At 39.9% G+C, this 72,089-nt stretch overlaps 1 protein-coding gene across 3 annotated transcripts; it reads left to right on the top strand.

The window, feature by feature from the left end:
- The first annotated feature begins 25,049 nt into the window (after positions 1-25,049).
- Positions 25,050-54,210, top strand: TOLLIP (toll interacting protein). Of its 3 annotated transcripts, none has more exons than XM_082318138.1 (6): positions 25,050-25,194; positions 33,976-34,125; positions 37,542-37,724; positions 39,075-39,227; positions 40,600-40,690; positions 50,712-54,209. In XM_082318138.1, the coding sequence occupies exons 1-6, from the start codon at positions 25,162-25,164 to the stop codon at positions 50,924-50,926; spliced, it is 825 nt and encodes a 274-aa protein (XP_082174264.1). In that variant the 5' UTR covers positions 25,050-25,161; the 3' UTR covers positions 50,927-54,209. The 3 variants fall into 3 exon arrangements, with proteins under 3 accessions (XP_082174264.1, XP_082174265.1, XP_082174266.1); XM_082318139.1 differs by having other exon boundaries at positions 25,149-25,237; positions 50,712-54,210; XM_082318140.1 differs by lacking the exons at positions 25,050-25,194; positions 33,976-34,125 and adding an exon at positions 36,182-36,242 and having other exon boundaries at positions 50,712-54,210.
- Positions 54,211-72,089: the final 17,879 nt, after the last annotated feature.

The raw sequence follows: 72,089 nt of genomic DNA, 5'->3' as shown, positions 1-72,089 counted from the left end.
CCAGTGTAGATCAGAAAAAAATCCTCTGAAGTCAGAGGAGTTACAAAAATGCATAAAAAAATCGTTCATTATTACTAAGGCCAGGAACTCTGTTATGAAAATAAGGACTAAGCCTCTGCCTCCATGCATTTTGCATTTCTAAACTTGCTAACATGGCGAGCAATGTGGTTTAGCTGGCAGAGCAGAGAAATAAGAGCTGGGAGGCCTTGACTCTATTCCTGGCTCTGACAGTGACATATTAGGTGACAATGAGCAGATTATTTTACTTCTGTAAGCCAACACTTCCCCTTTCACCTTTGGTCTTGTTGGTCTTTAAATTCTCTGGTCTCAACAGGACCTTCTAAGTTTTGTAATAATGTAAGTAATAACAAACTGACCCTTGCAAAGACTAATTCTAAAAGAAAATTAAATGGGACTTACATACACTGAAGTTACTTTAGAATCCTGGAAATAACATATCAAGGTATTGTTTATTAGCACTGGGATTACATAACTCCAGAGCAATGAGGCTGTTTTCTTACCCCAAGACCCATTTGTCACCAACAGTCACAATGTTTTCTTAAGATGACAAGAGATCAGTCTATCTAACTTGCAATTAAGGATAAAAAAAAAAGCTTGATGAAAAGATCTGACCTTAATTTAAAAAATTAACACTATGGCAAAAAGCAAATTAAATGCATTTTCAGTTTAATTAAAATGCCACAATTACAATGTAAATAATTGTGTTTTATTAATCATCGGCACTCAAGCTTGAGACTGGAGCAATACTAAGGATAATTAAGTTGCTGGTGCTGAGTATGGTGCCTTAATAATTATGTAGTAGTTAATACAGAATGCTAACTAAAACTGGGAAGTTCTGCATAGCAATTATGTTATCTAAGGCTGCTAATTAGTTATGTTAATTTAGAATTACTTTAGGTTCCTGTGTAGACTGGGCTTGTTAAACTGCAAGTCCCCGTTGTCAGCAACAAAACTGGTGCTCTCTTTTCCTTTCCATTGAAGTTTACACAACGATGTTTCACATCATCAAAGTGGTCTCTAAAGGAGACAGATCCTACAGAATCTTATACTGTATTTTTTAGTTATTTGTCTGGCATGTGCAAGTAGCAGCATGTTTATGGCTCAGGATGCTTAATCATGACAAGGACCCTTCTGATTGTTAACGTCAAGGCGGAGTCCACTTTTTAAAGTCGTTCTTATTAGTCCTCTTTTACCCACAGAAAAACCAAGGTTATTTTAAGGGGTACAAAAAAAATGAGGACAAGAAACTAAGCTGGTCCAGAGATAGACAAGAGACAGAATAAAAAAGTCACAGGTAATTCCTGCTTGCAGTCATAATATTGAGGACTGTTCTAAGGTCTGGGCTCCTGAGTCAGGATATGGGCAAGGAGTTGTGAAGCCTGAAATGCTGAATCAGTTGAGCTGAATGTAGTGTAAAGTAGACGTTGCAAATAGCTTGACTGCACAAGGTCTGAAAGGTAAAAAGAAATTGAGAAAATACCCTGTAAGGGAAAGTGAAGTGGTCAAAAGGCCCCACTTGTCGATTTAGAATTCTCCAGAACTATAGAAATCAAATGGAGGAAGATTAATGATTACTTTTTCTGCATCTACAAGGAATGGCTGTCAGAAAAAGGAAGACAGAGGTGCAGCCTTCTTTCAGATAAACTTGGAGTGGCTGGGAGTCAGTAACCTAATGTCCCCGTCTCCTTTTACCACCACATGACAGAGTGATTGCCCCCCAGTTTGAGAATGGGGGCATTTCTTCTTTGCACCCTCCCACTACGTTGTTGCATACAGCTGTAAGACTTCCTCTTAGCCTTGTCTTCCTAAGACTAAAAAACCCAGTTCCCTCAGCCTTTCCTAATACCTTTTATGCATATATATGCTAAGGGCATTTGGGCAACCCGCTCAACTCAATCACCTGAATGCCTTTATGCATCATGGCCTGATTTCTGAACACCAGACAATCTCCTCTTTGTTTCTTAGGGAAGTAAGCTGCTTTGCCCCTTTTGTGGAGTAGCTTACACCCACTGGAGGCAAAGCCTTCTTTTCCTGATCTTTCTGTTCCCTGCCTTTTTGATCTTAATAGGGAGAAATACATACCCTGAATGTATTCACGCAGGGACTTAAGTGATAGAGGGCGATGGCAACAAGTTCCTGCCCAGCGCAGCAGGCGCATCTCTTCCGTGACTACCTCACCTTCCCAGGTGCCCTTGCATCATAGGTATGAGGCTCTGCAAGTGGAAGCAAACAACAACAAGGACAATGGTTCATCTAGGCTGGAGGTTTCACCAAGGTTAAGTTGGCCTATGCACCGTGTCAAAACCACTTCCATAAAGAAAAAAAGACAAGTTATTGTCATAGGAGACTCTTCTGAGGGGAACAGAAAACCCAATATGCAGACTGGACCCGCTTCATAGGGAAGTCTGCTGCCTCCCTGGGGCCTGCGTTAAAGATGTGATGATTTCCTACCCTGGTATGGCCCTCAGATTATTATCCATTGTTGCTTTTTCATGTAGGCAGCAATGAATAAGAAGTCCAAGAGCAATGAAAAGAGGCTTCAGGGCCTTGGGATGACTGGTTAAGGGATCAGGACGACAAGCAGTGTTTTCCTCTATCCTTCCAGTTGCAGAGAATGATGAGGGAAGAAACAAGAAGACCCAGCTGATCAATAACTGGCTCCGAGACTGGTGTCACTGGCAGAATTTGGGGTTTTTTGATCATGGGTTGGTCTACATGACACCAGGCCTACTGGCGACAGACGGGGTACACCTGCCTCAAAGGGGGAAAAGGATCTTTGCACAGGAGTTAGCAGGGCTCATTGAAATAGCTTTAAGCTAGATTTGAAGGGGGAAAGGGATAAAACCAGGCTCGCCAGAGATAAGCCTGGGGGCAGCATGCCAGTGTTTGAGGGACAGTGTGGTAGCAAGGTTCTTCAGCCTGCCCCATGATGTGTTGAGTACACTGGAGCACATTTGAAATGATCCTGTACTAATGTATGCAGCACCCTAGCCATCTCAGTGGAGGCAGGGGATGGAGATCCACGTGGCAGCAAAGACACAAGGGTTGTTGATGTGTTAGAAAGCACAGAAGCGCCTGAGAACAATCACATAGGAATTAGAGCTTGTCCCCCCAAAAAAGGTGGCAGGATCAATGGCCCAGCTGAAGTGCATCTACACTAATGCATGCAGCATGGGCAACAAACAGGAGGAGTTGGAAGACATTGTGCAGGTGTAAAACTATGATGTAATTGATTCACACAACTGAAGTGCTGCAATGGATGGCTATAAACTCTTCAGAAGGGATAGGCAAGGAAGGAGAGGTGGCAGGGTAGCCCTCTATGTTAGGGAGTGTTTTGACTGTCTAGAGCTTGACAATGGTGATGAAAGGGTCAAGTGTTTATGGGTAAAAATCAGGGGGAAGGCCAACAAGGCAGATATCATGCTGGGAGTCTGTTATAGAGCACCCAACCAGGATGAAGAGGCAGACAAAGTATTCTGTAAGCAGCTGGGAGAAGTCTCACGATCTCTAGCCGTTGTTCTCGTGGGGGACTTCAACTTACCAGATGTCTGCTGGAAATACAAAACAGCAGAGAGGAAATGGTCTAGGAGGTTTGTGGAGTCTGTGGGAGATAGATAACTTCCTGACACAGCTGGTCAGGGAGCCAACTAGAGACGGCGCCCCGCTGGACCTGTTGTTTGCCAACAGAGAAGGACTCGTGGGTGATGTGATGGTTGGAAGCTGGCGAGGAAGACGACTGGCCTGGCTGAACAGAGAGCTTTGGCTGGAACTCAGGAAAAAAAAAAGAGAGTTTATGATCTTTGGAAGAACGGTCAGGCAACTCAGGAGGACTACAAGGATGTCGTGAGGTTATGCAGGGAGAAAATTACAAGGGCCAAAGCCCAACTAGAACTTAATCTGGCTACTGCAGTAAAAGAAATGTTTCCATAAATACATTAGCAACAAAAGGAGAGCTAAGGAGAATCTTCATCCTTTATTGGATGTGGGGGGAAGCATAGTGACAAAGGATGAGGAAAAGGCTGAGGTACTTAATGCCTTCTTTGCCCCAGTCTTTAATAGTCAGACCAGTTGTTCTCGGGCAACCCAGCCCCCTGAGCTAGAAGACAGGGACGGGGAGCAGAATGAAGCTTCCATAATCCCAGGGGAAACTTAGTGACCTGCTACACCACTTAGACATGCACAAGTCTATGGGACCGGATGGGATCCACCCAAGGGTACTGGGGGAGCTGGTGGAAGTGCTCACCAAGACACTTTCAATTGTTTATCAGCAGTCCTGGCTAACTGGGGAGGTCCCAGTGGACTGGAGGTTAGCAGATGTGATGCCCATCTACAAGAAGGACTGGAAGGAGGATCCGGGGAACTACAGGCCTGCCAGTCTGACCTCCCCTGCTGGGGAAGGTTAGGGAGCAGGTCATCCTGAGTGCCATCACACAACAAGTACAGGACAACGAGCTGATCAGGCCTAGTCAGCATGGGTTTATGAAAGGCAGGTGCTGCTTGACTAACCTGATCTCCTTCTGTGACAAGGTGACCTGCTTAGTGGATGAGGGAAAGGCTGTGGATGTTGTCTACCTGGACTTTAGTAAAGCCTTAGACACCTTTTCCCACAGCATTCTCCTGGAGAAACTGGCTGCTCATGGTTTGAATGGGCATATTCTTCGCTGGGTAAAAAATTGGCTGGATGGCCGGGCCCAAAGAGTTATGGTGTTAATGGAGTTGAATCCAGTTGGCAGTCAGTCATAAGTGGTGTTCCCCAGGGCTCAGTATTGGGGCCAGTTCTGTTCAGTATCTTTATCAATGATCTGGATGAGGGGATTTGCAGATGACACCAAGCTGGGTGGGAGTGTTGATGTGCTGGAGGGTAGGAAGGCTCTACAGAGGGATCTGGACAGGCTGGATCAATGGGCCGGGGCCAATCGTATGAGGTTCAACAAGGCTAAGTGTCGGGTCCTGCACTTGGGTCACAACAACCCCATGCGACGCTACAGGCTTGGGGAGGAGTGGCTGGAGAGCTGCCCGACAGAAAAGGACCTGGGCATGTTGGTTGACAGCCAGCTGAATATGAGCCAGCAGTGTGCCCAGGTGGCCAAGAGAGCCAATGGCATCCTGGCTTGTATCAGAAATAGTGTGGCCAGCAGGACCAGGGAGGTGACAGTGCCCCTGTACTCGGCCCTGGTGAGGCCGCACCTCGAGTGCTGTGTTCAGTTTTGGGCCCCTCACTACAAGAAGGACACTGAGGTGCTGGAGCGTGTCCAAAGAAGGGCAACAAAGCTGGTGAAGGGTCTAGAGCACAAGTCTTATGAGGAGCGGCTGAGCGAGCTGGGTTTGTTTAGCCTGGAGAAAAGGAGGCTCAAGGGAGACCTTATCGCTCTCTACAGCTACCTGAAAGCAGGCTGTAGTGAGGTGGGGGTCAGTCTCTTTTCCCAAGTAGCAAGTGATGGGATGAGAGGAAACAGCCTCAAGTTGCACCGGGAGAGGTTTAGATTGGATATTTGAAAAAATTTCTTCACCAAAAGGGTAGTCAGGCACTGGAACAGGCTGCCCAGGGAACCAGTTGAGTCCCCACCCCTAGAGGTATTTAAACTACGTGTAGATGTGGTGCTTGAGGACATGGTTTAGTGGTGGACTTGGCAGTGTTAGGTTTACAGTTGGACTTGATGATCTTAAGGGTCTTTTCCAACCTAAATGATTCTATGATTCAATGATTCTATTCCTTCATGTCTTTAGAGAAACAATCTTGAGTGTGGCCAACATGGAGTGGCAGGGAATGTGGCTTTTTCTTTTCTCTTTTCTATTTGCAGAGTAAGGGATATGAATCAAGATTTTGTGCTAATGCAATGGTAACATCAAGAGCTTTAAACCCTGATCTTATGTTTTCTAACACATGTTCATCTTCTATGTTATCTGCTTCCTTATATTGTGAGGGTAAGTTTCTAACTAATGTTCAAACATATTGCTCTGAGCTTGTTTGAAAAGGCACTGTGTCTATGGTTAATTTCCAGAAACAATGGAACAAAAGAGAAGAATGCATCCCTCTCAACTCAGCCTTTATGCACGCAGGAGCTATTTTTAATGTTACAAATTAATACATATGGGGAAACAGATCCTCTCAGCAACAGTGTGTCAGCAGCATCTGAGACTGAAAGATGCAGAGAAGCAGGGCTGGCAGCTCTAAGGGCTCTGTTGCCCCAGGCAAAGCAGCAAATCTCCAGTGTGGCATCACCTACGCATCTTTACTGGACAATTAGCTGTCGCTAATGTTTTGCTGCACTTGCTAGCCCCATTGATAGGGCTGGCCTTGCAAAGAAGTTAAATACATCAGAATAGCTCAGTGACACTCTTTATCCCACAACTAGCAGTTCCTTCACAGCTCAGAGCCCTGCTTATCAGATGTTGAAGGTGTGGCTGCTTTTACTTACTTTTTTTTCCTTGGTGACTTGCGTAGATTTTGATCTAGGCCTGAAGTTCATAATTTTTGTCTGTATATTTTCATAAAACATCTGATTGAGGACCAAATTCTGCTCCAATTACTCCTATATAATATGATTCAAAAGTGTTACATGGGAATGGATTAATTTAGTTCCATGTAGGGACTTTAGTTTACGGCCTCGTTATGAACTTTGGAGTCCACATAGGAAGTCAGCAGGGCTACAAAATAATGTTTTTTATCTTCCTCCAAAAGCTACTTGAGCGGAGATGCGAAACTTAATTCTGCCATTATTTTCCTAGATTCGTTTCTAAGCTTGTTTTTCACAGAAACAAAATTGTTTTTCAAAGAGCAAACAGAGGCAGACTTCTGTTTTCAGTGGACAACTTCTCACGGTTATCCATAACTCCAGAGGCATTGAGACCACTCATTCAAGCTGCTCAGTAATTTTTATTACCCCAGTTTTATAGAACACACAGCTATCAAGACAGACTGAAAAACACGTGTATGCTGTCCTATACAAAAAACACTCCTTGCATGTATTAACAGCCCTTGCAGTATCACAAAGCATTTTGCCAGCATAAGCTAATTACATCACCCCAGGATGGGCATCTCAATTGCAAATTCACAAACAAGGAAACCAAGATCCAGAAGGTTTAAGTAACTTGGTTAACAGGAAGTTTGTGGTTAAGACATAGACTCCAGAAATCTTTACCAAGTTTTTCATGCTCTAGTTACTGGAATGCACTTCTGAAGGGGTTCTCCCCTGAAGCACTGCTACCTTACAACCACTCTCCTGGCTATGTATTGCTGACCATCCGGTCCCTGTCTGAGTTTGTTTAGTTGTTTTCATTGGCTGTGGCAGTGTCAGCAGAGGCAGTTCATCTCTTTGTTCTGCATGTACAAGCAAGATGGTCTCTTTTAGGAAACTGTCACATATCACCTGCTAGCTGCATGTGTACCACCACAGATATGAGCACTTCTGTCCAGGAAGTTCTGAGGTGAGCCACTTAACAAGCTGCTGCTACATGGGAGCTTTGTCTAGAAAGCTGGAATGCAAAACGCTCCAAGGCCTGAACTGCCGCTGACAGACGAGCCATTTCCAAATGCTTTTTATATACCACATGGTAAGAGCAATTAGCACAGTTCAGCTGATGTGCAGCAAGGTCATGCCTAGCTTGTTTCAGTATCTTCAGCCCTAAAGTCCTAGCAGAGCATGCATCGGGCCACTTTGAAAATTTAGGCTTTTGTCTGAAGATAGGTCAGCCTGCATCTGCTTCCCCTTCAAATCTCCCCCAAAGTACAGACATCTGGACTTTTTCAAAGGCATGGAAGGCAATTTGGCATGCAGCTCCAAATGTTTCTCAAAATCTTCCCCACAAACCCTTAGAAATACAGACCCTTGTGCTCGTGCTGTTCTCCATGTGCTGAAATAAGTGGAATTACACCACTGTAAGATAGAAGTGAGGGGAGGAAATGGCCCCGTGAGAGGCCCTTCTAGATAGCAATGGTGAAAATGAAGCCGTTAATCATCATACTGCATGGTGATGAGACTCTGCTGCCAGGCTAATAAATACTCTGATCCAGCATGGTATGGATGCACAACCAGATGTGTTCTTGTCTGCAGAGGCAGCAAAGGGATTTCAAGGTCTGCAGTGGGTCTGCTGGAGACAGAGGAATTATTAACAATTTGAATAGTTAAATTGATGAGGGGCTCAGGGAAAATGTCAGTAAATTAGAAATCATTAGAGACATTTTGAAAAGCATTAAGGTTGAGAATTTTGTTAAAGGACATGTTTATTACAAAGATAACTGAACCCTGTTAGAAATGAAAAGACATTTTGTAATATCACTTGACTGAAAGAACAAGGGCATACATACGTCTGTAAGTACACGCACTCACATTCACACACACTGGCAAGCTTTTAAAAGAGCAAAGTTTCAGACAAACAAAATGAGAGCAAGAATTTGAACAGGATGGGGAGTCGAAACAGAAGCTCTTAATTGCTTCCCGATTGCTTGGGTCAAGTGTTGAATATGATAAAAGGGAAAGCAGAACAACATGATTTTCTGTTTGATTCTCCCTCCTGCTGTTCTGTGAATGGAAGTGGTGAAGAATTGAGGAGGGGGTTAGGGGACACAGGGGTCTGGAGAGAGGAGAGAAAGAAAAGGCTTCTCAAGACTTTCTACTTTTGTGCATGAAAAGTTTGAAATACTGTAAAACTAATTATTTTAGGGGAAATGCACTGCTGTATTGTTTGAATGTCATAAATACTTTCTTTTAACCATAATCAGCAGAATTCATCCATCTCTATCATGTTTTCTAACCTCTCATTTAGCACAAAGTTAATTTGGTGCTTATCAGTCCAAAGCAAGGGGAGCACGAAATTAACTTAGGGCCAAATCTTTGTTTCCTTCCTTCATCAACATCCTTTTGACAGAAACAGTCATTTTGTTGAATAAGGAATGAGTTTAAAATATATGAGGACTTTATGATTTCACCTATTATGGAGTATTTCCGTGTTATTCAACACAGCATTTTTCTTTTGTGCATTTTATTCCTCCTTCCCCCCAAACCTTCTGACTACTCCCTTAAATACAGCAGGTCCAGTTTGGCTCTGGTGTATCTCTCTGGCTTCCAACTTCCTTTCAAATAGAAAATTAGAATTTTGGACTTCTGTTCTAGTAATACCAATAGATGAATTGATGTTGAATGTAGATATTTCTTTTCCAGTTTTATGAAAAGCCACAGTGGTCCAAGGAGTACCTTCTTTTGGTTTTGAAGGCTGAACCTTTTTATCCTCCTCAAATTGTAATATTCCCACACTGTTGTCTACAGGAGTTTGTCTTTCTCTCCTGCATCAATATACAACACAGGCAGGGAAGCTGCACTTCTGAAACAGCCACATGGAGTCTTCAAGAGGCAGCCTGAAGTCATGTGAGGAGTCATCAGCAGGGCTTTTCAGTGATTATCACTCTCCTTAGTCTCCCTTGGGTTTTGTGCAGCTGGTGGAGTGCCGCTTTAGTGAATGTTAGCTGTGATGAATGAATCCTATATGGGTTAAAATAAGTTGGGACATAACTTCATGTCCTTCTAACAAGGTGTTCCTTCTGTAGAAATTTATTGCACATTTCTGAACCTCCTTCTCTCTTCTCCCATCCTTTTTGCGTCTTAGTGAAGTGTGTTTTAAAGGGACATTGTTCAAAGATATTTTGATACAAGTGAGTCACTCTATACGCAGAGCTGCTGCATGTCCCAAACTTATTAAAAACAATAAGGACTTTGCACACTGAAAACGAGGCTAACAAGCTCAAACTTGACAATGCAAACCATACCACAATCTTTCTTGCCCCTATTGCCTTTTCTCCGCCTGTTTTCTCTACAAGATTAGCGGATGCTCCCATTCAAGAGACATTTTAAAAGGACAGTTTTTTGAGGCCACTTGGAATTGCCTTTCTTGATACACATGATATCCCTACAGAAATCTAATTTGCAGCATGGGGCTTTGTAATTTCATGCTAGAACAGCATAAAATGGAAGAATAACTCATTCAGAAGAAGGGGATTATGTAACAGTAGTGAAGGAGAATCAGCAGAGACAGTGAAGATCCTTTGGAAAGTCATGTTGCTGGTTCTGCAGTGCCATACACCTGCTAATTGCTTTCAAAGAACAGGGACATGCATTGCCAACAAGCGGAAGAAAAGAGAGGGAGGAAAAAAGCTTGCTGTTAATACAGCTCACCTAAATTCACTCAGACAAAAAGGTATATTGCAGCTGAATAAAGTCCTCCTGTGTTACCCAGGCTCCATCTCATGAATCCCTGCTTTTTCTTCTCCTTTCCTTTTCCATAGTATTACAGACTGTGACAAGAACAGTATCTTTGGTGTCACTGGTGTACTTCAACCATTGAGAATGAAGAATGAGACATTTGGCGCAGGAGTGCGCACAGCCTGTTACAAGTCACGTCAAACAGAAGCAGTACAGTTGAGTGCTGGGAGAGGTACAACACACCACATTAAGGATTGGGTGTGAAAGTGTGCCGAGTTAATGGAAGCTGCTGGCTTTGCCCCAGAAAGGACACTCATTAGCAAAGCAAAAGAACTGCCAACAGACAGATTGAAGAAACTTTGAAGGTTGATGAGCTGGATTGGGAAACCTCATTAATTATTCCAACACATGGATGTTCTAAAGGTGCCACAGATCTCCACTGGAGAATAGGGTAGACAGCCCTATACAGCCCACTTTGCTTGTCCTGTTATTGGAGTATGTGAGGATGGGACTACTGTGAGAATAGCAATGACACTCAGTGCTGTATACAGCTATTCTAGGCTGCTCCTTAACTTTAAAATAGCCACAGTAGAGGCACAGATAAAATATGCCGCCAGCCAAGAGAAAAGGGTACACTACCACAGGCACAGGCTGGAGAAAAACCAAGGAGAAGAATTGCCATGGATGGGAGCAGGAGGTGGGTGGGAGAGCCAAGGAGAGAGGGGTAGAGGAGCTCTGCTGCAAGAATGGGCCCCTAGGTCTTTGTTTGCTCAATCATTTTTTTGATCTAGTATGAATTCTCCCTGCTGCTGCTAATGGTAAGGGGATTGTTCTTTTATTGATCTATCCATCATGATTTCCATATTTGCCTCCTAAATGGTTACTGTTATCTAAGAATCTGGTGTACAATTCAGCTGGAATTGCTTTAACGTGCAGTATTTCTTAACTACCAAAATGTACTTATCATTACATCATCTGTCTAGGTGCCTTTCAAATTTCTTAGTTTTCGTGATACTACAGAATGCTATGTAATCTGAAAATGGGGTCACTTCACTGTTCATAACAGTTCTCTGAACATTCATTCAGTAAATATACCAAAAGCATCAGTCCTAGCATGGTGCCTTTCATCATTCTCAGTTAATACTTAGCTGTTTTGAAAAATTATCTATTTTTGCTCACTGTTTAACTCTTAACTCATTTCTAATGAAAGCATTTTACCCTAAAGCTCTTAATTTTCTTAATAACACCGTCTGATATTTTTTATCACAACATCTTGCAAGCCATGGCTGCCCAGTGGGAGCAGGCAGTTGGGAACCATGGGATTGTGACATCCGCACTATGTCACACTTGGGCAGGCTGGACGTTCACAGAGCACGGCAGTGTCCTGCCACCTTGGCCGTACTTTCTCCCTCCAACAAGAAAACCTCTCTGGCTAATAAACTATCTTTGACAAATGAAAACTTACAAGATCAAAGATGGCACCTCAGAGAAACAGTAGCAGAGCTGGATACTGAAAATCAGAATTTACTGAAAGAAAGTGAAGATTTGAAGGATGGGTACAGGCAACTGCAGGCCAGTGCAAGCTGTTTGAGGACATTAGTAGGAGACCTACACAGGGAAGTGGATGATGCCAGGGTCACACTGAAAGAGAAAGAAAACAAAATCAAACAATTAGAACTACAGAATAAAAATTTGGGTTAAATCAATGAACAACTGAAGGCAGAGATCATTGAAATGTCCTGCCAGATTTCTGCATACTGGGATAATAAAATGTATCAAAAGATAGATATATTAGAAGTGAGGAATATATTTGAAACTGAGAGGCATTTGGAACACTTGCAAATCAGACTGGATTTGAAGGAGAAACTGTATGAGCAAGAACAGCTCTGAGCCCACCAGTTGAGGAGCATATAAGAAGAACTTGAGAAGCTCAGGAAGTTCAGAGGAATTGCATTGTGCAGATGAAAGGACAACTAGTAGAATTAGCTGAGGAAGCTGCACTTTTGGCAGTAGTGAATGAGAACAAATCCTGGGCGTGCTCCTCCTTAGTACATAAGTCTGCTGAAGCCATAATTCTGGAGGACTCTCTCCCTTTGCTTAAAACCCAAAATTTCTTTTGTTACATTTGGAATATCTTAAAGCTCTTGCTGTTAGTAACAGTTTGCTTTGGACTTCTCAGTTACTATTTTATCAGCAATAACATTCCACTATCGTTCAGTGGCAGTATATTTGATATACTGGTGCAAATCTTGTACCCATACTTCATTTTTAAAAATGAAGGACTATTACCATTTTAAGAATAGCTGTAATGGCTCTGCAGAGCTGTCCACATCAATTTAGGAATCTCCCCTTATACTGTTTTTGGCTGGGGTAGAGTTCATTTTCTTCATAGTAGCTAGTATGGGGCTATGTTTTGGATTTCTGCTGAAAACAATGTTGATAATACAGGGATGTTTTTGTTATTGTTGAGCAGTGCTCACACAGAGTCAAGGCCTTTTCTGCTTCTCACCCCACCCAACCAGCGAGTAGGCTCAGGGTACACAAGAGGGGAGGGGACATGGCTGGGACAGCTGACCCCAACTGACCAAAGAGGTATCCCAAACCATATGATGTTGCCCTCAGCAATAATGGGGAGGGTGAGGGCTGGCATGGGCTGCTGTTGCGCAGGGACTGGCTGGGCATTGGTTGATTGGTGGTAAGCAATTGTTTTCTTTTGCATCACTTGTTTTTCTTGGTTTTGTTGTGGTTCTCCACCCCCCACCCCCCACCCCCCCTTTTTTTTTAATTATTAAACTCTCTTTATCTCAATGAACAAGTTTCTCACTTTTACCCTTCTGGTTCTACCCCTAATCCTGCTGGGGGGGAGTGAGCAAACAGGGGCTAAACCATGACACCCCTTCTGTGAATTAATACATGAGTTCATGCGGTTTTTTAGATATCAAGTAAACTTTAGGTTCTGAGCATAAGTTGTTTTTTTTTAATTAGGTAGTTAACTGTGAATATATTTTATAGTAGATAGCTGCATGTAGTAAAAACCCAACAGAGAACTCACTGCCTCAGGCAACGGAGGCAAAAAAATTGCAGTTTGTCCTAATCTTACTGAAAGTGGGCAATGTGCAGTATTTGATCCTGGAATCCACTTCCCTACTAGACTGCCAGCTTCTAAGGTTTTTCACCTATGGGTCACATTGCAGAGTATATCTTTTCTCCAGACTTTGAGGAAGAACATGGAGGAATTAAAAGATATGAAAGGGTTTAGTATGTTAGTCGAGGCTGGTTAAAAAGGGCTTTCATTACTGGACATTAATTCAGGCAGTACATATTTACATTTGGCTAAAACCTTTTGTTTGTGCATCTAAACACAATAGGCACAGGGACTTTTAAAATACAAATAAATAAATACATGCCATTTTGTGGATGGAAAGTTAAATCCTAAAGACCAACATGGTAGCTGGCCAACTGGTAATCGTGCTGAGCCTTCATATTTAGCCCTTACATTTATGCACAAAGCAGGTAAACGAAGCTTGCCAGGCAGGAGCTAGCAAACAAACAGTACACTGAACAAATAAGATACAGGGAAAAAAATCTTAGACAGTGAAGTGAAAGCTGTGATTCCAGGACATCATTTTCACTGTAGGTTGTAGCAGTGGCAGTGGAGAAAAATTCCAGAGATGAAAAGACTAGAACAACCCCTTAATCTCCTTCGTGCCTGTCCTGTGTGACAAGTCACCCTTTGAAATCAGAAGAGATACAGTCTAGAATAGAAAAGTTTGAGCATAAAGAGACCGGGCAATGCTCAGAGCTAAGGTGAAGTCAGAAGAAGGTTTCTATTTAAGATGCTGAACTGTGACTCAGAGGAACTAAGTTTTCTTCCTGCATCCTTCCTCCTTTTCCTCTGGCAAGGCACTTAATCTCTCCATATCTCGGTTCCCCAACTGAATAATGAGGCAGTGATATTAAATAGTGTGTTTCTTTTCATACTTGAGAGCATTTGTTTGTTTTAAACTAGAATAATTTTACAGATCTGAGGGAGGGAATGATAAGATAAAGAGTTAAAGGAGCAAAGTGGAGGGGGCAAAAGAGAAGGAGTTGTGGCAAAGGCTGAGGGGAGGAATCTCTTACCCTGGATCAACAACACCAGTGAGAACAGTTGACGTACACATAAAAATGGTTTAGTCAGAGAAAATGCCTGGTACAATCTAAATAGAGACCCAATCTAAATAGAGACCTTTAAGTACTATTGTTATTGGATAATATTAATAATGAGAAGTGAACTGCCGGTAAGGGGGTATTTGTGCCAAGGTAGCCTGAACTGTATTACCTGGCAATTCATTGACAATTGCAGCTGTGCAAAGCCAGACTGATGTTACTTAATTCTTGTTGCCCAGTGCCACAGGGAAAGCCATGAGAAAAATTAATGTTCAGTGAGGTCAAAGTTAAGAAGGAAACATGGTCACAAAGAAAGGGTTCCAGAAATATGTCTGTCGTGGTTTAACCCCAGGTGGCAACTAAGCACCACACAGCCGCTTGCTCACTCCCCCCCAGTGGGATGGGAGAGAATCAGGAGAGTAAAAGTGAGAAAACTCGTGGGTTGAGATAAAGGCAGTTTAATAGGTAAAGCAAAAGCTGTGCACGCAAGCAAAGCAAAGCAAGGAATTCATTCACTGCTTCCCATCGGCAGGCAGGTGTTCAGCCATCTCCAGGAAAGCAGGGCTTCATCACGTGTAATGGTTACTTGGGAAGACAAACACCATCACTCCGAACATCCACCCTTCCTTCTTCTTCCCTCAGCTTTATATGCTGAGCATGACATCATACGGTATGGGATGTCCCTTTGGTCAGTTGGGGTCAGCTGTCCCAGCCATGTCCCCTCCCCTCTTGTGTACCCTGAGCCTACTCGCTGGTTGGGTGGGGTGAGAAGCAGAAAAGGCCTTGACTCTGTGTGAGCACTGCTCAACAATAACAAAAACATCCCTGTATTATCAACATTGTTTTCAGCAGAAATCCAAAACATAGCCCCATACTAGCTACTATGAAGAAAATGAACTCTACCCCAGCCAAAACCAGCACAATGTCCTGTCACAGAAGATAACTCTGCAATGGAGTAGATGATAGCTTTCTTGCCTTCATTTTTCAACAGATCTTCTCAACCAGCCTCAGCTGTTGTCCTGTATGCAGAACACACATGAATTCTGAGGGTGGCTTACATAAAACTTTAGAGGCTGCTGTAGGAACCAATGGCAGCATTACAGCTTGCAAATGTATTTTCAGTAAAAAATTGTTACTTCATGTAACACATAAATATGGGGTGAATTCTGCACAGAGAGGAAACAAATCTCTCTGGTTTTGATAAACTGTTTCAATAGCAGTATTTACAGGTCATACAAAAATAAGGTTTTCCTGTTAAACCAGGGATAAAGAACCAGAATGAGGCAAAAAATCACATGTGCAGCACTGTCCTTTCTATAATTTGCAGTCTTTATGAATGAAGTATAGAAGACTCAGATAATCCTATGATGTTTCTGTCTTTCCCATCTTTATTTAAGGAAAACAAAAAGAAAAAAAAAAAAAAGAAAATTATGTGCTTGGTTATCACAGAAAAAAGCAAAGTCATATTTTTAATTCACACCTTTTTCATATTCTGAATATAGCTGTAGGGCTGAATTCCTGCAGGGAAAATCTGTACAATTACAGTCAGGTGACAACACCTTTCCATTGAAGACCCCATATGTGCCAGAAAGTGCTACACAGTGCTATAAGCAGCAGAAGGGAAGCTGAGCAAGAAGAGACTTGAAACAGGTATGTGAGCATGTTATATCTCTGTGTTATATAAACTTCTGCTTTCTTTACAACTTCTGTTAAAACCATGCTTACAGCAGCAATTCATTGCTTTTAAACAGCATTTTTCTTAATCTGAAAACTTTACATACAAAGATGATGAAAACTAGCTTTTCTTACCTGCCTTCTTTCATTTTCACTCTTTGATTGGCTTAATTACTTTTTCTGGCATTCATTCTTTCCAAGTGCATTCTTGTAGACAACTTGAGGTGTACATGAGGTCTCACGGGGGTTCATATGCACACATACTTCTGCAGTTACCCTAACTAGAAGACCATTGTACATTAACAAGTTAGTGATCTACAAAACAGTTAACCTGAGAAGGTGCAGGCTTGTGCTGTGCTGTACATTCAGCTTGGTATTTGGGCCTGTGGTGTGCTGCACGTATCCTTTGGCCACAGGGGAAACCTAGCCTGCTGATTGTAGTGAAGGAGCCTGTTGGCAGCTCCTGTGTGGCACCAGGGATTACACCACCTGCATGTCCTGTACCTTAAAAAACACTTCCATTGTTCCAAGTCTTTCTCCAGACTTTCAGAAGATAGAAAGGAATGAAGTACACTCTCAAAATATCGTGCTTGTAATTTCTTCCTGTAAATTACAGTATGTATATTACATATTGCAGTAAGTGCTTAAGACTTTGACCAAAATGACCAGGATGACCTTTTGTGATAAACACTGTATGCAGGTTTATTGACATGGAGATCCTGCCCTTGAGCATGCAGAATTGCACAACAGCTGTGTTAATATCGCCTTATTTGGGAGTGGAGAGGCGGTGTGGCGAGATCAAATTACTTATTGAGATCATAGAGCCTGTGGAAACTGAACTTAGATCTTCAGCCAGTCTAACAAGATGAATATTACTCTTGTGTTTAAAGCAATTAGAAGTCTCCTTTGTAGGGAGACTCATTAGAAGTCTCCTTTGTAGGGACAAAATTAATTTTCTTATTCACTTGGATACTTGGGTGACTGAACACTAAGGTGACACCTTATATGGTGACACCTAATGATCAGTGAACAGAAGTAGGAGTCGGGAAATGCTTGAAATATTTAGCTACAGATGTAGACTCATCCAGTCCAGTCCAGATGTTTGAGAACTCTGAAGCTACAGCTGACTCAGCATCTGATTGCTTTTCCTCAGCACTGTCTCTAGTACCCTAACAACTTTGAGGTTGTTTGAAGAAACCTGCTAAAAGGTTGCCAAATGTGCTGCATTTTCAGAGGTGCTGCACTCCTGCAGCTCTTATTGACTTCCCTGAGGCTGAGGTAAGGCAGCCCTGCAGAGAAGCAAAACTGCTGTTCCTCCCTGGACAGAGCTCCAGACCCTGTTTTTACATTGGTGCTATCTTCAAAGGAGGCTGAGGATCTGACCACAAAGAAACCAGAGCCAGTACCTTTCAGTGGCTGGAAAGAATCCTTTCACTGCAGGCACCAAATGTGTTTCTGTGCAACTTACCCTGTTCCCCATAACCTGTCACATTCAGCAAGAAAGGCTCTCTGGGGGAAAGATGGAAATAGTAAATCAGGCTATTGTATTATTTGAAAATAATCTTTTCCAAAGAGAATATAGGCTAGGGACTTTTAAGAAGATGGGACTTCAGAGCTGACAAATGTATCTAGCATGTTAATGGGGTAATGAAGTTAGTTCTGCACTGTTCGGAAAACAGCAAATTTCCTTGCAAGGTTTGTGATTAAACATCTAACAGAAAATAATGATTTCCTTGCAGGCACTTTTAGGCACCAAATATAAAGACACAGAGGGAGAACCAACCAGAGAAAGAACCCGCTAAATATCACTATTGAAAGACATTATTATTGTAGGGTCCTCTTAATATTCACTTTTAATTATAAAAACTAATATCTATAAAATTGAAGTACCCAGTGGGAAAAAGTACAACATTTAACTTGCAGAATTCCTTCTCCCCTCGATCCTTTTACACACACAAAAAATTGGTGCTTATTCTGGAAAAAACAGCAGCTGGAGAGAGGAGAGAGAGAGCATATTGATGTGCATGTGTATCTTGTTATTGAGGAGGAGCAACAAATTACCTAAAGTACAAAGGAGAAAAACTGTGTTTTGCTGCATATAAGCAAAGATTTTTATAATGAACTTGAGTAAGCGGAAGAGCAATGTTTGCTTGCCTGGGATGGAGTGGGAGAGAAAGAATTTCTGCCCATTACTATGAGTGTGGGGAATTGTACCTTATGTAAACCAGTGGGAAATGTTTGTTCTGTAGAGCAGAGATTCACATTTGCACTACTTGTGCCTACACAAAATATTAGATCAAATGGGAAATGTATGAACAAATTGAGTATGAAGTATTTGGAAGAAATCTGAAAAAAAATTAGGCTTGTTAGCATTAGTCTAAAATAATACCCATAACTTCTTGAAGGAAGTTGTTGCTTCTTCCTGTGTCATTGCACTTTTATTTTTTATCGTTTTTCTCCTAACGTGTTTTAATTTATATTTTGGTGAGGGGAAATTTGGTGAGCAGACAAAAACAATTCCTTCACTTTTCTACATATTTATTTTCTTTTTGGAGAAAAAAGAAAAGAAAAGCGAATAGAAAAGCAAAGCAAACCAAAGCAAAGCAAAGAGAAAAGATGACAAAAGAAAAGAGGAAAGAAAAGAAAAAAGAGCAAACAAAAAATGAAACAAATACATGGAAACTCGTACAGCATATGAACAGGATTCCTGCAATATCTACTCACAGATTGGAATGGTACTAGGTACAACTATGGATATCACAACTGAGAATGCCGCATGTCCTCCTTCCGTGGGAATATAATGCCAAAATCTAAGTTGCCTTAGTCTTTCTTTTCAAATAATGACTTCTGAATTCTGTCTTTTTAAAAATGAGGCAGCAGGGAATTTTCCTATTTGAGAAATAATCTAGATAGATAGATAAAAAAACGATAATCTGATTCAATAAAAAAGATGTGAAGATTTCATTTGCTAGACTTCTCTCTAGAGCAGAGAGCAGCTTCTTTTTAAATAAACAAACATGTTGATTTATTCACAATTACTGTGGGTAGATATTTTTGCCAATCAAACATAACAGGTATACATTGTAGAACAACTTCAGGAGGAGTTGAGAGGAAGCAACTTGATAAAAACAAACAGGTCACCACACTTTTAGACAAGAATAATGAACTGCTAAACATAAGGCGAGGAAGGACAAGCTAAGTAACAGCATGACAGAAAAAGATTTGGATGTTAACATAGATCACAGGCTGAACAGGAGTAAACAATGTTATGCTGCTGTGAAAAAGGCAAACCTTACTGCAATCTATAGCCAGTGTTATCACCTACAAAACATTTAGTAATTCTCCAGCTCTTCTTGGAGCTGTCTGTGCCCCAGCTGGGATGCTGTGTCCAATTTTGGATACTTCAAGGAAGGTACGGTCCTATTGGGAAAAAAACAGAGGAAGACAACAAAAGTTATCAGGCTTCATAAAAATATAAGGAAAGGCTGAAGGAATTGGGTTAAGTTTAGACTGACATTCATCTGAACAGCTGAACTTCAGAGAAAAGAAAACTAAGAGGTAAAACAATAGCCATTTTCAAATACATAAATGGTAATTTCAGTGAGAGGAACAAGCTGTTTTCTGTGTCTGTTGTGGACAGGACAGACACATTTTGCTCTCATAACTGTTTGCTCATCTTTTTTGAAGTGCTGTCTGGAAATCAACATGTTACCCAAATAACACTAAATACAGTCTTTGCACTGCTACAAGTTTCATGGTGCATTAAAAATACACTTAAATACAATTCAGGAAAAGCATGGTGGAACTGGAGAGAAGGGAAAAAATCTTCCTACAGTTGTAGATTGCTCTCCTCCTCTGAAGCAGCTGCTGTCTGAAATTGTTTTCAAAGAACCTTCTCCTCACCTCTGTGCTGAATGAGCCTACAGAAAAACCTGGCACAAGCTTGATTTGAAATGAAATAACTCCCATTTTGGAGTGGACTGTGTGATGAAGATGTAGTTATAAAATAAATAATGATTCAGCTCTAACTTTCCATTTTGTCCTTATTAAGTTGCTCAACCAGGTGTTGAAGCCAATAGAATTTGCTTTTCCTCTGTTGGAAAGCTATTTTGAGTGCAGTGTGACTGAAGAACAGCCACTTATTAGCTGTTCGGCTGTGCTCTCGGCTTTTCTGCTAGAATCCCCCGCAATTGCTCGAACAACACTTTTGCCAATACTCATCTAGCTCAATCAGTAGCTGTAACGCTGGAGTATGAAATTATGTGGTGGTTGCAATGGTGATAAGTTGCCTGCTGTTTAACATCTCTGTTTCATGGCCTGGTGTCGGGAGGGATGCAATACTTATTTTGAGCTTCAGTTTGTATTTAATTCTTTCTCTCTTCAGCCTATCCGATTGAATTCCCATGTAGTTTCAGTGCAGTACGCATCCTGGCTGAAATTCCTGGGTAATGTTGATGTGTGCTGTTACCGCGTTGCCATGTTTCACGCTGGAGCTATCTTTCCTTCGTGCTGAGGGATGTAATCCTTCTGCATCCCAACTGGACTGTGAGGATTAATTAAAGTTTTGCAGTGCACTGTGAGTACCTTGCATGCTATTGAAGTGGAAATTATTGTTTGTTACAGCCAGTCTGAATGCCATCTGGGATTTCCATGTTATTGTTTCAGCTCTGTTGAACATCACCAAGCTCGAGCTGGTACCATGAACAAAAGATTAGCATTGCACTCTGTTGTGTGTTTGGTGCTGTGTCTAGCACCTATATAAGGCCACGTACATCCTGAGTAGCTGTGCTCGGCACACTAGGACTCCAAGGGCTCTTCTGCAGCTTGAAGCCTGCAACATCCCTTTCCTTTTTCTGCACTTCCACTCTGGTATGGGCTGGATCCACAGTGCAGTGGATCCCTTTGGCCTTCTCCACTGTCACCCTCGCCTGCTATTAACTTCAAGTCAGCTTTGGGAGACTGCATAAGAAATTATGGTGGAATTGGGCTCTGCATTTTGCAAAAGATGCTTTTTCCCATGCAGCAGAATTGTACCTTTGTGTGGCATCTGAAGTCCTATGGGGACATGGCAAAAAGGGCTGATCTTGCCTGAGACCCAAGCCAGTGATGTAAGCAATGCATAGCCATTCCACAATATTCTTATATTATATTCTTATAATAAACTTAACCCCAAACCTGTTTTGCTAGTTCGCTGTGAGATTCTTCTTCAGTCTCTGCAGGGCCAGATGAATATATTTGAACTAAACAAATCACAGCCGTGATTTGTTACTCTGCTTTTATGCCCCAGCTTTAGTTCAGCTAAGAGTGCATTTTAAAACACATTCCTGTGACTTCATTGCCTTTGTAAGCCACAATAAACAAATGGGGTTTAAATGACTGTGGGAAATCCCCCAGTATCGTGACAGATACTCATTGTTGACAGAAAAAATGGCATAAAATGTAACCACACAATTCACTTGTGAGCTGAGAAAGATCAGCTAACAAACAGTTTGAAGTCCACTTCCTATCTGAAGGATTCCATTATGTATCTTACCTAAATAAACTGGGAGGCCTGACCTTCCTAAAAGGGCACTATTAAAGAGGTACAAATGTAGTGCTCTCACCACGCTAATTACTGCTGTTGACATTTTTGTAGATCTGACAGGTTTCAGTTTTAGAGTTAGACCCCAATGCTGAGTGCTAAATAAATACCTACCAAAAGTTAGATGCTATCCCATTGAGCTTCGTGTTCCCTCACTCCCCCCATAGCATCAGACTCTTCTCAGCCTTTGAAGTGTCCCTTCTGGTTTTGTGAACAAGTACAAAGTTAATTTGGCAGGAATTCTGCTGTAACTGTTCTTCAGTGAGGACAGCATCATGTGCATTACTCTTCTCCCCTCCTCCGCGCCGTGAGACATTAGTTTCTGTTTTTATGAAGAAAAGCATAGGTGGTATCTACACTTCCAGATTCTGGAGCCAGCTTAGGGAACAATGCCTATTTGATAATTTTCAAACAACCACACTATGTGGACTATGTTTGTCTCTACACATCTCCAACCTGCTGCCCAATTTCAGTCAATTTTTACTTAATGTCTTCAGAGATAGTAAGGTCTTAGAAATTTCATAAAAATAGGCAACTGGTTACAGAAAATAAACTGTATTAGTGACCCCACCAGGCAAAGGTTTCAGCAAAGGTAATAGTCATCTTTGGCATTTGGCCTGGTATTGGGGAAGCAGCATGGAGATCTCAGAAACATGCATTGCCTCTTACCCAGCCAGTAGCTGGGAGCAAGGAAATGAGGTTATAAAAAATGTGAACAGAAAGCTCCAGGTGAAATTTCAGGGAATATGGGGCTTATGACAATCTGTAGGAATTATTATTATCTGTAGGAAGCAAAGTTAAATAGAAAAATGTAGGAGATGAAACAGAGTGTCAAAGCAAAAGAGAGGATGGAGAGGAGATGCAAAAAGGGTAGAAGCATTTAGGAAAGAACAGATGGGTCAATGGAAAAAAAGGGCAGATTTGGGTAGGGGAGATTCTGGGAGGGACAGGTGAAGAGATGAATAACTGGGAAGAACAGAGAAGAGACTGGGAATCAGAATGAAGGAATGATACAGGAAGAACTGACATCTAAATTTTTATTACAATATAAATGCAATTTATTGTCATTATAGCTTCTTTAATTACCTTTCAACCTTTCTTTAATGATGCCCATATGTTGCAAATAACAGGGTTTTATGACTTTTGTTCTCTCACCTTTCCCATGGCTTACATTCCCACTTTAATTACTACATTGACATCAGATGCCTCGCCTAATGTTTTTGCACCAGTGCTCCCTATTTGTGGTGATATCGCACTTGGGGAAACAAAACCACCTGTCTCTCCTGGTCGAAGGCTACTTGCTGTTCTTGTGGATGTCCACCAGATGGCAAAGCCGGTATTTTTGTAGAGCTTCCAGGCCACCTTCAGATACTAATTCACCCTAGAGAGAGCGGGGGCTTGTTTAACACCAGATCCTTTACTGCATAGATAAAAATAAGTGATTAGATTCTGTGTGGATTTCCCGGGAATAATAATAAAACAGGAAAATAAAAGATGCAGTTAGAAAATGATAGTGCTGTCAGGAAGGCACAATGTTCACTCTAGTCACTGCCTATCTCTGTATGAGGAAAACAAATCTCAAGAATCTCGAGTTAACATTACTGCTTTTTTCTGTTAATATAAATTGTATAGAGACAATAATGTTTTCTCATGTCTAGTCTCTTTGAAATTGTTGGGACTAGACCAGGTCTTAGAATGAAATCCACATAAGTAAAACTAACTGCCCATGACTTACCTAAAACTAATTTTCTAGCTCTTGTGGTTATAGACATAAGAATAGCAATGAGGCTTGTTAACGCTCTTTTCCTTCCAACCTGCCCTCATGGCGGCAAGGCTGTAATTATGCAGATAAGCATCGATCTTCTTCCCTTACCTCTGTGGAGTTTACTTACTGTTTTAACCATGTTGGCTCAAGAAACTTCCGTCATTTCATCATTGAAACTCGGTTGCATGTATATACAGTACAAAGAAATGGAGAGTTTCCTGAAAGAGGCTACATCTGGATAGCACTTGTTATAAACTGATGTAACACTATCAGTCCACAAGCTTTGTACAGACAGGGCACGTATCTGACATTATAAGATGCTGAATGTTCTTAATCACTTAGCTTAATTTTACATTGCATTGCCCCTTCATATAGTGCACTATCTCTGCTGAAAGGCCTATACAAGAGGCAGTGAAAAAAATCTAGTCCCTTTAGCTTCCTCCAAGAAACTTAACCCCTTCTCCCTGCAAAAAAACCCCTATGTCAAGAGACTGTTTAGAGACTTAAAAAAAAAAAAAAAAAAAAAAAAAGAGGGTGAATTTACCTGTCTTTTTTCAGAAAAAAATCCCTGTCTTTTCAGGTTTGGTCTCTTTTCTAAGTGGTAGGAACAAAGGAAGGATGATTTGTTTCTTTAATGGTTTTGTAGGTTGACCTGAATTCTGCTTGCAGCAGATTGATAGGGGTAAGAGGGAACGTTACAGCCTTTCTCTTCAGCTGGCTGCTTGACTTACAGCTGGCATCAAGTGTATTCCTTCAATGGCTCCCAATCAATTATATCCTGTAGTACTCGTTTTTCTGAGTATCAAGACACAAGCAAAAAGATGAGGCCGTTCCCACTCCAAGTAGATGTTAGGGCACTGTGGAAAAAAAAGCTGGTGCTATATTTGGAGCATTCCTAATTGCACTGTTCTATTTCCAGCTGCCAAAATCTGCGCTAGAATTTTAATTAAGGGCTAAATTCATGCAGCAAATCCTAACAACAGGAAACAGTTATGTTATTTAAATAGGCTTTGAAATGATCAGATTTTATCTCCCAAAGCAGCCCTCGGATGAATATTAAAGCCGCTTTTGTTCTTCTGGAAAGGGCTGCAATTGCTTAGGAAGCTGAAGGAGGTCACGGTCTCCGCTTCGGAACACCACTAAGAGCGGGCCAGCTGTCCAGGGGACAGGCTGGGCGAGGCGAACAGCCGTTCCCGTACACACACCGCGCCCGCTGGCAGAACACCCAGCGGGGAGCGCTCCGCGGGCTGCCTCCCCGCGCGGCGGGCGGCCCGCCTCAGGCCGGCGGGGGACGGCGCCTCCCGCCCCAAGATGTCGGCCCCGACGCCTCGTACCCGCCTCGTACCCGCCCCGGCCTCTCCCCGGCGGCGCGGCGCCCCCTAGCGACTGCGGCGCCCCCCGCAGCGCTCCGCTCCGTTGCGGCGGCCGCGGAGCGGGAGCGCGCATGCGCAGGAGTGGCTCCGCGCTTCCCGCTCTTCCCTTCCCAGTAGGGCGACAGGCGCAAGCGCAAGGAGCGATCCCCGCGTGCCCCGCCTCCTTCCCTTGGCGCATGCGCACGGCGCGGCTTTGGAAACCGCCAGAAGGGGCGGGGGAGGGATGCGTTGCTGCAGGCACGCGCGGCGCTGGGGGCGGGGCCGGGGTCAGCTGACTCGGCAGCCTCGCGCTGAGTGACGGTTAGCGGCGGCCGTTGGAGCAGTAACGGTAGCGACGGCGGCGGTGGCCTGGGGGGGCGGAAGGAAGGAAGGAAGGGAGGGTCTCGGCCCGAGGGAGGCGCTATGGCGACCACCGTCACGACTCAGCGGGGCCCGGTGAGTGCTGCCGGGTGAGGATCAGCCGCAGGGGCCTCTGAAGGTTGTCTCTTGTTAATTCTCGCGACTGCGCCGCGTTGGGCTGGTGAGGCCCGGCTTGGACCCTTCTGAGCTTTGGCTTCTGTCCCTCTCCCCCTCGGCCCGGCTTCTGCCAGTGGGCTTCGGTGGGAGGGTGACTCATCCTTCTTGTCTGTCTCCCTCCTTCCCTTCCCCCGCTCGCGGCCCGTGGCAGAGAGAAGAGAAAAGACCTCTCTTCTCCAGACTGCCGTGATACGGCAGGAGGGGGCGGGGGAAGGAAAGTCTGCCTCTTCTCCTGGTTCTCCGTCTTGCCAGGAGGCTATGGGAAAGGGGAGGGGAAAGTCTCTCCTATCTGCGTGTAGGGCTTGAAGAGGCTGTTCTGCCCGTCCTTTGTCTAAGTGCCTTCCAAGGGAGGGAACGGCTTAAACTAAACCAAAGTTAAACCTCTTTCTTTTTAAAGCAGGGTAGAGCTTTGTGTTTTCATGGTTGCGCTGGGCAGATTCAGGTAGCTGTCTCTGTCATTGCCAACTGAAAGCTGGAACGTGAAACGTGCTGAAAGGCGCATTCAATGGTAGTATGTAGGCGTGTGCGATGGGGGGGAGGAACTGAGCAGTCTTAAACCAATTTAACAGTCTTCTCGGAGTTCGTGTTGATAATTTATTGGGAATGTGTTATTGGCTAGTTTTGCCTTGGAATAATCTTGCCCCACACCGGGCTGTTCTACTGTGTGGTGTATAACTCTGCGGTATAACATCAGCTCTCGGTTGATGTGCTGTTCCTGTCTGTTCCTCCTGTCCGGAAGGATCTGGTAGCAATTGACAATACGATGTTGCTCTGCAGGTGAAGTAAGATTTTCTCAAACAATGAGTTTAAACTGCTGCATTTTATTTTTTAGAAACAGCTACTTTTTTGTGTGTATATGCAGCCTTGGTGAAAGACTGGAGAAGTGAATTATTAAACTGCTATATCTTGAAAAACTGCATCATTGTCTGTTGTTATCTCATGACAGTAATATTATAGGATCATCAATTTACTTCCTTAAAATGTCTTATTTGTCTGGTCTTCCAGAATAGATTCCTTTTACAATGGATTGTGATGATGGTTGTGTTGTAGGAATAAAAGTCTCAAGTGGAGAATTAAGGTAAAAAGAGTGAATTAAGTTTTTTGTTCTCTCTTGATGGTATTGTGAAAAGATAACGGCTTTTGTTCTGGTTGAATCTGTGGTGAATTAGGTAGTTGCAATCCCTAAGGCCTTGGTGTTTGAGAGTTGATGGTGTGATTGCACCCAAATAGAATTCTGTCAATATGTAACAGGTTTTACTCAAAGAAGCTCAGAATAATATAAATATTACGTGTTCCTGACATTGCTGTGTATGTTTTTCTTCCTTGTCTTAAACACTTTACAGATTTGAATGCTTTCAAATGAATGAATAAATTATGCAATATTAAGCTGCCATTCACAGGTTAGGATGCTGATATGGTACATGCTAGCCTTTCTTAATTCTCTCTAGCGCGGAAGATAGAATTCTATTTGTTTCTATATATACAACTGCATTACAAATGAATAACCACTAAATGGTGCTAAAGGATTGGGAAACATGTTCTCTTTAGTGCTGCAGAGAACAGTCTGTCTCTTTCTGTTTGAACAGGCAAGAAAATACTCAAGCTTGTTTCATGCAGGTAGGAAAGTAAAGTATGCTGCTATACTGTTGCCAGTCTTGTTCTTATACCTGTGCTTTCTAGTTTGTGACGATGCTTATTTGGTGAGTAATTAAAACTTCTGGTTGCTGTTTAGTTTTCAGATGAAACAGAACTGGAATTCGTCCTGTTTGTTAGTGGTAAATATTCTGCTAGAATATAGATTTCTCTGTCTGTTTTCAGTATGTTATGGAATTAGCGTGTTTTCATGTTTTGTGATCTTTTGAGAACAAAACAGCTTTTGAAATCTAAACTCTAGCTGAACATATAAGGGCTGCTAAATGATACCTCTCACTTGGAAAAGGTATTAATGAACAGTTTGATCAGGCTTCAGGTTAAGTCTGAGAGACCAAAACTTTGTATTTGTGATTCCTTAGCTAGCCAAGCACACCCAAAATTAATCTCTGTGATTATTCACCATACTGGCAAATATGTCAGGTCCTCCAAAATTAGATCAAGTAGCAAGCTAGGACTACTTAGATTTCCGCTCCTAATTTCCCTAATAATCACTACTCTGATGATTGGAAATCTTCCAACGGGCAGGCTATATTTATGATTACTTCTCTTTTCTTGTCCTAATACTGTCATTTAACTACGTAAGTCTTATTGTCTCTGATTTTACTTGAAGTTTTGTTTCGAGACTCTTCAAAACTTTGGTATCTTTTTCTGAATGAAGGTGACAAAGAAGCGATTCCTCTTTGTATTGTCCAGTGTTGATATGTTATGCTGTCACATGAGCAATTTTGAATAAAAAGTCCCATCAGCAAATTAATTGTGTTAATAATTCTGGGTATAATTGAGTATTTTATTAGATATTTTGTTTCTTATTAGAATGTGGATATATGTAGTATTAAAATCCTGATCTGTGAAGGTGGAAATTTCATAGAGACACATTGTTGCAATCAATTTGGATTTCAGAAGTTGTTTAAAAAGTTGAGGGTGTAAGATGTCATTGAGTGTTTCTAAGCAAAATGTGAATTAATTTTTAAGTTCTGTGATCTGATGTCTGGAGCATGTTCCTTTGACAGAAAATGCTGAGAGCAGTATTGGTAATGGTTTGAAGTTCTTGCTCTCTAACAGGTAAGAGAAGTACCTTAAGGCACTAAGTGACTTATTTTCTGTTGCATCCAATGGCATTTTCTTTTAACCAAGACTTGGAGGGAAGAGAGGTCTGTATTGGTATGTCTAAGGGTAGTGTAGAAAAAAATCAGAAGCCTGTTCCTGGAATTGATGGCAATTATCCTTCTCCTTAATGCTAATCCCAATGTGAATTCATGGGTTTCCTTATTTTGAGCTGTTTCTATGGCTTTTCCCAATGTTATTCCTCTGTTACATTGAGCGCAGACCAAATTTGCATAGCTCAAAACACATAGCTAGAAACACTTCTTGATTTTGAGATGTCTATGAACAGTCATTCTATCTTTAATTTTTAACTCATGTTCGAATATAATAGTTCTTGCTATACTTAGTAGGAATTCAAATTATTGTTTTAGTGAAGAAGGGAATCTTTTCTGATTGTAACCAATGTTTCATATTGATTCCTTCTTCAGTGAAGTCAGACTTTTTTTTTTCTTTATTAACAGTTGTGCTTTTGCACTGTGGAATGTATTTTGCAGATATTTAAATGTTAATGTCTTTGACAAATTTAGATGTGCTGGGAAAATCTAGAGTCAGTAGCTTGTGGAAAAATACTTGGTCAAGATTAAATATAGGTGGTGTAATTGGGGGAAGGGGAAAATACTGTTAAGGTGATGACTATAGAATCATAAAGCCTTTATAGGTAGATATATGGAAGCAACAGAAGTGACAAAGTAGATGGGAAATTTCTGGCAACAGGAAAAAATAATAAGAACAGGAGTAGAAATGTCTGGTACCTTGCAGTCCATGACAGTTGTTTTATTTTGGTGACATTTAAAAAAACAACACAACCCTCTCCTCCCCCCAAAACAAAAAAACAAACAGCAAAAATCTGTAAATGTAATAAACTTAATTGCTGTTATATTCTTTCTTTTGTCCATCTCTAAATTGAAATCCTGAAGTAGAGCCTTTGTCTATGATTCTACAGGAGTTTAACTGGGGATGTGTCATGCTATAACGTGAGTTCTACAGAATCCTAGAGTAGTTTAGGTTAGAAAGGATGTCAGGAGGCCATGTAGTCCAACCTCTTGCTAAAAACATGGTCAATTTTTAATTCAGACCAGGTTGCTCAGGGTTTTATCCAGCAGGATCTTTGCAGTCTTCCTGGGCAATTTGTTCCTATCCGTAGCTGTCCCTGCATTAAATTCTGCCGCCCACCTCCCCCACCCCCCCATTTCATGTCAAACTTCCCCTGTTTCAGTTTGACAATTGAGGTGTCCTTTCTTCTTGCTTTGCATCTCGGAAGACAATGTGGCTCTGTTTTCTTAATGACCTCCTTATAGATACTGTAAAGCTGCTATGAGGTGCATCCTAAGTTTCTTCTACTCTAAACAAATTCTCAGCCTGCACTCACAAGTCTTGTGCTACAGCCCTTTTCATGGGCCCTCTCGGTGGATCTTTGCTGGACTCACTCAAGTTTATCATTTTTCATGTACTGCTGGGTCCCAAATGGGTTGCAGTGTTCCAGATGTGGTCTAATGAGTGCTGAGTAAAGGGAAACAATCGTTTTCCTCAGCCTACTGGCTGGGCTTTTGTTGATCCAGTATAGTGTGCTTCATTGTATATAGGCCGCATTGTTGTGAGAGTGCTCTGCTCATTCATGTTTAGCTTGCTCTCCACCAGGACCCGCATGTTTTTCTCTGTAGAGCTGCAGCTCTGCCAGTTGTTCTCTAGTCCGTACCAGTGCCAGGGATTTTTCTGTCCAAAGTACAGGATTTTGTACTTGTTGAATTTCATGAGATTCCTGCCAGTGAATTCTTCTGTGTCTCTGGTTGTTGGTCCTGTCCTCAAGTATACCAGTCATTCCCCCTCAAATTTGGTGTCATCCTCAAAACTGATAAGGGTACATTCTGTCTTCACCTCTCGTCACTGATAAGGAAAAATATTAGACACGTTAGTCTCGATACAGACCTCTGGGAAACTTCACTTTTAACTAGCCTCCAGTGTCATTAACCACTGAACTTCAACTTACAAGCTCAGTGACCCAGCCAGTCTCTCATCCATTCAGTGGCCCACCCATTTGGATTGTAATGACCCAGCTTTGATACATACAGCTCTCTCCTTTTTCATAGATTCTAATAATTTTACTGTAGAAGGCAGTTGGGCTCATTAGGCTGCCTTTTTTTTTTTTTTTTTTTTAAATCTCAGCTATTCCTAGTCCCTGTTTTTTCCTTCATGTGTATAGAAATGGCTTCCAGAAGGACTTGCTCTATGACTTTCTTAGCAACCAAAGTGAAGCTGACCTGCCTGTTGATCCTCAGGTCATCCTTCTTGCCCTTTTGAAAGCTGGGTATGACATTTGTCTTTCTCAGTTATAGGGGACTTTCTCTAATCTCCATTACCTTTCAAAGATGATAGAGAGTAGCCTTGAAAAAGTATCAGCTAGCTCTATTAGGACCTCTGGGTGCATCGTATCTGGTCTCAATTTTTTCTTTAGTGTGCAAAACATAGAATAATAGTTCAAAATTCTCTATCATTCACTCACTTATTCTTTCTTAAAAACAGTAAAACCATTTAAAGGAGAATGGTTACAACTTTTTTGACTAGCTAGGTGTTTAAAGCTCTTGAACATGGAACTTCTCTGAAACCTAGTATCAGAGTTTCTTGGTAATTGCTAGTGTGGAAGCGTTAGTTACAGTTCTCTGAACATATGTATTGTGTCTTGGCATATGGCTCTGTAAGTCAGGGCATTTGTGGTTGTCCTTGGCTCTATGTTCCCTTTTCCTCCCATATGTAGGTACCAGTGCTCACATGATCAGTTAGCAAGGTAAGGGTCCTGATGACTTCCTCTGCTCTTCCCTATACTTCCAACCCATGTTTCATTTTCTTCTGATCAGCCCTCTGCACTAGCATAAGTTAAAATTGCCTTAGCACCATTTAATGTTGCACAAGAAATGGGGGTGAGAAGAAGCAGGAGGGTGAGACTGAGACAGCCCAGTCCTAAATTAGCTCAAATAGCTGTAGAACATCACACCGCCTTCGATTTGAAGAAGTTGAAATGCAGTTTTTATACCTGCAGCGTTTCACTTCGAAGATCCTCAAAACTAGCTCTAAGGTGGTTTTAGCAGATAGGAAGGGCAATATTATTCTGTTTCTAGGTAGTTCATATTTTTGATATGCAGTGCTGTCAATAAAGTTTATTAGGAAGTAATTAACAAGGCAGGCTTATTTTTGTAAATGCCTGCTTAACATTTGTTCATAACACTGTCATATTGCTGTCTTGCTTGAAAAGAGAGTTGTAGTAAAATTCAATTGTTAAATGGAATTAATTTTTTGTTCTACAGTTAATGGCAGAGCAGGGTTGAATTTCACATTCTTCCTTAAATGTTGTTATAGTAGAGGGAAGTGTGTTTTTTGTAAAGTGGGTGTTGAGTAGGATCAGTGATACAAGCTTGTCACTTATGTTCTCCTTGCTTTAAAAACAAAAACTGTCATTGAACTCTGGTTATGTAACTTTGTATTTTTGATTCAGGTTTGGAGGTGGCAATTATGTGCCTGCTTTTTAAATGCTTCGAGGAAAACATCAATTACCTGTTTTCTTTATAGATAAAAAGATTGCATGGTACTGATTTGTCTCTATCAATATGGAATCAACTGATAATTAGCACAAGAACTTACTGCGTAGTGTATTTTCCTCAATAAGCATCTCTCCTAGATATTTCACTGAATATATCACCAGGACTTGTGTACCAGATCTCAGTCAGAGCAGAACATTTAAGATGGTAGCATATGTATCTCCTGTTCCCCACTCTTCCTTTTGGAGGGGTTTACCAGTGGGATCTTTTGAGAATTTAGTTACACTAGCTGTTTTCAGTTTCTGTGTATGTCTGCCCTGCAATTCCAGGATAAGAATGTAGCTTTGTGCGAGATAACTGAATGACCTAAAATCAGCTTAGATGCTGTAAGAAAACTTTGGTCTCACTTACGGATTTTATTTGTCCCTTTCAGACGTCAGTACAGAGACTAGTTTATATATTTTATTTTGGAGGAGTATTTGGGTGACTTAAATAAAATTAAAAGTGAAAGATATTATTAGACTTCTCACTTGTTGTGAATGAATTAAACTTTCCAATGTCCACGTTAAGGTGGTTGAGACAAAATATACTATCCTGTTTTCTGAGAAGTTGACAGAGGGAGCTTGCACATATGGGAACGTAATTTCAGGGCTGCAGCCACCACTTCTGACTATGGTAAATCTTTGATGTCTATTCTTAGAGATGCTAATAATATCCGATTTTAAACTTCCTGGAGGTCAAGGGTTGGAGGGGACCTGCTGTGTTGTAAATGCTATTGCCTTGCTAATTCTGGTGCCATTTCAAATCTTTCCTAAATGGATTATGTTTTATTTTAAAGCTAACTCCTTTTTTTATAACATGTATTCTAATGAGAAAGCTGTTGCAAGACCATGTCTAATTTCCAGCCTAACTTAAATAGGCTTTCTTTTAATATTAACACTATCTTTTAGTGTAGTCTTCTCCCTCTCTACCCGCATTTCCCTCCCCGCTTTTTAAAGCTTAAGCTACTTAGGATCTTAATTGTAAAATTTTAAGGTGCTTGTAAGCAGAACTGATTCCCTCTTTTTCCTCCCTCCCAATAACCTAGCAGCAGGCATTCAGTACTTCCTCCTTAGCTTTTTAATAAAGTTCCTTTCTGGCATGTAGCACCTACTGTTGCTTACCGAGGCTCTCAGGCAGAAATTGCAGCTCTTGCCAAATGACATTTTGTACGACTATTGCTATCTCCAAGATGCAATCTTGGCATGCAAGTGCTGACTGATCTTCAAAAGCTATGTCCTAGAGGCTTGTTAACGTCTTAAAGTATGTTCTGTAGGCATGCATCTGCCAGATATGCAATTGAGTAATTTTGCCTGGGATAGCAACATAAGAAATTGCACTGTCTTTTGTCTTGATGCGGTGGACAGTTCTGTATTAAATACGTAAGCAACTCTAGACAACAGAAATGAGTACAGCTTAATTAAAAGTTTTCTATGCCACTTTATTTGCCTTTTAAAATTTATTATTATAACATGCTTGTTATTTTAATGTGATGGTCTCTCCAAATGTGTTATTGATAACGTTGGCTGAGCATTTAAAATACAGAAACAACCTGAGCTGTTGAATTGACAGTAATAGAATTGACAAGTAATAGGTAGAAACTTTCCCTTCTTTTACCATAAAGCTAACTGAAAATACATGGTGACTGCCAATTCTTATTGGCACATGTGACGGAGTTCCGCTAAGATTTCTCTACTTTGAATTTTTTTGGTTCTTTCTTATGATGGACCGGATCTTGAATTCCTCCATTATTGTTTTGAGTATGGTGGGATTTGGTCCTCAAATTGTCCCTAAAGTTAGTTGCAGACTGGCCGTGTTTAACATTGGAAAAGCATTAGGGCATCTTTGTTATGTTGAAGGATTCTTAGCTATGTTAAAGGATTTGGTTCATAGAAAACATTGTCTTTATGATCTCTCTTGAAGGTGACTGTGAAAATGACCCTTTCAAATGAAAACAGGATGCTGTGTCTTGTCACAGGAATGATTGGGTGCAACATGAGTGATGAATAAGTGAACGAGCTAGGTGCCATCAGATGTCATACGTGAATGGGTTGTAAAACTTGGTAGCTCTGACTTTTCTGTGGACTACTTAAATGTCTAGTTGCAGAGCACACTTGGCTCTGTGTGTCCTACTTTTTTTCAGAGGCTTATGTTGGAAATTACTGTTTTTGAAAGTGAGTATGAGAACATTCTCTACATGAGTTGGCAGTTTTGTCATTTAATTAGTTCTTTGTTCATGCTGTCAAAACTAGACTAAATTCTGCTGAATGTTTTTGCTAAGCTTTTCTTTGATTTATATTATTCTCTCTTTTTTCATTGTGAAAGTGGAAGACTTAAGTGTGAAGGTTTTTTTAATCTTTCTCTTTTCTTTAAGGTATATGTTGGTGAGCTTCCTCAAGATTTTCTTCGCATTACCCCAACCCAGCAGCAACAGCAAATCCAGCTGGATGCCCAGGCAGCTCAGCAGCTACAGTATGGAGGACCAATGGGTACAGTAGGCAGACTCAGCATTACTGTAGTACAGGTATAAATTGTACCATCTTTGTACAATTAAGTAATTATAATTAATTAATACAATTAATATTTTTTGATCGGTGGCCACAAAAAGATTTTGTGTTGGATTTTGAGTTTCTCATTCCCTATATACAAGTAATTTAGTAATTTTTAAAGTTTTTATAGCTTCATGTTTCTGTACATCAGCATTTTTTTCAGTTTCATAGCTGCATCATGCATGGTGCAGCAATTTTGTACAAACCTTGCTATTATAGCACATAATCAAACTCATGTTTTTTTTTTTTTACAATGAACAGGTTTCTCTGAAAACTTCTGTTAAGAAGACTTTGTGTAACAACACTTAATTTTGGAAAACACTAGTAATTTTGAGAATGTTGTAGGGAACTGCAGTTGCCTTACATATTTTTCCTTAAGTGACTGCTCTCTTCCATCTCCATTTCCTCTAATGCATTTTCTGTTTTTCCTAGTGCTTTCTGCAGGCTTTCTTATTAATCACAAGTGCATAGTGCACTGATCCTTCCTTTCTACACCTTCCACTGGTCAGTTTGCTCCTTCATGGCTGATATCCTTCCTTTGAAAACTGGGGGTAATGCTTTTTCAAAGTTTATTACTTCTAAGGTCTAGACACTTGAACTCGTTCATTGCATTCAGTTGCAGCCCTCTTTCTAGTTCTGAGGAGTTTCCCAGTCTGTGTTCAGAGAGTGTAAGATTGGAAGCTTCTTCTGCAACTTCGAACAGCAGAAAAATGTCACCACTTTCAGAGCATAGTGGAAGAAGCTTTAGTATAATTTTTTTCCAGAGCTAGGAATAGATGATTCAGGTTAAACCTCAGGCCTATAAGGAAACAAAATATTTATCAAACAACATGCCATGTCTGTCTTAACTCTAGCAGTTTCTAGCAACTGGTATGCTACTCCATAGGTTGTTCATCTTTGGCTATTCGCTTGGACAGCTTAAAGTGCTTTTTGTCACAGGATGTTGCTCCTATCAGTATAGATGGTGGAAGTTCCTGGAGCAGATAAGGGGGCAGACAGTACAGTGTTCAATAAGGAGTTTTGTATCTCAGTTTGAGTGGCTATGTACAGAAGCATCCAGATTCCTGTTTGGATTGGTGAACTGATGGAGTTGATACTGGTCTTTATCAGGTTCAATCCTCGTTTATTTTTAGGTGCTTGTGCAGACAAGAAAAAAATACTTATCTTACTTGAAGAATAAAATCTAATGGCTGTTCTTGTTGCCATGTCTGTAAGTAACCACTTGTTATAGAATCACAGGATAGTTGAGGTTAGAGGGGACCTCTGGAGTTTCTTTTGTCCAAACCTTATCCCACCCCTACCCTCCCCAGGCCAGTCCCTTAATTGGGGATTAAGGAGGACGTTATATACGAGGAAAGGCTGAGAGAGCTGGGGAACAGTCTTGGGGGGAATCTTATCAATGAGTAGTCCCTGCCATCAGGTATTTATGAAGAAGACAGCTAGGCTCTTTTCAGTGCTATCTAGAGGAAAGACAAGAGGTGCAGTGAGCACAAATTGAAATACAGCAAACTCTTTAAATATATGAAAAACCTTTCTTCTGTGAGAGTTGTCAGACATCAGAACAGGTTGCCCGAAAGGGTTGTGGAGCTTCCACCCATGGAGACACTCAGAACTTGCCTGAGCATTTGACCCTGCTTTGAGCAGGGAGCTTGGGCTGGACAATCTCTAGAGGTCCCATCCAACCTCAGTCATTCTGTGAAACCCTTAATTGTGTTAGTGGCCCTTTGCTGGACTTGTTGAAGTATGACCGTGTCTTCTACTGGGCAGCCCAGAATTAAAGAGAACAGTACTCCACATATGGTCTCCCCAGCGCTGAGTAGAAGGGATCATCTTCTTTGACCTGCTAGCTGTGCTTTTCCTAACGCAGCCCAGGATGCTGTCTGTTTTCTTTGCTACAAAGGTGCATTGCTGGCTTATTTCCAACTTGGTGTCCACCAAGACCCCCAGGTCCTTCTCTGTAAAGCTGCTCTCCAACCAGTTGTCCCACAGCCTATTGTCGTACATGTGGTTATTCCTCCTCAGGGGCAGAACATTGCATTTCCACTTGTTGAACTTCGAGATTCTTGTCTGTGCACTTCTCCAGCCTGTCAAGGTCAGTCTGAATGGCAGTGCAACCCTATGGTGTCCCAAGAGATAGTCTTCTGTACCTGTCTGAGAGTTTGTGCAAGAATGCTGTGGGAATCTTGGCTGTGTATTGAGGCATGTGGCATTCTGGATAGGAGACTTACAATGGCATAGTTAACCTGTGGAACATGAAAAGCTGGTTGAAGTCTTTTGTATTTAAATACGTGTTGATAAAGTATTCAGAGCAGCATGCCTTAATTCTGTTACTAATAAACCGGTGGAAGATCAAAAAATGTTTTTGGGAAGGTAATTTACTGCTTTTTTTCCTTGCAGATATATAGGAATGGTGGTGAGTTTGTCTAAGCATGGTTGATTGTGTCCTCTTAAATTACTAGACAGACAATTTATGTGCTGGTTTTTGTTTTGGTGAGGTTTTATGGTAAACTGCCTAATCTCAGGTCTTCAGAGTCTAGAGAGTGCATAATTTAGGTGCCAGCTTTCCTACTTTAATTGTTAAGCCCACATTTACAAGGAATGGTTTGAGACACTTTTGACCAGCTCTAATATATGAATTACTGAACCAGCAGGTGCCCTGAATGTCCGATTTCTACTTTGGCATAGCTATGCAAAGTACTCAGTGTTGTCTTCAGGACCGTCGTCAACTTGTTTTGTTCTATTCCTCTGATGTTACAGCAAAAGTGTGTTGGATATCTTCTGATTCTCTGCAGCATCTGTTTTTATAGTAACATAGAACTTAAGTTGCTCACTGAATTAAGTGATATCAAATGCAGCCACTGAGTTAAGTAAGTTTTTTAATTGCTTTGAAAAGTATGATCTACTAGATTTTACCTCAATTGAACTGCTTTTGGAGTTTGTGCTTTTGTATTGTGTGATATTCTTGAAGCTATTGGATTTCTGAATTTCATCCTTTAAAAGTGCTTTAGTGAGAGAGGACAGGTTACCTATCCCATTAAGTTTATGACTATGTATTAGAGAGCAGATACCTAGGCAAAAATTGAACGTATTACTATTTCCTTGTAATCATATATCTTTTGGTTTGGTATGAAGTAACTTATTTTAGCTATGGTGAAGATGTGTATTTTCTACAACAGACAGGTTGAAAAGAGGCTCCCGTTTGAAGATCTCCCAGACATTTAGTGGTGTCATTGGCTGTTCTATGTTTTAGATAATTTTTTTCCTTCCTGTCTACCTCATAATTGAATCCTAGTCCTTTGTTCAATATCTGATTCTCTTTGTGAACTAATAGTAATTAACTTCTCAAGTTAATGTAAATATTGTACACTTATAGGCTTTCTTTTCTTTCCAGGCAAAATTGGCAAAGAACTATGGAATGACCCGCATGGATCCATATTGTCGAATACGGCTTGGGTATGCTGTGTATGAAACTCCAACAGCACATAATGGAGCCAAGAATCCCCGCTGGAACAAAGTTATTCAGTGCACTGTTCCCCCGGGTGTGGACTCTTTTTATCTAGAGATATTTGATGAGGTCAGAACTACCATACATTCTTTCCCCCCTCCCCATCTCCTGTTTGGACTGAGGCTTGGGTGGAATCTTGCAAAAAAGGATTGAGTTACCAAAGGCTGTTTCTTAGCTGTGCTCTCTGGGAGATGATGAAAATTTTTCAGAATCCCAAGAGCAGTAATGCATAAGGCTTTACTCTTTCCCAAGAATGTGAGAACTGTTACTTTTCCTTTGGTAGCTCATAAGGGACATTAGCAGGGTTCCCTGCAAAGGAAGAGAAGCAAAAATGTCTGAGTGGTGTTTAAGCTCCTCTTTGCTATCTAAATGCCCTGCAGCCTTATATTCTGTACTGTCCCTATTAAAAATGGCTTGCTTATACAAGGCTGAAATTCTTCAGTGTTATTCTAATGCAGGAGGAGCTCGGAAGCTTTCCCAAGCTTGGAAATGCTGAAAATAAAACTGTCAAATATAGACTGTGTGTAGTCACTAGGATTTATTAGCAGAAACATAACTTAATCTCTGCCTGAATTTCATTCCAAGTGGGCATGTAGGCACTTGTCTATGCTTTACTTAAGCACAGTGGTAATAAATACCTAACCTCTGAACAATTTCATTTTCTTAGAGATTGAATGGGTCTGATTAACAGCTCTGGTAGGTAATCTGCTCTACAAAGCTTTTCTAGAAGAGTACCATCTCATATTCTAGTTGTTGTTCTGCTAGGTGTTGTTATTGTTGGCAGCAAGGAATATGTGCCTGCATCTCAGCTGTTCCACTTAGCACAAACGTACCCTTGAACAATTTAAACTAAGAGTCTACAACTGAGGCTAAAATCTCTGGTTTGCCTTTTTTTGCTGCCTCTCTTACTGTCTGTAGTAAAACTTGACACTGCACCAGCTGTGTGGTCATTACACAAGTGAGGCTTTTGGATGGTATTTTGCAGGCTTAGTTGATTGGTTGAAGTGTCTGTTTCTTGCTGCAACAGGGGTGGCGGATCAGTATTTGTATCTGCGCTTGAATTACTGGAGTTCACAGCCTATTGTAGAAGTGTAAACAGAAGCTGTTTACATTCATTTAATGGCCTCTGATATGATGTCACTAGATTCACATAGGTTTTCAGTTTCTTATTATTGAATATCTGCAATCAATGCATAATCGCACTTAAAGCATCATTCATCCTTGTTGGAAAGGAGATGGCTAAAATATTTACCAACACTTTAGTAATTTCAAAAGGAATAACTTAAAAATAAAATTGGCAAAATGAAATAGACTAAAACTGAAGGAAGTGTTAGTCAAGAATAATTCTAAGTTTTTTTTGTTTTTTTTTTTCCCCTCAAGACAATTAATTTGATAATATATTTTTTTATTATATTCCAGCGGGCCTTTTCAATGGATGACCGCATCGCTTGGACACACATTACAATTCCTGAGTCTCTGAAACAAGGAAATGTGGAGGATGAATGGTATAGTCTGAGTGGAAGGCAGGGTGATGACAAGGAAGGAATGATTAATCTGGTTATGTCGTACACGGTAAGCCAAGTTTGGGGTGGGACGAGGCGGGGAGAGAAGCTTTTTGGGTAGTGGGAGGGAGATATTTTAGTTTGTGGTAGAAGTAGTTCCATTGTACCTTACTGGGTGTCTGTGTGTGTTAGCATTTAAAATAATTATACTTAACTTTGGGAATGGCAGTCAAAAATATTAGTTAAGGCAGTAAATACTTTTTGGTGCAGTGGTACGTGGGTATTTATTTATCTGGTTTTGCAATTACAAAAAATCAGCTTACTGCTGTGCTAATAGAAGTATAAAAAAGAAATCCTCAAATGGTCCATTGTCATTTCTAATTTAATACTTTTAAAAAGGCTTCATGGATTCTAACAATAACTTATCTTTTTTTCCCCTACATCTTTAGAAAGTCATGTCAATTTAAAAGCAAAATTAATGGAAACTCTTCTCCGTTTTAGGTCTTTTCTGGATAGTTTGAGCGCTCTTTGGGATTACTTTGTTTTTTACTTCCATTCTTGTTAATTTGGTGCTCCTAGTCATGAACTGCTGACTTACACTGGTCCATTTAGCAGCTCATGGACTATTCTGTCATCTATCACTTTGTCTTAAGTAGCTGTTGGATAGCATGTGTAGCATGTGCAGCCCTGAATGCTTCCTAATATGCTTGTACATGATCAAAAGTTCCAAGTTGCTGTTGAGTGTACAACTGGGAACAGATGTTCCCTGCTGTTTGAAATTCACATTCTGCCCCACATCCATTATCCCTAGGAGAAATGAGTTTGTAATTAACCTTTAAAACTGTCTGCCCATGAATGTACTGTACATAGAATCTGACCTTTTAATATTTTCCAGTATAAAACTGAACAGGAATTGTGATAGTAAAAGGGAATGGAGTTAAATTGATATTTTATTTAAAGTACTGGCTTATCTCAAAAATAATTGATTTAAACTAAAGTTTCCTTCTAGGAGTGGTATACTGCTTTTAATAAAATTCAGGTTTGCTCTAAGTTTTCATTTACAATGAATATGTTGTATATTCATTTCACAAGAATAAGGCATGAAAGCTGAATAAACCCTTATTTTAAAATAATTCGCTTCAGTAACAAAATTTCAGTGGCAAAATTTATCACACTGTTCCAAAAGGCTAGTTTGACATGATGTGTTTATATTGATTTACAGGCAATTAATTGTCGCTTAAAAGGATGGTAGTTCAGTTAGTTTGTCAGAGATTTTGCTTAATATAGATTAGCACTTAGTATAGTCATATCGTAATATTGAACATGGATTTGCAATGTAACAATTTTTTTGCAAATACTATTTTAATTGTTTTAATGGCTGGTTTAGTCTTTTTCTATTTTTTGAGTAGTTCTAATCTGTCTATTGTGCTTTTTGTGTCAAGTCTTTGCCAGCTGCCATGATGATGCAGCCCCAGCCAGTGGTCCTGATGCCCACTGTATATCAGCAAGGAGTTGGATATGTGCCTATAGCAGGTATGTTTTCTCTCCTTGAAGACTCTTAAAACTTCCAGGTGAAGGGTTTTGCAGAAATAACTACCAAATTTCTCCTGTTTTTTGGAATACAAAGGAAGCTATAAATGGTTTTGTCTGTGACCACTTTTCCCGTGTTGCATTTTTGGGAGGAAAAGAGGGAGTGAATTAAGTATAGGTCTGCTTTCAGTCTTGTACCCTGTTTAATGGAGCTGCATGAGTTTTGATTAAATGGATTAAAATGAATATTAAGTTGGAACAAGTAGAGTATTTCTTTTAGACTTATGTCAGGTCACTGAATAACTAAATATCTAGCAGGCTACACTCTAATGTGTACTTATTTAAATGGTGGCAATCCACGTGTGAAACTGTTCAGACTTCAGAAAGTGCACCAAATGACTTGTGCTGTCAGAACTGCAGCTTAAATAGCCCGTAAAGGCATTGACTTTTCTGCGGTCTTTGCTGGAAAAAGATGCTTTCTATCTTTTCTTTGCTGGAAAAAGATGCTTTCTGCTTTTTTCTATGCTTTGTTGGAAACTTGCTACGCAGCATGTGAAGCGTGTAGCACAGTGAATGAAAAATGTTAGGGAGCTCTGAGATAGTTATGTAAATACATCAAGAAGAGCTAAAGTAAGTATTGTCAGTTTTCTTAGTCTGTGCAAAGTAAGTTTTGGACTTGTATAGAAAGATGTGTTAACTTAGGTTTTGTAATTTTTCTATCAAAGATGAAAAGTTTAAAGTATGTAAATAAGCTTGAATTTGCCCTGCTTAGGTAACTGATAAGTAAAGTTCATTTGGGTTTTTTTGTGCATTTCACTTACAGCTCTTAAAAGCTCCAGTTTGTTGTATGGACACTTAGTCATTAATATGTGTGCTTTTTAGGGAAAATAAGATATAAATTTAGATATTTTGACTTTCTCTGCATACAAGTGTATGAATGAATGATAGAGTGTGTGGGTCATAATTGCAGTGCTGACACAACAGATATATTTTTTTTTAAAGACTCAATTCCTGATTGAATTTAAGATTTCATTCTCTGTAAAAACAAACCTCCTCAACAGAAGACTGCATATGTAACTTAAAGAATCATACCTCCTGTTTCATTTTTATAGAGTTAAGTTAGAGCAAAACATGGAAAAGTTAGGTTACATACTTTATTCCCTGATGAAAACATGCAGTTTACTTCATTTAAAGTGCTTTTATCTCTATAGCTTAATTCTCAGGATTTAAGTCTTGCTTGCTTTGCCAATGAACTAGTTTCAACTTGTGTGTGCATCCTGAAGTGTGATTCCATTGTGGTAAGCCAGACTTCTGTGTAGCTTTTCTGTGTTTGAATTAGATGCCATGTCTTTTTTGCTTGTAGGTTCATCGCATCCCTATATACTGAAGCAGTTAGTGAACTTCAAACATAGTTATCTTGTGTATGGTTAAAAGAAAAACAATAGCTGGGGTGGTACATATAGTAATGTAATAGAAGGTGCTATAGAATTTCTTTAACAGATCAAAATGAGAATATTCGTACTGCAAAATTACTGTGCCAGTCAGAGTACAAACAGTAGAAATCAAGAGGCTAGTTTCAGGTATAATTGAAACTAGACATAGAACTGAACAGATGAAATTGATACTAGACCTTCAACGTTGAAAAAAAAGTACAGTGGTGTACCTTGATGTTCAGATCTTAGTGTTCTGTAAATTTTGTATTTATCTTGAGAGTATTTTCAGTAATACTTATGAAATCTACTTGGACAAGTGAAGAAATAACTAATATTTAGCGAGTGATAGTAATACCTGACATTTTAGCATATAAGAATTTGGCTTTATATAACAATTTTATTGATCTGTATGTTGGAGCATTGCCCTTCTGGAAGGATCCAGCATGTTTGTTTTAATCACTGCTATGAGAATCTTCTGTATTAAAAATTCTTCCTTATTCTATGACTTGTATACCTAAAGCATTGCAAAGTTCTACCCCTTGATTTGAACTTTTGTTTTGTTCTGGAAGAGCTTGAATACACTTCCTTGACTTTTTATAAATGCCAAACTTACTACAAGCCACCTTTGACGTAGTTAGATTTTTTTTTATATTTTTGATATTTTTTTAGTATTACTGTGCTTTGTGTTTGCTGTTCTAGAACTTCTGTGTGCACCATCAAAATTTCTCAAAACACTGAGTTTTAAAGTTTTTGCCTATTCACTAATCAATGACCCACTCATAATAATTAGATGGATGGTTAGGTTTGGACTTCGAAAGTTACTTGACTTCAGAATACTTCTGCTGTTTCATACATTTAATTGTATGGATTAATAAAAGTAATTTCAAATTATGAAGGAACCAATAGTGCATCTTGGAAGACATGGAGTATTGCCAGAATGTTTTCTATATACTGAACTAGATGCTCCACCTGAATTCCATAAACTCTTTCATGCAAACTACTGGCCTTCCCTGCCCAGCTGAATTGGTTGTATCTTATGGGGAAACTCTGTTGATAAACTTGCTTTGGAACACTGTCTAGGGTTTTCTCTCTTTTTGAGACTGCTTCAAGAAGGGCAATGGTAGGGCATCAGTATGCTCCACAGGAATGTGTTTACCTTCTTCCCATCTTCTTAGTTTAGTTTTTTACCTATCCAGTTAAATGAGCATAGTCAATAAGCAAGTTCTGCTCATTTCCTTCAAAAGAGTGGAAGAGCAGCACTGAACAGTTTATTACATCTGAAATGGAGGAGATTCTGCTGTTGGGCAAGACTGTTATATTCTAAGTCTTATCTGTGATGGAAATACAATGGGTGGACTAAAATGCTTATCCAGACCATTTAACAGTTATTTGTTAACTATTTGTTAACTATTTGTCCAAAATAATTGCGCTTTAAAGAGAGATGGTGTTAAGTCAAATTTAGCTGTCACGAAGGCCAATGTATTTTTTCTGTAACAGATTTCTGTTCAAAACTTAGTATACATAACTAACCTTCTAATTAAGGTTGAAGCAACTAATTCCTCTCACATGTATCTCTATCATACAAACTGAGGTGAATAGTAGTAGCAAGCAGTTAGTCACTGTGGTAAGCAGATGAAGCTTGAAATGCCAAAACAAGTAATGCTTTTTTCCCTTCATTTGATGGTACATGTTACAGAACTGTGGTGAAAGCAGAAATGGCCATAGAATGTTCTTGCATCATGCTAATCCATTTCAAAACTTTAAAAATTAAACACCTGCTGACAATAGTGCTAGTTGCTACAAACTGCAGTTGCCATAGATGATATCTGTGGGTTGGGTTTGGGAAAATTTGAACTTGTCAATCCTGTTGCTCTTCTAAAAGTTGAGTTTACCTACCATTTCTTCCCATTTCTTTTTCTAAAGATTACTTAATTTAGGCTGTAGAATATTGTGGTGTACTGGTTGCTTACAGTTCAAGCTGATGGTCTTCATAGTGTGTGGAAGCCAGTAAGCTAAAAAAAGTTAGTTCAATGAAGCAAGCTATATTTCTTATCAGCTAAGTATTCGTGGGATAAATAGGAAATATATTTGTACTTAACTTATAAACACCTCTGTAAAAAGTATGTTAAAACCCTATGTGTTTCAGGGCTCTGTCAGAGTCCAGAATATAATTTTTCATTGAGGCAAAGTTGTGTGTATGTGTACATTACTCCTTTAGGTGTCTGTATTGAGTTTCATAGGTTAGCTTGTGATGTTACTGGTATTTGTTCAGAAAACCATGGGTGTATATTGTCCTTTGCGGGCTATAAAATATAATCCTTGCTGCAAACACCTGGTGGCTTACGTATTTTGAAAACATTTCCTCTAATTGTTACTTGTGTAAAAACAGCACATTTAGAAAATTTGTTCAGAGCACTGAAGCAAATTAGTTGGGAGACTGAATCCTAGCAGCATTTAGTTTTTTATATTAGGTAGTTTAGTTTTTACCCAATTGCCTCAGTTTATCCAACTTTCACCTTTGGAAGCAAAATGGTTCATTTCCTTTTAAAAATAGATTAATATTTCTTTCCCATGTCTTATTCCTTTCCCCTTGCCCCTTCATTTTCACCTATCTTTAGGGCTTGAGTACTTTGCTCTGGGTAAGTTTCCAAGCTCGTTTTTCACTCCCATCCTCATTGGCTCAAGAATCTTTGCATGAACACATCTAAACAGCTTTATTTGTTACAGCAGACTGTGTCACAAGGTATTGCCACTTGAATGTCACAATAGAACAATTTAATGCATCTTCTGGAAATTAATAAAGCCCTTCTAACCCGTTGGAAAGTCTTTAAAGGCATCTGCTCAGCTTCAAGCTATAATGATTAAAGTAATTGGTGATAGTGGTGTTGATGGCTAAAATACAATGTTAATATTCGTCTGAAACTGTTGCATGTCAGTGAGCTGTTCTAGGTGATAGTACTGGTTTCATAGAAGAGAAACTTTAATCTTGCATTTGTTCTGCTACTGCAAGATTTGGAGAGAAGCAGGTAATGTCATGATTTTTTGTAAACTTGAAAGTGAAGAACTCAGTGCTGCAATGACATTGAGAAGAGAGCCTGCCAGTTGTCTTCTGTTAATCTTCAAATAAGCCTTTTTTCAAAAAATAACACTTTTTTCATCAGTGCGTATCTTTCATGCGCATCTGTGTTAGATCCGTGTCAAGTTGAGCATTTGACTTGAACTCTAAAGGCAAATTATGTCACAGGAAATCAATTTTCCTTCAATTTAGACTCACTTTACTATGACACCTTTGATTTTGAATTGTGCAAAGATGTTGTGACGTCCTCAACTTTTATCAAAGCATTAGTCTTCAATCAAGTACGTTCAGAAAATTCTAGAATTCTGTGAGATAAAATGTCATTTCTTGATGCTCTGAATCTCAGAAAGATGCTGTAAATAAAACATGTGGTTGTTGCAGCGTATTTGGTTTATTCAGACCAGTGGAATTGTAGAATATTTCTGCAGGTCCATACACTCCACTTTTCTACTAGTTTGCAAAGAAGCAACATTTTAACAAAATTGAGATGATGACATGCATATTTTAGCACTGAATTTTTTTTCTGAAGCAAGTATCATTAAGACCTATTTGTGTATATTAAAAAAGGTGATACTGATTTCTTCCTTTAATTGAAAGAATTTGTGCTGAGAAGGTTCCTGAGTTTACTCTGAACGGGTCTATGCATGGGACAGAATAATAATGAGTTAAGAAATTAAACATAGGTCACTTAACTGAACAAGAAAATAAAAAAAAGTGTGTAATGCCTTGTGTGCAGTTAGAAAAAGTATATCCTGTTAATGCTGCTTTGATGCTTCCATTGTTGCTTGTAGCAATTGACTTGCTATTGTACATACTGGTTTCATGTATTGGAATTTCACTGCTTATGCCAGCATGTTTGTCATTGCCATTTCACTGAATTGGAAAACAATGCTCCATTCTTCTGATTTATAACACTTACCTAATATCTGAGAACAACACAGGAGTGTGCAATTCCATTTATAGTGGAGTCTTACGTGGTTTAGTTTCAGTTTTCACTTGTTAGTGAAATGAGGTGCTTAATATGTAAGGCAGCTTTTTACTGAGCATTGATAATTTTGAAGTTTATTATAACTTTCTCTAAAGACTGCATATATGTATGTATATTTGCTAAATTTTAGTGTGTACTTTAAGTTTATGCTTAAGGTTTACTTACTATTTTGTAAATCAGAAGTTATGGATGCTTTTAGTCTGAGTGTGGAACAAAGCAAAAAACCAAGGTACTCTTTAGATTGGTATTTGTATAGATTGAACATTGAGTTTTGTGAAAAGTAAGCATTTATCATGGAAATATTAAAATCACTGTGATACTAATTTCCATTTGTATACAGCATAGTTGTAGACAGCATAAACTAATTCTAGAACTGTAAGAGCTGAGAAAATGGATTTTGAAAATCGTTAGTGAAAAACAATACTATCACGAAATTTCTTGACTCTAAAATTGAATATTTAGATCGAAAATACTTCTTGAATACTGCCTGTGCAGACGTCTGGCTTCGTAATTACCTTGTTTTGATGAAAGGAGTAAGAAAAACTCTGTGCTGGTCTTGATTTTTTTTTTTTTTTTTTTTTTTTTTTTTTTTTTTTTGACTCTGGCAAGACACTGAAACTTTATTGGTAAGCTGTAGGATACTGTGGTACTCGAAGCAAGCCTCATGTTTCATTTGGATTAATATTTTAAACTGACCTCTTGTATGGACAGTTCCTACACAACTTAGGCTGATAGTTGGATAATCTTACGGTGCTGAGGACTTACTGAAGAATATTAGGAAGCTCATGTTAGAAGTAAAACAGAACTTCTGTTGCTCTGTTCTTCCAGGTACTTTGCAGCTTTATTTTTTGAGGCCATAAATCTTTGTTCACCTCTTGTAAATGCCTACATTGTTTGTAGGAAGCATGAGGAATTCATCGAAGCTTGTTGAAGCTATAGAAGAGGCAATCCGAAATGCTGCTGGATATGATTATTGGGTGAAGTGTATTTGCAGTGTTGGTGAGGACTGCGTAGTGGTTTGCATCCAGGGTACACACGTGGTCTGATTTGCCAGATGTTCAAACACATAGTGCCAGACAGAATTCCTGGGACCATGGCCCATATGTTATAAGAAGCTCTAGAGCTAAAGTTTAGGTTGTTGCGGAAGAGGTAATAGATATCCTTGGTAGCGGTGTGATGCAAATGGCTGGGCAGAGACATGGCTCAAGTGTGTAGGTAATAAATTTATGGTGAGAGGGACATTTCTTTCTTTGCCAACATGAACCTTTTTGCATAGATGCAGCCTGTACATTAGACTTAAAGCATCTAGGTTCCTTTTTTGCTTCTAATAAAACTTAAGATGATTACAAGGAGAATTTTAAAATCAAAACTGGAGAACATTGATAAGTGTGGAGGTGTTTACAATTCAGTAACGCATCCCTTCAGATTGGACACAAGTCCAAGTTGAAGAAAGAAATAGCAAAGAGTACGTTAGGCAAAATCTCAGTTGCTATGCACACAGTCAAACTATATTCAATTACAGTACCTTGTCAACCAGAGTTAGGTAAATTAAGATAGGTTTAGCTGATCTGACCTTGAATGTGAATTTTAATATAGCATTTTTAAAGCTGATAGAAAAATGATAATCACTGACATGCTAAAATATTTGTGCAAGTTAGAGTGAGCATAGACATTTCTGATTAAATAGTTACAGGTTAAAGACAATCTTGAAGAAACAGGTAAGTATTGAAATTGCTCTTTGCTCTTTTTTTTTTTTTTTTGGAGGTGTTAAGTCTGACTAGAAGTAGTATGATATAGTTGAAACATGTTTGATCACTTAGCATAATGACTGAAGTACTACTTAAGAGAGACGAGGCTGCAAAGAGGCACACTTGAAAATAATGTTGTTTGTAGATCTGCTTTATGTTATTATGCTTTGAGCAGTTAGTCAGAATTCAATAGAAGAGAAACAGGTTTTGATCTACTCCTGAGTAATATATGAAAGCTGGTTCAAAAAGTACCTTATTTTGAAGATGTATAACAGTGGTGATGCAAATAGTTCATGCTTTGTTTAACTTAAGGAGAAGTAATTAATGTCTGAGAAAGAAAGCTAAACAGGTGAACTAAAAACTATGTCAAAAAAAAATTGTTAGCCTCTCAAAGTAAATGTATGCCAAATTTAAAAAAAGGGCACTCTTGGAGAACCCTAAAAAGTCTCTGCAGTAAAACAGTAAAGTAGGTTGCTGCCAAAAATTGGTAGGTCTGCCCAAATGAGGGGATGTGAGAGTTAAATTATATATTAAATCTAAAGTGGTAATAAGGTTGGCTAACAAAGCCTTTGAAGATTGAATGTGTAAGGAGTTGAGAACTATTTATTTTAAAGAAGCAGAGAACCTAGAATCATTTAGGTAATTAAGTGACTATAAAGATATACTTGTATATACCAGGGAGTACAAAAAAAGCAGTTGGAATGTGAGACCATAACATGGGGAGGAGGAAAGTGTTTGGTTTTGTCCTTCCTAGGCAGGAATGCTTTTTTTATGGAGAAGGAACCTCTAATTTTAGAGTTTAACACTAATTGTTAAGATGATCAGTAAGAAAATGCAGGTAAGATAACATTTATTCCCAGTCTTTTGTTTTGGATGTTTTTACCAAATGCAGTATGTAACCCATTGCTTAATTAGTCTTGCTTTCAGAGGACTGGAGGATAGCAAACAGTTTTGGTTTTGTTTTTTTGTTTTTTTGTTTTTTTTTTAAAACAGTTCTGAAGTAACTGTTTTCCCTATTGCATAAACTGATTAAAATCTATGGAGATTAGAATGAGCTGATTTAAAACAGACAACTAAGTAGGTAAACTTTAGAAGGAGGTGACATGGTTATGTAGGGAAAGCTCATACCTTAGAAATTATAGGTGCATGAGTATGTGGATAAGAATGATGTGGTCTGTGTATATCACCTTGTCAGCTGCATTTTGAAAATGTTATTTGCTAAGGACTCTTCCTATCATATGATATTCTGATACAATAAAAGTCCTGCTGTGGTTTATTAGCTATTTTGAAAAGCTGATGAACAGATAAAATAAGTGATGAGTCATCCCCCAGTGGAGGGAGGCCTTTGGTGGGGTGCATCATTTTTTAAAAAAAACTAATTGAGGGAAGGGGACTAACAGAAAATTTGTCAAAACAAAAACTCTTAGCAGTTTTCTGAGTCTCTCTGCAGCAGGTTGCAGAAGGATCTCCTTATAGTAAACGGGAAATAAAATCACATATAAAGGCTGGTGTTAAAGTATTATGTGTAAAGAAAAATCTTAACTAATACATATTGGGTTTGAATCTTTGAATTACTGTGGACTATTTTATGAAAATACCAGGTGAATAGTGTTTGAAACAGTAGATAAAATGCTTGAAAGCAAATAAAAAACAAATACAAAAGCTTTATCATGCTGCTGTATGAAGCAGTGCCATGTTTGTGTCTAGATGAGGGTAATTCTACTTTAGAAACAATACAGCAGAACTGGAAAAGTAACACACAAAGGTGTGGGACTAAGATAATCGGGGTCTGGAACTACTTAGAGAAGAAATGACATATGCCAGTTTCAGAATTGATAACAAAAGACTCTAGATGTATACTATACCTGGTTTCAGTTTTATAAAAACAAATGGTAGTTTTTTCAGCAACGGATCTATGCTTAATTAATGATAAAAGCTGTTAAGTGATGAAAAGGGACTATTGTCTGGTAGTTCCTTTTAACAGGAATTAGAAAAGTCACGTTCTAAAACTGTCTTTATAAACTGACAGTGCTTTAATTTTACACAGACATACAAGTTCATGAAAAATGATCAGATGACTTTTGTCCTCTGGCAGAGGAACAGGGAGAAGCAGCCTGTATCCCTATAGGCATAAGAGGAGTTGTTCTTTTGCCACTTTGTGACTTTGCAGGCTGAACTGGATGGAACTTTAACCAGGGAAAAACATTTGCTTAAAACTTGCTTATGAGTGTGATCCAGTCTCCTAGTGGACCTAAATACTTTGTTTTCCTTTGAACACAATGGAGATTGCATTCGTTGGATTTCTAAATATCAGTTATGTATATTGCTGATGTAAAACCATCTTTTTCATCACAACATAAATACACTAGGAACTAAAATATGATGGGTGCCTTGTTTTTGGAGTTTAGAGGGTGGGGGGGAAACACCCCCACCTTTCTGTGGTGCACTTAGTGTTTGATTAGTGATTCATGTGTAAACCTGGTTAATGCAAGTTGTACCTAAATTTTGAGCTGTACCTGTTGCCATACTGTAGTTTACCACTTCTGGAACATAACTTGGGCAGAAAATCTGTTCCAGAAAAACGTATTCTGATTGCAACAGTCTAGGTATGATCTCTGCCATTATTTTTTTTTTTTCTTCTGGAGTACATGTTAAAAAACAAACACTGAAGTTGGTGGGTCGGGGTGAGTCATGAGCCGCTTTCTTCAAAATCATTGATTACTGCCACCCCTGCCTCATGTATGTTTTGGTTTTTTTTCTTCTGTTTTTTTGCTTGCAGGGATGCCTGCAGTGTGTAATCCAGGCATGGTACCAGTGGCAATACCACCTCCTGCGGTCAACCCTCAGCACCTGTGTAATGAAGAGGACCTGAAATCTATCCAGGACATGTTTCCCAACATGGACAGGGAAGTAATCCGCTCAGTGCTAGAAGCTCAGAGGGGGAACAAGGATGCAGCTATCAACTCCCTGCTTCAGATGGCTGAAGAATCATAGATCCCTACTTCCTGCCTAGGCCCTGTCCTCGATGCCACTTATTTTTACTTGCCAAGCCAGGGATTTAGCTAGAGGAAGAATTTCCCAACAGCTTTCTGTTAGCGCATCCTGTGTGAAAGATTATACCCCTTTTCTCCTTGGACATTTGGATCTTTTTCACTTTCTTTCTCAATCTGTACATATTCAGTTTAGCTTATGTCCTACAATATAGCATTGAAGCATCTTTACTATCAGCTGTGCCCTGTGTGGCTATATTCTGATGGGGTGGGGAGTAATGCTGCTTTTTTTTCTTTCTCTCTCCCTTTTCATAAACTTGTTCTTACAAAGTAACTCTATGCAGTACAGGATTTACTAGTGTTTGTTAGGTTGAAAAAAATTTTCTTTCTGTGGAGGGTTTGCTCTTTAAACATAACTGATTCGTTTAAGTATTTAGGTTTCATCAAGCAGCCTATTTCTGCCAAAATTAAAAGAAAGACCCTTTCCTTGTCCTGTGGTGTTTAGTTATTGCTGTGATATATTCAACTGTTTCTGACTGAAGATTTTTAATTTAATAAGGTAAATTTCTTAGGTTGCGCTGTTGGTATTTGTAACGAGCATCTTCTATTCAATCTAGTCATTGGGCACCAAAGCAATATAGTATCTGGTGTGCATTTGGGGCTTTATCTTCCCATATAGTATTGTTAGATATCTCTAAAATCTTAACAGGTAACTTTTAACTTGTACAGTATGTATTGCTGTAGCAGAGAACAGGACTGAGCCCTAATGTACTCCCATGGTTAATTGCACTCTTAACTACTACTTCTGCATTCCCATGGCTATTTCAAAGAATAAATGCAGAAGGAAAGATTTTTATACCTGGAAAATTACTGAAGCCGTAAACAATTATTTAAGGCATTGTCTTACATTAAAAAAGCAAAAGCTATGATCTAGTTATAAGACTTCTTTCTTTACACCTATATTTGAGCAAAATTATCATTTTATGTCAGTGGAAAATCTATTGTATTTTTTCCTGTAATCTGAAATAAGAAGCACAAAAAGTAGCTTCAGAATCTTTGAATGGCATTATGAGTTGCTCAGTGACTAAGACTACGGTTGCTGTAGTCAATTTATTATTATTTGATGCAGATGGAAATAAATTCTTTGTGAGAGAAAATTTAACATATCTGAGTTATAGTCTGATCCTCAGAGGAGGTTGGAGGTTGCTTTTATTTATTGTTAGTGTTATTTTTTCAGATAACAGTTCATCTTGGAGCTGCAGAATCTTACAGTATGCACCAGTTACACCTGCTGGACAGATATCTGCAGCATCTGTTTTTGTAGCTGGTAAAGTAATGCACTTTAACTAGTATGCACCAGTTTCTTTTTCCAGTGATGTGCAATGTTGCTGTTTTATCTTTCTAATGTTTGATTTCAAATACTTTCTACAATAGCCATAGACCTTTATATTTTCAAGAGTTGGAATGAATGTACACTTGAAATCTAGGCTCTTGAGTGATTCATGAGAACATTAAAGCCAGGTTTGGAATAGGGAAAAGGGACCTGTATCCTCTTCTTCCCCACACTTTTTTTCATGTCCCACGCTTAAAATATTTTCTTTATTACCTGCCGAAAAGCTGATTTTTATCCCCCCGCCCATTGAAGAAGCCTTTAGTTAGCACTGTCAGTAGAGTGTGAATATTTATTTTTTTATGATTGAAAGTGATACTGAAACTTTTAAAATACAGCACCAAAAGTCATCCCAGTTTCTGACCTTTTAAAGCTGTCTTTTCATAATGTATGATTTTAAGTTTTGTTATGAATCCCTTACCATTTTAAATTTACCATTGAAAGCATAAGTGTCTATACGTCCTCTGATTGGCTTTTCAATAATGAGATTCAAGGCTATAGTTTCTGTGTGCTTTAGTTGTAGAATCACCACATTTTTATTTTCTAAAATAAAACAGGTGTTCATCAAGAAACTAGTCTTGCCCCTTCCCTACAATCATGGTAAATTTTGTGACTGAGTAGGTGTAGAGGTATTTGGTCTTTATTGCACAGTGATTTGTGACATTGTCACCCAAAAGGTAAATTTTGGTAAGGATTTAATGCTTAGATATCTCCAGGAAGAGTCCCTTGCTCTAACTTTTACACAGCATGAATTGCAAAGGATGGAACAATTCAGGGAAAATGTATATATTTAAATTTTTATATTAAAACGTTGGGATCCATAATACAGCTTTTTATAAAAGCAAGTGGTCATGGTTCAATTTAATGGCTGGTAAATTGTACTGCATCTATTATACAGCTCAATTTCAAGCACAGAATAAACACCTTTCAATCCGAACCACCAGGAGGGGTAAGTGTGAATGTTAGGTTAGCCAGGTTTATTCATAAACAAGGCTCTGGGCCTCTGAGGAAGGCTCCTGTTCTTAGATTTTTTTTTTTTATTTTTTTTTTTTTATTGTTTTGTTCTAGGCAAATGTCATGCAAAACAGGGTAGATATGAGTTGAAGATGGGATATGTAGGAGCAGTATGGCCAGTAGATGGATTTCAGCATGCTACATTATACTTAAATATTGTTCTGGGGATTTTTTTTGTCCTGATTTAATTAAGCATTATAGCTGAAACTCTCATGTCAAGATGTGCTACTTTATCTTGTTAAAAAGAACAAAACACTGATCATAAGTCTACTCAGCTTTTCAGCGTACATATCCTCTCAGTCAAACTGTTCATTGTCAGGTTTGAGTTGGAGAGATGAAAAAAGGCAGGGAGTGTTTAGTTATTCTAGGGTGTGTAAAATACAGGTATTGGAACTGAAAGTCTATTTCTTGATTTAAAACAAATAAATTGTCACTCATTATGGTTGTAGCTTTTGACAAAATGCTAATGGGATAATACTGCGTTTGATGCTGCTCTTCTGCTCAACAGCTTCAAGCAGCTTAGAGCCAAAGCCAGTTGTGTAAGACTGGCATCTGCTAAAAGTTAGTGCTCTTAGTGCTAGTTTGAGTCCTGCCAAGAGCCTAAACTTGCTAAAGGTAGGAACATTTTTTGTCTAGCTAGATCCTTGCTACTTTCTTCTCTACTGCTCTTTGCATCTGCTGATGGTACTGTATGTTTTTTCCCTTACAAATGTTATTGCTCGTTTAGTTGATATGTAATACCATACAGAGGATGTTTTTCACTGTAATAATTCTGAAGACATTGTTTCTCTGTATTGAGGTCCAGTGTCCAATATGTTTCTTGCACTCTAAAGTACATTAACTTTTTCATTCTAATTTAATAAATGTATCATCTAAATGAAAGTGTATTACGTCTTTGTTGGAGAGCACCACAATTTGAGTCTTTGTCTATAGACAGATGTAGAATTCAAGTACCAGTTACTGTCTTTTATTCAGTCTTGCACATTAGTTAACAAGTTACACTGGTTCTTAATGTGATCATCTGGTGGGACTAGTACAGTAAACGCTCAAATGTATTTTAAGCATTCATCTCTTGGTAAATACCTTTTTCTAACTCTTCTAGGTGCTACTTTCTCAAGAAAATGTTACGGTATTGCAGGTCTAGAGGACAGAATGAGGCAGTAGTGACATTGCATTGTTTGAAGGACAATGTTGGAGGACAAGGGAGGAGGGAAGAACAGTGTGTGGGTATGGATGAAATGCTCTGCATTATGAAGGGGTTGAGAACTCTCTAGATAAGAGTGGTGTCCAAGTGAAGAGTTATGAAATAGACCTTGTTATGTGCTATTTGAGTTACAGTAAGAGCTGGCTTTATCTGCTAATATGTAATGAATCAATTTTAAAGATTTTGGTTTACATAGCGTCTCTTTTTAATTCTGTGAATGACTGTAAAGCTATCTGCGGTCCTCTTTCTCATTTAACAGCATTGCTATCCATGCTCAGTGATTATTAATCAACTGCTAATCTGTAGAGTATTATCAAGCTAACATTTTGGGGTTTACTGTCCAGATCATAGTGTGGTTTTTTTTTATTAGGAGTTAATTTTTTTTTAACAAATGATACTTGAGAGGAATCTTTCACAACTGAATTTCCTTTGATTTATTTCCTTAGTGTACTTAGCACCTAGTATGAAATGAAACTGTATTCGAATTGTGCTTTCTGCTAGCCCCTGAGTGTCAGTTTCTATCTCAATTTGTGTTCTATAGTTTACAGTTTGCTTTCACATTTCTCCAGTGCACTGTGAGAGATAAGAAAAGTGAGAATTAATTTACTTAAACAAACGTTGGTGTTCTTGTGGCTGCTAAAGCATCTATTTAGCATTTTAATATTTACTAGCTTTTTCATTTCAGTGCTAATCAACCAGTGATGATGTGTAGGGGTGTAAAGAGAAATCAGTGTATTTTGAATTATTAAAACATTTAAGTACATCAATGAGAGCAGGGCCTCTAGGAAGAAATGCAAATATGTGTTTTCTTAGAATAAGTAGGAGAAATGAAAACCCATATTAACAATCTCCTCTGCTGCAGTTTTAAGTTGTAGCCTACTTCAACTTTCTCTCCTAGATATTCAGAAAACTTGTTTAGAATCCCAAGTTGATCTATTTTCTACTACAGTATATTTTAGAAGGATTTTCTTTACTATCTTGCCAAAAAGCTTAATTTTGTAAGAACAAGTAGTCTGTATTTATTGTATACCATAACTTTTGAAGTAAAATTTGCATATAGGTGGGAAAAGTGAATTCATGGAAAGCAAGTAGATTGAAATTGATCTTAGCTCCATCTGTGTTTCCATGTGTGGGAGAACTATGAAAGTACTGCTGTTTGGAGTATTCAAACAATTCACTTAGAACACGTTTTTAAAACATTAAATGTACTATTCTGGAATATGAAGCAGACTAGATACAAATGGACAACCTTTATAGTTTTAATGCATTTATCATTGGAAAAGAATGAAGGATGATTCAGTTTCTTTTAAAATTATCTCCAATTATAAAATAACTACAGTGAGTGAAAAAGTACACTGAACTTATCTTCCATGTCTGTGCTGTCCATGTTTCTTTATGGATTAGATTCAGGAGCTTGGCACTGTGTCACAGGACAGTGTTTTTTACACCTTAAATGCATAATTTCTGTACTAGTAATCAGCTTAATGTGGAGCAGTCAGGTTGATTTGAAATGCTTAATGCTATTTTAAAAATTAACCACTGAGCAATTATAGAAGTGCACATAGTGGGGGGAATGGCAACAAGTTCCTGCCCAGTGCAGCAGGCGAATCTCCTCTGTGACTGCCCCACCTTCCCAGGAGCCCTTGCATAATAGGTACAAGGTTCTGCAAGTGGAACCGAACAATAACGAAGACAATGGTTCATCTAGGTTGGAGGTGTTGCCAAGGTTAAGTCGGCCTGCGCCCTGCAACAGAACCACCTCCATAAAGAAAAAAACACGGGTCATTGTCATAGGAGACCCTCTTCTGAGGGCAACAGGAGGCCCAATATGCAGACCGGACCCTCTTCATAGCGAAGTCTGCTGCCTCCCTGGGGCCCGCGTTAAAGATGTGATGAGAAAACTTCCTACTCTGATATGGCCCTCAGATTATTATCCATTATTGCTTTTTCATGTAGGCAGCAATGAAGTTGCAATAAGAAGTCCAAGGGCGATGAAAAGGCCTTGGGATGAAGGGTGAAGGGGTCAAGAGGACAAGTAGTATTCTTATCTGTCCTTCCAGTTGCAGGGAATGATAAGGGAAGAAACAAGAAGACCCAGCTGATCAATAGCTGGCTCCGAGACTGGTGTCACTGGAAAAATTTTGGGTTTTTTGATCATGGGTCGGTCTATACAACACCAGGCCTGCTGGTCACAGACAGGGTATGCCTGCCTCAAAGAGGGAAAAGGATCTTTGCACAGGAGTTAGCAGGGCTCATTGAAAGATCTTGAAGCTAGATTTGAAGAGGGAAGGGGATAAAACCAGGCTTGCTAGAGATAAGTGTGTTGGTAGCATACCAGTGAGGGATGGTGTGGTAGCAAGGTTCTTCAGCCTGCTCCATGATGTGCTGAGTACACTGGAGCACATTTGAAATGTCTATACTAATACACACAGCATGAGAAATAAACAAGAGGAGCTAGAAGCTTTGGCCCAGTCACAGAGCTACAACATCATTGACTTAAGCAAAACCTGGTGAGATGTGTCCTCTGACTGGTGTGCCGTGATGGACAGTTACAGGCTCCTCAGGAGGGATAGGCAGGGCAGGCGAGGCAGAGGGGTGGCGCTGTGTATAAGGGAGGGGTTGGATTGTATGGAGCTTAGAGTTGGCGACAACATAAGGTTGAGAGTGTCTGGGTAAGGAATCATAGAATCATAGAATACCAGGTTGGAAGGGACCTCAATGATCATCTGGTCCAACCTTTCTAGGCAAGAGCACAATCTAGATGAGATGGCCATGTCCAGCTGAGTCTTAAACGTGTTCAGCATAGCGGAGTCGGCCACTTCCTTGGGGAGATTATTCCAATGATTGACTGTTATCATTGTGAAAAATTTTCCTCTTGTGTCCAATTGGAATCTTCCTGGGAGTAACTTGTACCCGTTACCCCTTGTCCTCACCATGTGACTCCTTGTAAAAAGGGAGTCTCCATCTTCTTTGTAGCTCCCCTTTAAGTACTGGTACATGGTGATGAGATCACCTCTAAGCCTTCTTTTTTCAAGGCTGAACAAACCCAGCTCTCTCAGCCTATCCTCATATGGCAGGCTTCCCAGACCCTTGATCATCTTGGTGGCCCTTCTCTGGACCCCCTGCAGCCTGTCCACATCTTTTTTTGTATAGTGGGGACCAGAACTGTACACAGTATTCCAGGTGTGGCCTGACAAGCGCCGAGTAGAGTGGGATAATGACTTCTTTATCTCTGCTGGTGATGCCCTTTTTGATCCAGCATCCTATTGGCCTTCTTGGCCGCAGCAGCACACGGTTCACTCATATTGAGCTTCCTGTCCACCAGGATCCCCAGGTCCCTTTCCATGGAGCTGCTCTCCAGCCAGGTGGGTCCCAGTCTGGGCTGCACTCCTGGATTATGTTTTCCCAGGTGCAAGACCTTACACTTGTCCTTGTTAAACTTCATAAGGTTCATGTTAGCCCACTCTTCCAGCCTATCCAGATCTTCCTGCAGGGTGGCTCTCACTTCCAGAGTGTCTACTTCCCCACTCAGTTTGGTGTCATCTGCAAACTTCATCAGGCTACACTTGATCCCATTATCCAGATCACTTATGAAGATATTGAATAGTGTTGGGCCCAATATCGATCCCTGGGGGACCCCACTTGTGATGGTTTGCCAGTTTGAAAAAGAGCTATTTACCACCACCCTTTGGGTGCAGCCTGCCAGCCAATTCCTGACCCACTGCACAGACCACTTGTCTAGGCCAAAACACATCAATTTCTCCAGGAGGAGGCTATGGGGAACAGTATCGAAAGCCTTGGAGAAGTCCAGGTAGACAACGTCCACTGCTCGCCCCATGTCAACCAAGCAGGTCACTTTATCGTAGAAGGCCACCGGATTTGTCAGGCACGATCTGCCCTTGGTGAAGCCGTGTTGGCTTTTCCTAATCACGTGCTTCATTTGACTCATGATGGCCCCCAGGAGGATCTGTTCCATGACTTTCCCAGGGATTGAAGTAAGACTGATGGGCCTATAATTACCCAGATCCTTCCTTGAGCCCTTCTTGTAGATATGGGTAACATTCGCCTTCCTCCAGTCCTCTTGACATCCCCTGATCTCCACGACTTCTCAAAGATTATAGAGAGTGGCCCAGCAATGACATCAGCCAGCTCTCTCAACACCCTCGGGTGGATGGCATAAAGGCCCATTGATTTGTAGGGGACAAGCTCCTGTAATAATTCACATAGTAACTCCTTCTTCACTGATGGTGGGTCTATGTTTGGATCATCCTGGATTTTCGTTCTCAGTGCCTGGGATCCAACAGTGTTGGTAAAGACAGAGGTGAAGAAACTGTTGAGAACCTCTGCCTTTTCAGCATTGTTGGTGACTGATTCACCTCTACTGTTTAACAGTGGGCCTATGTTTTCCTTCTGTTTCTGCTTACAACTTACATACCTGAAGAACCCTTTCTTGATATTTTTGACATCTCTGGCCAGTTCCAATTCAAGCAGAGCTTTTGCTTTTCTAACTGCAGCTCTGCACACTCTGGCAATGCCCTTGTAGTTCTCAATGGATAATCTTTCACTTCTCCATTTCTGGTACGCATCTCTTGGTTTTAAGCAGACCCAGGAGCTCGTGGTTGAGCCAAGGGGGCCTCTTGCTCTGCTTACTTCCCTTTCTTTTATAGGGGATAAACTGGTTTTGTGCTTACAAGAGAGCATTCTTGAAGAGCTCCCAGCACTCGCTAGCTCCTTTATCCTCCATGGAAGCTTCCCATGGAATCCCTCCCAACTGAGCTCTGAGCAAGCTGAATTTTGCTCTTCTAAAATCTAGAACCCTTGTTTTGGTGCTAACCTTCAGCATGCTCAGCCAGATCGTGAGCTCCACAGTATTGTGATCGCTGCAGCCAAGGTTGTTACTGACCGAGATACTACAAAGCAGGTTTTCTTGGTTCGTGAATAGCAGGTCAACCTTCCTGGTTGGCAGGAAGGAGGGGGAAGCAAATAAAGCGGATGTTGTTGTGGGAGTCTACTATCAACCACTCAGCCAGAATGACAACAACGATGAATTATTCTACAGTAAATTAAGCGGTATCTCTAGATCAACTGCCCTTGTCCTTATGGGTGATTTTAGCTTCCCAGACATCAACTGAGAATATCATACGGTGGACATAAACAGGTCCAGGAAATTGCTGAAGCATGTTGAAGATAACTTCTTGGTGCAGGTACTAAGGGAGCCAACTAGGAAAGATGCCCTCCTAGATTTGTTGTGTGTAAACAGAGAGGGACTTGTGGGTGAAGCGGTGATTGATGGCTGTCTTGGTCACAGCAACAGTTGAGTTTCAAATCATTGGTGATAGGAAAAACACTGCCAGTAAAACTTTGACCCTGGATATGGGGAAAGCAGACTTCAGGCTGCTGAAGGAGCTAGTTAGTAAGGGCTCCTGGGAATCTGCTTTTGAAGGTATTGAGGTCCATGAATGCTAGTCACTTTTTAAGAGTCATCTCTTAAGAGCGCAGGAGCAGACAATTCCAGAGTGTTGGAAGTCAAGCAAGTGGGGCAGAAGGCTTATAGTAAATGGGGTTGTGTCAGGCTGGCGGCCAGTCACCAGTGGGGGTCCCCAGGGCTCAGTTTTAGGGCCAGTGCTCTTTAATGTTTTTATAAATGGTCTGGATGCAGTAAGTACATTAAGTAAGTTTGCTGATGATGCTAAACTAGAAGAAGCTGTGGACTCCCTCAAGGGTAGAGAGGCCTTACAGAGAGATCTGGATAGACTAGAGAGATGGGCAATTGCCAGCTGTATGAAATTTAGCAAGAGCAAGTGCCAGATTCTGCACCTAGCATGGGGTAATCCTGGTTTTATGTACAAACTGAGGGAGGAGAGGCAAGGCTGGAGAGCTGCCCAGCAGAAAGAGATCCTGGGCGTTTGGGTGGATGGCAAGTTGAATATGAGTCAACAGTCTGCCCTGGCAGCCAGAAGGTCCAACTATGTCCTGGGGTTCATCAAGCACAGCATAGCTAGCTGGTCAAGGGAGGTGATTGTCCTACTCTGCACTAGACTGGTGTGGCCCCATCTCAACTGTGTGCAGGACTGTGTGCAGTTTTGGGCACCTCAATACAAGAAGGACATCAAACAATTAGAGTGTGTCCAAGGAGGGTGACCAAGATGGTGACAGGTCTTGAGGGCAAGACTTATGAGGAGTGGCTGAGATCACTTGGCTTGTTCAGCTTGGAGAAGAGAAGTCTGAGGGGTGACCTCATTGCAGTCTACAACTTCCTCAAAGGGGGCAGCAGGGGGGAGGTGGTGATCTCCTCTCTCTGGTGACTAGCAATAGGACATGAGGAAATGGAAGGAAGCTGCATCAGGGGAAGTTCAGGTTGGATATTAGGAAAAGGTTCCTCGCTGAGGGGGTGGTCAGTCCCTGGAACAGGCTCCCCAGGGAAGTGGTCAGGGCACCAAGCCTGTCAGAGTTCAAGGAGTGTCTGGATGACGCTCTTAGTCATATGATTTAGTTTCAGGTAGTCCTGCAAGGAGCAGGGAGTTGAACTCAGTGGTCCTTATGGGTCCCTTCCAACCTGAGATAGTCTATGATAGTAGCTTTTATTTAGAGCCAGCTCACTAAATGTAATTCCCTTTATAAAATGGAATTTATTCTGTTCTCAAATGGCACAGTTTGAATTAACAAGCTTGCTTGTTATCACAAGATTATTATTTTTTATTTTAATGTGATGTGTAAATAAACTGGCAACAATTTCAGTTTCACTTCATGGTTGGATGGTAGCTCTGCGAGTCCAGAAGATACTTTATATAGTTTCAAACAATACAGCTATGCTTGGAATAAATCTTTGAGAAGCTAGAAATCCAGACAGCTGAGAATAGTATCAGTTTAGCTCCCCAACTTTAAGGTGTCTAGGTTTTGAGCTTTATAAAGGGAGGTTGATTCATACATTTGTCCTACTTCTAATGAATTTGCAACACTGGAAATCAGATGCGCAGTTCCAGCACAGCCATAGCACTACTGAAGAAAATACAAAACATAAAAGGCTGTAACAATATGGTTTTAATGGCATAGAACTTTGTAGTAAGTTCGTAACTCCCATTAACTTACAAATGGTGTTAGAAAATACAGAGAAACTCTTAAAGAATTGTGTGTGTGTGTGTGTGTGCTATTTTTTCATCTTTTCACTTCAAGTGTTTTCTACAGTGGTGAGGTGTTAAAATATTTCGGTTTCTTTCAGTAATAATTTTCTTCATCCTAAATATCCTAAGTATTATGAAGAAAATTACTACTTAAGTTATTTTTTACAAAGTGTAAATTTAAATTTTATTGAATACCATTAAAATTTCTGATTGATTAGAAAGGGCAGGTTCATGTACAGCTTAGAAGTTCTTACATTGTGTGCCCCATTTTGAGTTGTTATACTATCTATGTGCACAATCGGCAAGGGATTTCTCATGTCCTCCCGTTTCATGTTACCTTGCTCTTAAGTATGGTACCAAGAGTGGGCTATCTCACAGCACTAATGTTCTCCATGAATACACTTGCATCTTGAAGTATGGGGCGAATAGTATATTCTCTTAGAAAAACACAGTTAGCCTAGTTGGAGAGAGGAGGGAAACAGGTTTCAGTGTTCTGTAATGTGTGCTTGAACCTTCTCTTGTGAAGAGAGGTATCTGCAGGCAAGAAATGAATTACCATTGGCAATGCTTCTGACAAGTGTGAGAAGTGTTTAAAAAGAAACTCTCCTCATAGCAGGTGACTAGCAAACCCAATCATTACAGTCATAAGAATAAGGCTGCAGTTTCATGAGTGAGGTACTTAACATAATTTAAAAAACATTATCTGCTTTTTTCCATAAACGCGAGGTTTGATTCAAAGCCTCCTGGTATCAGCAGGAATATTTTCACTGAATTCAATGGTTTAGATGAGGCTCTGCTTCATTACAGGTCACATGGTAAGGACTGGAGTGTGAGAGGCTTTGGGTTATTGTTATATTTTCAGATGTCTTTTATTCATCAACTCTGCATTTCCTTGATTGTTAATTGACGATGCATATAAAGCTATAGTTATACCTTCATTTGGATCTTCCAATTTGATTCGAGTCCTTCTAAGAGGAATAGGCTATCAGTTATTCTAACCTGTCTGCTGCTGCTGGCAGAAACTGGTACTGAGATTGTTGCACAGAAGATAACCCTCCAAGGTACCTGCTTGGGGTTTTTTATAGTACTGGTAAGAAGAAGGTGTGAAGGGAGATTTTTTTTTTTTTTTTTTTTTCCCAGCTCAAATTAAAAATCAGCATGTGGCCTGTAGCAGGAGGATTGAGAACTTTTTCCCTTTTCATCCTAAGTAACATATTTTTCAAGTGCTATTTTTTGTCCATTTGAAAAAGGTCACTTGAAACTACTAAAATGTGGGTGTCTGAATAAGAAAACTTTAGCAGGATGATGCCAAAAGAAATGATGATTTTATTTTTCTTTTATGACACGGAGTATTATGGGAATACTTTAAAATGATAAATACTTACATTGAAACAGCTGGTAAGACAAACCTAATAACCTCTCTGAAGCACATTTCTTTTTCAAAAGAAATGGTAGGATGGTTTATGTGTCTCTTAAAGTTTCAGCATGTTCACACAGCATGGAATTAAGAAGCATCTAAATACTTTCTGGCGTACTTCAGGACTTAAATTCATGTGATACAGAACCTGAGGACCAGGACTCAGCCTTCATATCAAGTGAATGTTTCAAAAGAATTGAACATGATCTGTATCTTCACTATTGAAATATAGCAGAAGTGCTAAAATGTACCTCAGAAATGGTTCAGCCTGTTGAGCTAATCTGAATATTTTTATATTGAAGGTGATCCATTACTGCTCTCCTTAGTGGGGGCAACAAAACAAACAGTGAAAGCAGCTGGGAAAATCAGGGGAGCTTAATTACTTTAGTGTTGTGGTATAGTTAGCCGTTGGCAAACGGCATGACCGTAAGGACTATGTTGTGACTATCTCTGCATAAACAACCACAAAGTTGCTGTGATACTTGATGTTAGAACACAGCATTTTTGTTTCTTTGCCACTTTTACGTTTTAAATAAAAACGATCGTGCTATTATGTGAGTTGGGTTGGATGGGGTGAAGGAAGCTTATGCAAAAGAAATTCTCAATCCTTTTCTACTGGAGGCAAAATCCAATTAAGAATCTTTTGCTTCTCTAGAGAGGAAAAGGCAGAGGCTTTAGAAAGGGGAATGAGTAAAAATGGATTCAAGATCTGCAATATCTTAATTTGTAGATTCCAAGCTAGCGTATCTATGATTTTTGTAACAAAAATAAATGGAGTATGATTGGTCATTTAAAGAAGGTCAGCATATGGTGTTTTAATGGTCCCTTCTGACACTATGTAGAAAGGAGGTATTCTTTACTTTGTAGCCAACTCCTTATAAAGTTCTAGGTCTCCAAAATCATGAAAATGTTAGGGCTCTGTATGATACTCATACATCAGGCAAGCCCTTCTGCACATACCTCCTATTTTCAGGATTACAGTAAGTGAACTTTATGTACTTCTCTTAGCTACTGGCACAGTATTTGGGGAGCCTAATAAGCCAAATCAGAGACTTATCCTCCTGTTAGCAACATAATCTTGAGGATCAGGAAATGAAAGTGTGAAAACAGGAGATACAAAAGTAAAGGTATCCATAAAAATGTTCTGGTATAACTCATTGCCCAGAAGCATGTTACCTCTTAGAGAACAGAACCTCTGCTCTCTCAACAGATGGAATTGCATTGTGTGTGGTGGCAAAATTAACAATGCAGAAACTCCATGTGTTGTTGGGAGACAAGTAGGTGGTGTAAATGAACACATCAGACTCCCTAGACATAATGTTATTGTATTAAAAACATGCATAGTGCTATCAAATATCAATAGAGGAAGGGAGGTAAGGGAGGTGAATGAAAGTCAGAAGCCAAAATCAAGCTCCTTAAATCACTGCCTGGAGGTGCTGTTTCAAAAGAAGAGGAAACAGGGAAAGTTACACTGAAAGGTGAGGAGGAAAGAGAAGTGTTGGCATAAAGGGGGAAGTATTTATCTTTTTCAGTATTTCTATATCATGCAAATTTTTCAAAATTTGCTTAAGACTTAGGGAAAGAGTGATAAATAGGGACTTACTATTCTTTATTAACCAAAATAATTTGGAGCTGTTGTTTCCCAGTTTACAGGATAATTGGTTTCATCTAATCTTTCAAATTACTTTTAGTCTATTCGGCTATTTTCCAGTCCTCCACCTGATTGAATGTTGTTAGTATTTTCTGTTTTGGAAAGCCTAGAGCAAGCATAAGTCATTAGTTTGGATTGGGAGGTAAAGGGCCCTGCACGTGAATGTTGTACACATATCTTACCCAATTTAGTTTGTTCAGTGATATTAAATTCTGTCCTCCAACTGATGAATGTATATATTAACAAATGTCTTTCATGTGGTTAAGTACAGTTCCGCAAATGCACCGACTTTTACAGAACAACAGCATAACCTTCATATTTGCCCAGTGTAGATCATCAGACAATAAAACCTGTAAATTATTTGCTAATGGGACATGTTATTCAATAAGCTGTTTAAGATTCTCAGTATGGTTGACAGATTTGTTTAAAAGGCATCAATAAAATGCACTAACTGGGTAGTTTCACCATGTATATGCGTATTACTACATAACATTCCCTAATGCAGTGGCCCCTGTAATTGACTAGTTAGTGGAATAGAAAAGTGAGTGTTCCGTTTCCTGATGTAGGTAAATGCTTTTCTATGGTAATTTTTAGTGAAGCATCGGTGTATTTAATTATGGTAAATATCATAGGATGAAAAGACAGCACTTTCTGATTAATTTGATACCCCACGGAAATGACAGGAAAGAGCTGAGGATTCATTTTATATTATATACTGTTTCTTGTTTTAAATATTATTTATTAATCTGTAGTTCTATAACTGAAATTATTTTGCTGCTATGATTGTACATTTTAACATATTTGGAAATTTTGCTATAAAATTAAGGCGTAGATGCATTTTATCATTTCTAGTTCTAAGGAGCTTGGTATAGTACACAATAGCTAGATATATTTTAACATAAATGGTAACATCTTGTATATCAAACAAATGTTTGTATTCATGTTTTCCTATTTAGCTAATTTCTCTGCTTTAAAGTAATTACTAGAGGTTCCTTGGACTTGTAATTGTAGTATAGCATTTGTTCCAAAGAGAAATCTACGTTTGTCTCCTCCTCAATCCTGTTTACTTAAAGTGCAAATCCTCTGGGTTTTCTTCTGTGTAGGCTTGAGAGAAAAAAGGTACAAAAATAGATTTCCCTTAAAAAAAAAAAAAAAAATGGAAGCTGTATTTTAAGGAGAACAGAGAAAATTCAGTGGTTTCTAGCATTTTGCAGTGGGCTGGTTTTCAAAGCAAAAAAACAAAACAAAACAAAACAAAACCAAAAACAAACAAACAAACAAAAAAAACCAACCAAAAAACAAAACAACCCTAAACCAAAAAAAATCAAGATTATCTCTTCTAAGCAGTGAATTGTGGTGCTGATTGTTGTTTTGGTTTTTTTTGGGTTGTTTTTTTTTTTTTCATGAACACTATTGATTGCAATGATATCTTCAAATTAAACTTGTGGGTAACCAGTCAGCTACGTGGAAATAATGTGGTGTTCAGCTTTGAGAAATAGCCTCTACATCTTCCATAATTTGGGAATTTAAAATCAAGAAATAATTTTACATGCTAATACAATTGATCTCTGATGGATGAACACGCTCTGCAAGGCTGAATGTTTCCAGTAGAATTAAGGGAAAAGTTCCTGGTTTAGTTTTCTCTAGAGAAGCAAATAACGACCGTTAGAGGGCAGCTTAAGACTTGAACTGGAACATACTGCTAACATGTTAATACAGTGCTTCAAATAGTTGAGGAAAACCTACAGACCAGAAAATGTTAGGGAAGCTTTGAACTGGTGAACATGGTACTAAATACTCAATATAAAGACTAGGGAGTTAGGGAGGAGGAGGGAAAAGGATGCAGATTTCATTGGCTTCAGTCTGAACTCAAAGCCAACTTTAGAAGTGTTTACAGCCATTTGTTTTATGTTACATAAGTGTCACTGGGTGTTTGCACTCTGCACCCTGACCCATCAGCTCTGCAGGCATCAATTTGTCTAGGTTGGATTAATATTGCTAGCTCTCCATTATAACACCAGGCCTAACACGGCTGGCATACGCAAATACCTCTCACATAGGAAGCCCTCCTAAAGCCAGCAGCACTGTTTTTTCACTGCAGTACAGTTCTAGATCCCAGATTCTCTCTGCAGTAGAGGTCTAGATCCCATCAGGCCCTCTCTGTTCTTGTGGTGCTATGCCCAAAGTGCTAAACCCTCTGGAAGCCAGAAACCTGGGAAGCTATGTTGACGCTGTCAAACTGCTTGACCCACTGGTCACTCCGTTCAGGACTGTTTGGATGTCTCCTCATAGCGATACCTGGTGCTCAGGGTCTGAGGATGCAGTGGTGAAATTGTAAAAGTGGTGGTGCGCAGCTGGTCTGCCTTCAGCCCAGGTTCCCAACGAAAAGTGGCTTATTACTGGGTCAGAGGAGGTGCAGGGAGTGAGTGGTACAGCTGTCTGTTCCACTGTCACAGCTGGTAACCCTGGGGGGAGCCTGCGTACCTGCTGCTGTGGGACGGGCAAACCGGGGGTAGTTGAGAGATGAATGGAGTTCAGCAGTAAAATGCGAAGTTTACAAACCTGCCTACTTCTCCCCACTGGTTAACCCTAATATGATATCAGGTCATGCCTGTGAAGGCCAATAGATAGGGCTCTGCTGATTTCATTCAGGGATTGAATTTCGCTTCTAAATAAGCGTGTATAAAATGTGCAATTATTTGATCAAACAGTTCCTCCTTTATTTTTCAGCCAAGCCTTCAGGGCAGATTTCAGGCTTTGTATTATAACAGCTGCTGATAAGGTAAATGCTCCAAACAGTTCAGGTAAACATGATGAGCTAGTGTGGGAAAAGGCAGCCAATTTTCTCACTAGTGTAAATCCAATCAAAATCTTTTAGATAGGACAGGAAAAAAATGCACAGTTTAAAAACATATCCTGAACTTATTTGTGAATATTGTTAAAATTACGGGCAGGAGAATTTTCTGATTTTACTAAGTTCATTGACTTCACCTTAAGTATTCTTCAACTAATTAGAGCTTTCATTTATATGCAGATTTGTTTCTTCAACTGAAGAAGCAAGTGCTGATTTCTAAGGCCAGATACCTTTGGATCTAGAACATGAAATGGTAGTGATGAATAAAGTTTTCCCTTCCTCCTTTTTTTTTTTTATACTTGTCTTCTGGACATCTCCACTAATTGCAGTGAAAACAAATTACAGCCTGCCTGTTATCCCACCATTCTGGCAACTAGAATATAGCGAGCAAATGAGAGGGTTTTTTTTATCTCTGTACCTTTTATGCCAGTGAGCAGAGTTATTTAGACCTGGGTGAGGGAATTTAACCTCATCCAGGAAAAGGGTTTTGAGAGTGCCTTCATTCCCAAAGGCTGCTAGAGAATATACCCATCCGAGTTAGAGAAAACTCCCTGATGCCATTGGACTCTCCGTCATTTAGATAATGAAGACGAGTGTCGAATAGTCACCAGTCACCAAAATTGAAAAATGCTGAAAGTTTTATTGATTAAGTAAGAGATAAAATGAATAGGAAAACAGTCTTCTCCCTGTCACTGTGCTGTGTGTTAGGACCATTACATCCATAAAAATGATACGCAATAAATCTTTCTCTAGGCACAAGAGTTAAATGCAATGTAGCTACAATGTTTCCTGGTTTTGTTTTTTTAGAGACCCCTTAAACCTTTTTTCCAAAATGTCAATTTTGTGATCGAATGGAAACATATTTGCATATTTCCATAATTTACACAAAGGTATTTTACGCAGTCATCTATTTCTACCCTTCAATATGGTATCACTTAAAAACAAAACAAAACCCAAGATTTAATTATTTGACTTTTTTTTTTTGTTTTGTTTTACAAGTAACAAATGAGAAAAGGTGATAACAGAAACTGAAGTAAGATCTGTTAAAGAAGGAGCACAATTCCACAGAAAGCATGAGTCCAGCTTCCCTAGGGTCTCTGCTTTCTTTTTGCAATGATCATCTCTTTCTTCTGCTGATTTTTCTATGGGGAACCATATGCTGAAGATTTTTTCTGTTGGGAACTATATGCTGCAGAGGTTTTCGAAGTGCATGCATTCATACACTGGCATTGTTCCACATAGACATAGTTATAATTTATGCTTGTTCCATTTTGGCAGGTCAGGGTCACCTCCCTTGTTTGGCTGCTGGACTCCTGGCAGCAACTACACTCATGTTGCATCTGGTTTGCTTCAAGAGAATACCTGTGTTCCACCAGGAAAAGAAAATATTTCTCATTAAAAACTGATACACAGAACCCCCCCACAGTGACTTTTGTTTTGGGGGTGTATTTTTTTTTTTTTTTTTACATCCTCTCTTCCTCCCTCCCGCACACACACCTATGAATGTGATTTTAATTACCTATCTCTTCAATAGTGAAACTGTTCTTGCTTCCTTTGAGTCTGATTCTGCTCAATGGAATCACATAAACACATTAACTTTGTTGCTATTCTGTAATCATAGAATCATGTAGGTTGGAAAAGGCCCTTAAGAGCATCAAGTCCAACCATTAACCTAGCACTGCCAAGTCCACCACTAAACCATGTCCCTAAGCACCACATCTACCCATCTTTTAAATACCTCTAGGGGTGGAGACTCAACCTCTTCCCTGGGCAGCCTGTTCCAGTGCCTGACTACCCTTTCAGTGAAGAGGTTTTTCCTAATATCCAATCTAAACCTCCCCCGGTGCAACTTGAGGCCATTTCCTCTCATCCCATCACTTGCTACTTGGGAGAGAAGACTGACCCTGACCTCGCTACACCCTCCTTTCAGGTAGTTATAGAGAGCAGTAAGGTCTCCCTTGAGCCTCCTTTTCTCCAGGCTAAACAAACCCAGCTTGCTCAGGTGCTCCTCATAAGACTTGTGCTCTATACCCTTCACCAACTTTGTTGCCCTTCTCTGGACACGCTCCAGCACCTCAGTGTCCTTCTTGTAGTGAGGGGCCCAAAACTGAACACAGTACTCGAGGTGCGGCCTCACCAGGGCCGAGTACAGGGGCACTGTCACCTCCCTGGTCCTGCTGGCCACACTATTTCTGATACAAGCCAGGATGCCATTGGCCTTCTTGGCCACCTGGGCACACTGCTGGCTCATATTCAGCTGGCTGTCAACCAACACCCCCAGGTCCTTTTCTGTCGGGCAGCTCTCCAGCCACTCCTCCCCAAGCCTGTAGCGTTGCATGGGGTTGTTGTGACCCAAGTGCAGGACCCAACACTTAGCCTTGTTGAACCTCATACGACTGGCCTCAGCCCATTGATCCAGCCTGTCCAGATCCCTCTGTAGAGCCTTCCTACCCTCCAGCACATCAACACTCCCACCCAGTTTGGTGTCATCTGCAAACTTACTGAGGGTGCACTCGATCCCCTCATCCAGATCATTAATAAAGATATTAAACAGAACTGGCCCCAACACTGAGCCCTGGGGAACACCACTTATGACTGGCCACCAACTGGATTTAACTCCATTAACACCATAACTCTTTGGGCTCGGCCATCCAGCCAATTTTTACCCAGCGAAGAATATGCCCATCCAAGCCATGAGCAGCCAGTTTCTCCAGGAGAATGCTGTGGGAAAAGGTGTCTAAGGCTTTACTAAAGTCCAGGTAGACAACATCCACAGCCTTTCCCTCATCCACTAAGCAGGTCACATTGTCATAGAAGGAGATCAGGTTAGTCAAGTAGCACCTGCCTTTCATAAACCCATGCTGACTAGGCCTGATCAGCTCGTTGTCCTGTACTTGTTGTGTGATGGCACTCAGGATGACCTGCTCCCTAACCTTCCCCAGCAGGGGAGGTCAGACTGGCAGGCCTGTAGTTCCCCGGATCCTCCTTCCAGTCCTTCTTGTAGATGGGCGTCACATTTGCTAACTTCCAGTCCCCTGAGACCTCCCCAGTTAGCCAGGACTGCTGATAAATGGTTGAAAGTGTCTTGGTGAGCACTTCCACCAGCTCCCTCAGTGCGCTTCGGTGATCGATTAACTTGACAGACTGCAAGTGTAAATGAAGCCATAGAGATACTAAGTTAAGTTTTTGGATCTTACACTGAGGAGCCAGGACAAGTTCCTTCACAATATGCCAGCTCAACAGGTTCAGAAGATTCACAGTCACCGTGGTGGATCACAGTTTTCTTGCTGTAAGGTTTGCAGTTTGTAGCTGCACAAGAATAGGGGAAAAAACATGTACTTCAAATCTCTAGTTCAGAACTAAATGAATGCCAAAACAATTTCAAAGTGCACGATGTCTGATTATTGAGACTGCGGTATGTGACAGTAGTGGGGGGGATACTGCATAACGTATCTGGAGTTTTCAGGTTATTCTTTGATCTCAGCTATACTATGTCTTTGGAAGATAATGCAGACGCTTGAGCATTGGTGGCTTGAGTTGCACTATTATTCAGCATCAGGAAAACAAATTTGCTTTTTCCTTCTGAATAAATAGTGAAACACAGGGTCTTGATAAATAGAATAAGTGAAAACTGGGGGAGTGAAGAATCCTTCCATTCATGCGATGATAGTTAGAAGTTGAATACAGCACTTCTCAAGGAGAAAACATGAACACAGCATTACTTACGTTTACATATTTTGCAGCAGCCATCGGGAGTAGTCTCTGCTTCATCCTTTGCAGAAGTAAATAAGGAGGATTTGTATTAATGCACAGATGACAATCATGAGTAAGTATATGAGTTAGCATTACTGACACTGGGCAGAAGGCTCCTCTGTGATGAACACTGAATGAAACCATGGATGACTTACTTACTGTCCCCACCACAGAAGTCTTGAATCCTTGTAGACTCATATAAAAATACAAAGCTTTTCTTATCACTAATGTTACAGCAAGATTGATTTCATTCTTAAGACATTCCTGCAACTTTAGTGAAAGTGATTTGTTGTATTCTTCCTTGCCCCCCCCCCCTTGTTCTTTTAAATGTCATTTAATCAATGAAAAAATGATTAAAACTTACAGGATCGCACTCTCCTGGGTTGTACTCGGGGCATATTTTTTTAGTTTGGACTGCAACAAATTGGTCTTCAATTTTTTCACATTTGTAATGGCTGCAATGATCGAGTGGCATGATCTCATCAATCTAAGATTTTATAAGAAAATAAAACAATTTTTTTTTTTCATTGTGATCAGGTATAGTATGATTACTTCAAAAATGTCTGAGATAATTAAGTACTCACACCTCAAAGATTCTCAGATGCTTCTGAACTTCTTTCAAGTGGCAAAAGCAAAATTTTGCAAACTATGGCTAGCTTGAAAGTTTAAATCCTGGATCTGAATGCTCAGACCACAAATTAGAAACCATTGCCCAGTTAACCACACATATCAAGAACTAGTTATTCCAAGTAAGTAAGTGTTC

The sequence above is a fragment of the Platalea leucorodia genome (genome assembly GCF_965183815.1).
Source record: "Platalea leucorodia genome assembly, chromosome: 7".
NCBI classification, from domain to species: Eukaryota; Metazoa; Chordata; class Aves; order Pelecaniformes; family Threskiornithidae; genus Platalea; species Platalea leucorodia.
This window is presented reverse-complemented; position numbering and strand designations above follow the sequence as displayed.

Bases quoted from the DNA above. Each gene is read 5' to 3' on its own strand.
- TOLLIP (XM_082318138.1), top strand. From the start codon at position 25,162: ATGGCGACCACCGTCACGACTCAGCGGGGCCCG. The intron at 34,126-37,541 runs GTATAAATTGTA...TTTTCTTTCCAG, and splicing joins TCAGCATTACTGTAGTACAG to GCAAAATTGGCAAAGAACTA. The intron at 37,725-39,074 runs GTCAGAACTACC...ATTATATTCCAG, and splicing joins ATCTAGAGATATTTGATGAG to CGGGCCTTTTCAATGGATGA.